The sequence below is a fragment of the Corylus avellana genome, chromosome 2 (genome assembly GCF_965113065.1).
Source record: "Corylus avellana chromosome 2, dhCorAvel1.hap1.2, whole genome shotgun sequence".
Classification (NCBI taxonomy): Eukaryota; Viridiplantae; Streptophyta; class Magnoliopsida; order Fagales; family Betulaceae; genus Corylus; species Corylus avellana.
The window spans coordinates 17,499,329-17,571,417 of NC_142491.1; the positions used below are offsets into that span (position 1 = coordinate 17,499,329).

The window sequence follows — 72,089 nt, forward strand, 5'->3', positions numbered from 1 at the left end:
TTTCAAAAATAATAAAAAAAAAAAAAAAAAAAATTTGGGGGGTTAATGAGAAGCCACATTCCGGCCAAGTAGAGTGTGCATTGTTGTGTGGTCTCTAATAAATGATGCATGAGCATTTTTCTAATGGTTAATTTTTTTTGTTAAAAAAAAAAAAAAAAAAAAAAAATCATCTTAGTGTGATTAATTTGGAGGATTTTATTATTGTGATCATGTTAATGACGGTGATAAATTTTTATTTTATAGATAGGTTGTGATCTATAGTATCTGCCTATTTGGATTTGCGGCAGTTTTCTAGAGTATCGATTGATAAGGGTATATTTTAAGGTGTCTCGAGGATTTAGAAAAGATTATTGATCATGATTTCAAAATCGTATGATGATTTTATAGATTTAGGTTGCGAGCTAATTTGTGAAATTAATTTGGTGACAAAATGGTTTTATTGATTTAGGTTGTGAGACAAATTGTGTGAGTGACTTGGTAACGAATTGTCTTATGGAGGTCGGTGGTGAAATGATTCTTGAACTGAATTAATGATATAATAGTTTATATGAGTTTTTGGTAATGGCTAAGGTTTGATTGATGACAATAATGATACTATGATTGATGTTGTAATATATGGATTGATGAATAAGGATTACGTAGTGGCATGAAGTGAATGCCTAAGTATTGCAGGGATAAATGCAAATAAGGTATACCCTAGAATCTATAAGATATTTTGAGATATAAAGTTGTGGTTTAAGGATTTTGATATTTTCAAATGATTGTGATGACTTTAAGGTACAATTCACGAAATCTTTGAGGTGATTCTTAGAATTTGAGGTGCTAGGTTTTCTGTAATTGAGGTAAATTATATTGAAGTGATGCTTAAGTTTTGAGGATGAATTAGTGCTCCTAGGTTGTGGATAATATTTAAATTTTGAGGCATTAGTGGATATGAAATTATGAGAAATTTTAGTTACATGCCAAAGCTTTTGATATAATTTTCTTTTACTAAGTAAAGATAATGGATTATTATTCTTGAGGTAAATTGAAGCATAAAGGCAAGAGTTGAAAGACAATATAATACAGTGATATAATATAGTGACATGATCTAAATTTCTCTTATAAGATATATGTTCAATGATATTAAAGTATTCTAGAGGTTGATAACATGTGATGGTGCATACTTAATTGTTTTATTGAGTGATTAACTTGTTGAACAGATTGTTTGTTTAAATGAAGTTATTATAATGACAGGATGATTATATAATGAATATTGAATGAGTACTGAATGATTACGAAAAGAAATGTTTGGAGAACAAGCTCCTTATAATATTACATACCAGTGTCCATCAAAAAAAAAAAAAAAAAGAAAAAAAGAAGAAGAGGAATTTGTTGCATAAAGAGACACGTGGTAATGATGAGCAGATGATTCCTCAGAGCTGCTCCAGGAAAATTATTTCTGCATAGAGAAAACCTAGTATGAGCAGAATCGTATATATTTATATTAATTGAATTATCAAAGGGAATATTTATTTATAATGAGGTACCTGACTAGAGCGTGTGCGGAGAGACTTGCAATACCCCTGAACATCGACCCGGAGTTTTTCGTGCTGTCGCTGGAGACGTTCGGTATTCTTCTCCATTTCTAGCATCTTTGGTCCCAAGTATTCTGCGTAGGATAACATCATCTTTTTCAGCTGAGTATTCTCCTGCTTCAAATCCACGTGTTTTCGTTTGTAGTATTTGAGCAGTCGCTGTAAGACCCCGATTTGGTTTCTTGAGACTTTCAGCTCAACATTTCTGGCACTCAAACGTTGTGCCATGTCAGAAACTGAAGCAGCACCTTGGATACTGAATGCCAATGAATTATTAATAGCATCAGTATCCGACCTATCCGCTAAGAATGTTTGATCCCGTGGAATTACAAAACCTTTGGCCACTGCTACAGCAGTAGAATCATGGAGCATGGCAGAATCGTGAATAGTGATAGGACGATTGTCAAAGACAAAAGTTGGCTGCCAGACATCAGGATAGGTAGCAAGTTCATTAGGGTGTGCAACAGGTACAACGGAAGGTATAGCAGGCACTTCAGGGGAAATAGCAGGCACGTCCAGTTGCACGTTAGGCATAACAATAGATTGTGTTGCAGGAGCAACATTCAAATCGATGTTGTTAACGGATGATGATGATGCTCCCATATTTAGGAGAGTAAGGAAAAATAGTTGAGAATACGAAGAATTTGGGAGAGATGAAGTATTGAGAAGAGACTGAGCGTCAGAAACTGAAGAGAATTTTTTGAAGTTTCTGGAAGTAGCAGACGAGTGGCTTTAAAGAAATTTTTCACTTCAAGTGAAATAAACAGTAAACAACAAAGCGTTAGGCGACCTCGGGCCGCGATGGAAATTTTGTCAAAAGATCCCGTGGAAGTAGGATCTTGTCTCCTGTCATAAATTCGACTGAGCTCATTTTTCAAACCCACTGTTCAATCAACGACTTCGAATACCATGCGTGGGCAACTGAATGAATTGTCATGCCAACGCGCACCACGCGCTCGTTCATTATCCAGAAACCCTTCATATAAATTCACACCTCCTTCTCCATTGCAACGCATGCCTTCTGATCATACTCCTTCACCTGAAATCTTCTAATGACCTTCCATACAATGAAAGCTCGACTTTTCCTCCTAGTTGAGCGTATCCTCAAGAGAAAAATGCAGCCTCACGACTTGATTCACAAACCCAACTCCTTATACTCTCAGTAGTAAACCATTGAAGCAAGATTATCGTTGATCATGTCCTGAGGAAGCAAGATTATCCTTGATCATGCTTCTCAGGCTAAATATCTCCCTTTTCTTCTCAGTCTCCATAAATGACAGAAGAGAGAGAGCATCCGATGTGGGTATTTTGAAAGTCTCACATATATGCCATGTCCTGAAATGCTTTTCAAATCTTCATTTCTAGAAAGCAACAGGACTATCTTTCTCTCTTTTCTCTTCTTGACCTTGCAAGACCCAAGGGAGAGAAATCATAGCATGTGTACTTTGGAACATCCAGCTTGGAAACTTACCCATATCCTACTTTGCTTGCTTATCAATTTCATCTCTAGAACGCAGCAAAGCACAGTATGTATTAGTCAAGAATGGATGAGAATCTTACATTTGATGTAATCGTGTATTTCGTTTGAGTTGAAATCATAATTACGAGTTTCTATTGTTGAGTTATGATTTATCAAGTAAAGATGTAGTACTGAAAGATTTTCGCTGATATTGTAGCATCAACACAAAAGTTGAGATGAGAAAATAGAAACGGTTGTGTATTTAGAATGAATCGAATTATGATGTCACTTCTGAGGTATATTCATGTAATGATGTTTTTGGAAATATAAACTGTAGAATGTTGGTGCTATTTACTTTTACAGATTTATGATGGTGAGAAGTTAATAATTATTAGAGCATCATATTAAAATTTCGTATGCATGATTTGGAATACTGAGATACTAAAGAGAATATAGGCGGGGATGATTTTTACACCTTTTTGATAAGATTGATTAAATTAGATCGAGAGAATTATTGCAGGCTTGAAATGAGGACTATGATGTTTGGAGGTATGAACTATTGATCACATGATTTATTAATTTGATGTTTAAACCTTGATTGTAGACTGTTGATGAATAACTCGATTGTTGTTATTGAGGTTGGAAAGAAACAATGGAAAAGATTTTGAGGTAAGATTTTAGTGTGAATTGATGAATGATTGCAGAAATTGAGACTTTAGACTGTGAATAAGATTTACTCATAGAAGAAGGAGATGGAATTTCAATATGATAAAAGAGAGTAAGCTTTGATGAAGGATTGAAAGGAATATTATCTGAATCCCTCAACTTGAAGATTGGACGATAATATTATAGGTTTTAATTTCGAGGACGAAATTCTAATAAGGAGGGAAGATTGTAGTGTCCCAGAATTTTCAAAGCTATTTAAATAGATTATTTTGATAATGATGTTATTTTAATATCCATTGTAGCTAAGGATTTTAATTCTTGGAAAATTTATGAGAGTGGTAATTAGAGAATGGTAATTGGTGAAATAGTATAGGGTTGGTGAAATAGTAAAATGAAGGTATAATTGTAAATTGAAGATAGAATGAGGGTATAATTGTAAATTGAAGGTAGAATAGTATAGGGTTGGTGAAATAGTATAGGGTTGGTGAAATAGTATAGGGTTGGTGAAATAGTAAAATGAGGGTATAATTGTAAATTGAAGATAGAATGAGGGTATAATTGTAAATTGAAGGTAGAATAGTATAGGGTTGGTGAAATAGTATAGGATTGGTGAAATAGTATAGGGTTGGTGAAATAGTAAAATGAGGGTATAATTGTAAATTGAAGATAGAATGAGGGTATAATTGTAAATTGAAGGTAGAATAGTATAGGGTTGGTGAAATAGAATAGGGTTGGTGAAATAGTAAAATGAGGGTATAATTGTAAATTGAAGGTAGAATAGTATTTGATTTTCTCCTATAAATAGAGCTCTTCTCCTTCACAATTTTCACCACTCATCTCCTCTCCCATCTCTTGCATATATTCTTCCTTCTTCCTCTTTTTACTCGGTCTTTCTTCTTTCTAAGAGTGTTTACTCAGAACAGAGAGAGAAAGGGCGAGACTAAGCGCTACAAGAAAGAAAGAACACAAGAGATAGCGGGCTTTAGAAATTAGTTTCAAAAGATATACTAGTGGTGTTAGTCATATTGGAGCAACTAGATTCCTTCATACCACTTTTAGCTTCAGTCTAGAGGTAAGTAAATTCACTACCCCTTCTAAAATTACTTCATGTCATGCTATTTATATATTCTTGTATCAAATTGTAAATGATTATTTTATTTACCTGTCATGGAGATATGTTGCATGCATGAAGGATTTCTAAAAGAATTATTTAGAAAGTTTATATTTCTTTAAATGCTTTTTAAGCACAACAAGTTTATATTTGGAAAAGTTTCTATTTTAAGAAAAGAAAGTTGAGAAATGATGATGATTATAAGAAAGAAAAATGATGATAAACCCTCCTACATGTTGCCCTAAGATGCATCAAAAGAAGTACAAAGAAAAGTACAAGAGATGAGATAAATGTTTATGAAATGAGGGCACATGTATGGAGGAGAGTATTTTTGGCCCCAAGATAAGATAAGATGAGAGTTCGGTACCGATACTCGGATGGAGGCGAAACCACTGAAGGAGGCTATGCCAGAAGGTGGTATTCCATCAACTAGACCGTTGAGTGCACCAAGAAAGAGTTAATTGACGGTCGGGCATGGCTGTGGCCACAGTTCAGTGCCATGGTCACAAGGACCCGCAACCCTCGTGCACAGGGGTAATAGTGTACATGGGCCCTATTATGAGAAAATGATACTATATTTTCAACGATGATATGCTATGATGATTTACAAAAGATTATTTATAATGATGCATTATGATGATGATTTATAAAGATGATTTACAACGATGATCTATTACTAGATGTAATAGTATGTATATGTTACGGGAGATGCAACCGTACATACAGATATTATTATGGCTAGAATTATATTTATTTGTGAAAACGATTTTCAAAACTGAGAACAAGGAGTAAAACTATTTATGGTTGTGGATTTTACTTGCTGGGCCCCCTTTGGGCTCATTCAGTTTTATTTCTTGTTTTCAGGTAGAAAGGATGCTGGAATAGGAGGCCGGAATGGGGTGGGAATAATTATTAATTTTCAAAGTCTTTTCATATAAGTTATTGTAATGATATGATATTCCGCAACTAAAATCTAATGTTTTCTAATTCCGCTTGTAATAAAATCTCTTGAAGAAAATGATTTACGTATTTATTGTATCTTTTAAAATCAAGTACTCTGATAGACCTTATAGATCTTTGCAAGAATTTTTGTTGAAAAAGAAGAAAAGTGGCAAACTCAGTCTTAACGGACTGGGGATGTTATAATTTTGGTATCAGAGCAAAGGTTATAAGGTTCTGGCAGACTTTTCAAAAATAATAAAAAAAAAAAAAAAAAAAAATTTGGGGGGTTAATGAGAAGCCACATTCCGGCCAAGTAGAGTGTGCATTGTTGTGTGGTCTCTAATAAATGATGCATGAGCATTTTTCTAATGGTTAATTTTTTTTGTTAAAAAAAAAAAAAAAAAAAAAAAATCATCTTAGTGTGATTAATTTGGAGGATTTTATTATTGTGATCATGTTAATGACGGTGATAAATTTTTATTTTATAGATAGGTTGTGATCTATAGTATCTGCCTATTTGGATTTGCGGCAGTTTTCTAGAGTATCGATTGATAAGGGTATATTTTAAGGTGTCTCGAGGATTTAGAAAAGATTATTGATCATGATTTCAAAATCGTATGATGATTTTATAGATTTAGGTTGCGAGCTAATTTGTGAAATTAATTTGGTGACAAAATGGTTTTATTGATTTAGGTTGTGAGACAAATTGTGTGAGTGACTTGGTAACGAATTGTCTTATGGAGGTCGGTGGTGAAATGATTCTTGAACTGAATTAATGATATAATAGTTTATATGAGTTTTTGGTAATGGCTAAGGTTTGATTGATGACAATAATGATACTATGATTGATGTTGTAATATATGGATTGATGAATAAGGATTACGTAGTGGGATGAAGTGAATGCCTAAGTATTGCAGGGATAAATGCAAATAAGGTATACCCTAGAATCTATAAGATATTTTGAGATATAAAGTTGTGGTTTAAGGATTTTGATATTTTCAAATGATTGTGATGACTTTAAGGTACAATTCACGAAATCTTTGAGGTGATTCTTAGAATTTGAGGTGCTAGGTTTTCTGTAATTGAGGTAAATTATATTGAAGTGATGCTTAAGTTTTGAGGATGAATTAGTGCTCCTAGGTTGTGGATAATATTTAAATTTTGAGGCATTAGTGGATATGAAATTATGAGAAATTTTAGTTACATGCCAAAGCTTTTGATATAATTTTCTTTTACTAAGTAAAGATAATGGATTATTATTCTTGAGGTAAATTGAAGCATAAAGGCAAGAGTTGAAAGACAATATAATACAGTGATATAATATAGTGACATGATCTAAATTTCTCTTATAAGATATATGTTCAATGATATTAAAGTATTCTAGAGGTTGATAACATGTGATGGTGCATACTTAATTGTTTTATTGAGTGATTAACTTGTTGAACAGATTGTTTGTTTAAATGAAGTTATTATAATGACAGGATGATTATATAATGAATATTGAATGAGTACTGAATGATTACGAAAAGAAATGTTTGGAGAACAAGCTCCTTATAATATTACATACCAGTGTCCATCAAAAAAAAAAAAAAAAAGAAAAAAAGAAGAAGAGGAATTTGTTGCATAAAGAGACACGTGGTAATGATGAGCAGATGATTCCTCAGAGCTGCTCCAGGAAAATTATTTCTGCATAGAGAAAACCTAGTATGAGCAGAATCGTATATATTTATATTAATTGAATTATCAAAGGGAATATTTATTTATAATGAGGTACCTGACTAGAGCGTGTGCGGAGAGACTTGCAATACCCCTGAACATCGACCCGGAGTTTTTCGTGCTGTCGCTGGAGACGTTCGGTATTCTTCTCCATTTCTAGCATCTTTGGTCCCAAGTATTCTGCGTAGGATAACATCATCTTTTTCAGCTGAGTATTCTCCTGCTTCAAATCCACGTGTTTTCGTTTGTAGTATTTGAGCAGTCGCTGTAAGACCCCGATTTGGTTTCTTGAGACTTTCAGCTCAACATTTCTGGCACTCAAACGTTGTGCCATGTCAGAAACTGAAGCAGCACCTTGGATACTGAATGCCAATGAATTATTAATAGCATCAGTATCCGACCTATCCGCTAAGAATGTTTGATCCCGTGGAATTACAAAACCTTTGGCCACTGCTACAGCAGTAGAATCATGGAGCATGGCAGAATCGTGAATAGTGATAGGACGATTGTCAAAGACAAAAGTTGGCTGCCAGACATCAGGATAGGTAGCAAGTTCATTAGGGTGTGCAACAGGTACAACGGAAGGTATAGCAGGCACTTCAGGGGAAATAGCAGGCACGTCCAGTTGCACGTTAGGCATAACAATAGATTGTGTTGCAGGAGCAACATTCAAATCGATGTTGTTAACGGATGATGATGATGCTCCCATATTTAGGAGAGTAAGGAAAAATAGTTGAGAATACGAAGAATTTGGGAGAGATGAAGTATTGAGAAGAGACTGAGCGTCAGAAACTGAAGAGAATTTTTTGAAGTTTCTGGAAGTAGCAGACGAGTGGCTTTAAAGAAATTTTTCACTTCAAGTGAAATAAACAGTAAACAACAAAGCGTTAGGCGACCTCGGGCCGCGATGGAAATTTTGTCAAAAGATCCCGTGGAAGTAGGATCTTGTCTCCTGTCATAAATTCGACTGAGCTCATTTTTCAAACCCACTGTTCAATCAACGACTTCGAATACCATGCGTGGGCAACTGAATGAATTGTCATGCCAACGCGCACCACGCGCTCGTTCATTATCCAGAAACCCTTCATATAAATTCACACCTCCTTCTCCATTGCAACGCATGCCTTCTGATCATACTCCTTCACCTGAAATCTTCTAATGACCTTCCATACAATGAAAGCTCGACTTTTCCTCCTAGTTGAGCGTATCCTCAAGAGAAAAATGCAGCCTCACGACTTGATTCACAAACCCAACTCCTTATACTCTCAGTAGTAAACCATTGAAGCAAGATTATCGTTGATCATGTCCTGAGGAAGCAAGATTATCCTTGATCATGCTTCTCAGGCTAAATATCTCCCTTTTCTTCTCAGTCTCCATAAATGACAGAAGAGAGAGAGCATCCGATGTGGGTATTTTGAAAGTCTCACATATATGCCATGTCCTGAAATGCTTTTCAAATCTTCATTTCTAGAAAGCAACAGGACTATCTTTCTCTCTTTTCTCTTCTTGACCTTGCAAGACCCAAGGGAGAGAAATCATAGCATGTGTACTTTGGAACATCCAGCTTGGAAACTTACCCATATCCTACTTTGCTTGCTTATCAATTTCATCTCTAGAACGCAGCAAAGCACAGTATGTATTAGTCAAGAATGGATGAGAATCTTACATTTGATGTAATCGTGTATTTCGTTTGAGTTGAAATCATAATTACGAGTTTCTATTGTTGAGTTATGATTTATCAAGTAAAGATGTAGTACTGAAAGATTTTCGCTGATATTGTAGCATCAACACAAAAGTTGAGATGAGAAAATAGAAACGGTTGTGTATTTAGAATGAATCGAATTATGATGTCACTTCTGAGGTATATTCATGTAATGATGTTTTTGGAAATATAAACTGTAGAATGTTGGTGCTATTTACTTTTACAGATTTATGATGGTGAGAAGTTAATAATTATTAGAGCATCATATTAAAATTTCGTATGCATGATTTGGAATACTGAGATACTAAAGAGAATATAGGCGGGGATGATTTTTACACCTTTTTGATAAGATTGATTAAATTAGATCGAGAGAATTATTGCAGGCTTGAAATGAGGACTATGATGTTTGGAGGTATGAACTATTGATCACATGATTTATTAATTTGATGTTTAAACCTTGATTGTAGACTGTTGATGAATAACTCGATTGTTGTTATTGAGGTTGGAAAGAAACAATGGAAAAGATTTTGAGGTAAGATTTTAGTGTGAATTGATGAATGATTGCAGAAATTGAGACTTTAGACTGTGAATAAGATTTACTCATAGAAGAAGGAGATGGAATTTCAATATGATAAAAGAGAGTAAGCTTTGATGAAGGATTGAAAGGAATATTATCTGAATCCCTCAACTTGAAGATTGGACGATAATATTATAGGTTTTAATTTCGAGGACGAAATTCTAATAAGGAGGGAAGATTGTAGTGTCCCAGAATTTTCAAAGCTATTTAAATAGATTATTTTGATAATGATGTTATTTTAATATCCATTGTAGCTAAGGATTTTAATTCTTGGAAAATTTATGAGAGTGGTAATTAGAGAATGGTAATTGGTGAAATAGTATAGGGTTGGTGAAATAGTAAAATGAAGGTATAATTGTAAATTGAAGATAGAATGAGGGTATAATTGTAAATTGAAGGTAGAATAGTATAGGGTTGGTGAAATAGTATAGGGTTGGTGAAATAGTATAGGGTTGGTGAAATAGTAAAATGAGGGTATAATTGTAAATTGAAGATAGAATGAGGGTATAATTGTAAATTGAAGGTAGAATAGTATAGGGTTGGTGAAATAGTATAGGATTGGTGAAATAGTATAGGGTTGGTGAAATAGTAAAATGAGGGTATAATTGTAAATTGAAGATAGAATGAGGGTATAATTGTAAATTGAAGGTAGAATAGTATAGGGTTGGTGAAATAGAATAGGGTTGGTGAAATAGTAAAATGAGGGTATAATTGTAAATTGAAGGTAGAATAGTATTTGATTTTCTCCTATAAATAGAGCTCTTCTCCTTCACAATTTTCACCACTCATCTCCTCTCCCATCTCTTGCATATATTCTTCCTTCTTCCTCTTTTTACTCGGTCTTTCTTCTTTCTAAGAGTGTTTACTCAGAACAGAGAGAGAAAGGGCGAGACTAAGCGCTACAAGAAAGAAAGAACACAAGAGATAGCGGACTTTAGAAATTAGTTTCAAAAGATATACTAGTGGTGTTAGTCATATTGGAGCAACTAGATTCCTTCATACCACTTTTAGCTTCAGTCTAGAGGTAAGTAAATTCACTACCCCTTCTAAAATTACTTCATGTCATGCTATTTATATATTCTTGTATCAAATTGTAAATGATTATTTTATTTACCTGTCATGGAGATATGTTGCATGCATGAAGGATTTCTAAAAGAATTATTTAGAAAGTTTATATTTCTTTAAATGCTTTTTAAGCACAACAAGTTTATATTTGGAAAAGTTTCTATTTTAAGAAAAGAAAGTTGAGAAATGATGATGATTATAAGAAAGAAAAATGATGATAAACCCTCCTACATGTTGCCCTAAGATGCATCAAAAGAAGTACAAAGAAAAGTACAAGAGATGAGATAAATGTTTATGAAATGAGGGCACATGTATGGAGGAGAGTATTTTTGGCCCCAAGATAAGATAAGATGAGAGTTCGGTACCGATACTCGGATGGAGGCGAAACCACTGAAGGAGGCTATGCCAGAAGGTGGTATTCCATCAACTAGACCGTTGAGTGCACCAAGAAAGAGTTAATTGACGGTCGGGCATGGCTGTGGCCACAGTTCAGTGCCATGGTCACAAGGACCCGCAACCCTCGTGCACAGGGGTAATAGTGTACATGGGCCCTATTATGAGAAAATGATACTATATTTTCAACGATGATATGCTATGATGATTTACAAAAGATTATTTATAATGATGCATTATGATGATGATTTATAAAGATGATTTACAACGATGATCTATTACTAGATGTAATAGTATGTATATGTTACGGGAGATGCAACCGTACATACAGATATTATTATGGCTAGAATTATATTTATTTGTGAAAACGATTTTCAAAACTGAGAACAAGGAGTAAAACTATTTATGGTTGTGGATTTTACTTGCTGGGCCCCCTTTGGGCTCATTCAGTTTTATTTCTTGTTTTCAGGTAGAAAGGATGCTGGAATAGGAGGCCGGAATGGGGTGGGAATAATTATTAATTTTCAAAGTCTTTTCATATAAGTTATTGTAATGATATGATATTCCGCAACTAAAATCTAATGTTTTCTAATTCCGCTTGTAATAAAATCTCTTGAAGAAAATGATTTACGTATTTATTGTATCTTTTAAAATCAAGTACTCTGATAGACCTTATAGATCTTTGCAAGAATTTTTGTTGAAAAAGAAGAAAAGTGGCAAACTCAGTCTTAACGGACTGGGGATGTTATACTTGTAGACTAAAGAAAGGTAAACCTGGTAGGCTAAGGAAACCCTAGAATCCATAAGGAGGTAAATAACCTTAGAATAATATCTATTATATTCTTAACAGAGCTCGAGCTCGCCCAAACTTTGAACGAGCCGAGCTTGAACACGCATTTCATAGCTTGGCTCGAACTTGATCTTGACTCAAATAAACATCTTCGTAAATGAGCTAATCATGAAATCCTAAAGCTCGACTTGGATCGGCTCGATTTCAGCAATAGGGATAAATAATAATGAATAAAAACGTGTGCTTTCAATTTTCCTTTTTATATTTAGTATAGGGATAGGTAATAATGAATAAAAATGTGTGCTTTCAATTTTCAATTTTCAAATTGCTGTGTTGACTGGAAACATGTGTTTAAAAAGTACACCTATTTTTTTTTTAAAAAAATATGAATAAAATAGAGTTTTTAAACGTGAATTTAAAAAATATGAAAAAAAAAAGATTGTCTTGTTTACAAATTATTTAAATAACCAAAAATAGGATGAATAAAGTGAAATCAACAAAAATAACGTGTTTGAATAACTTGTTTCCTTCTTTCTTCTAGGGCTGGCAAAACAAGTACCTGATATGACCCGATTACGACTTGCGGGTTCTCGTTACATGATTAGCCAAAACATAAACACGACCCGTTTTGCTAAACGGGTAACCGGGTCTGACATGATTATGACACAGAAATAGCCGGGTAACCCGACACGACCCATTTGCAATAGATGGGTCATATCGCGTAGACACGACCAGTTCTTTTAACAGGTAACCCGCCTCGACCCGACCCGGCACGCTAAAAACCTTAAACCCTAATTTTTTTATTTTTTATTTTATTTGTAATAATAATACATGAATACCAATACAATTGTTAATAAAAACATTCAAAAAATTACCAATTTTCAACTCTATACGTACATATTAGAATATTAGATAGTCCATTTCCATAATTCCATGTATTCAACTCTATACATATTAGAATATTAGATAGTCCATTTCCATAATTCCATGTAATGCAATAATGATTTTAGTTTCTGCTATGATGACCAATCTAGATGTTCTCTGTTTTACTGTTCATATTAAATTTCACACACACACAGAGATATATATATATAATGGTGCATATGTGAAATGAATATGGATCAAATTAGATTTCCCACGACATTTCCATCATAGCAATAAAGAATAAGTAAATAATAATAATAAAGCTAACAAAAACAAAATAATAAAGAAAAAAGAAACAAAACTCAAAACTACATCATCATTAGATCCATTACAAATTAGGTTCCCATGGGCCATTATGCCCGATGTTGTCTACTTGAAGTCTTGAAGGATCCATGATCCATCCCATGTAATCAAGGATATGAATTATGAAACACTACAAATATGCTCATTGTTTTTACTTTTTACTTTTTTTTTTTTTTTTAACCGGGTCTGGTGGGTACCCGTTAGACCCAGTTAGTACCTGCCAGGCCCGAACAGTAACCGGGTCTGGTGGGTCGACCCGTCGGGTAGACCCGCCAAACACGAAATTAACCGAATCTTAAACAGGTAGACCTGATTAAGACCCGAACCCAATAAGGCCAAACCTAATACCTGTTTTTTCGTGTCGTATTCGTGTCGGGTTCGCGGGTCGTGTCAAAATTGCTAGCCTTACTTTCTTCACTACATAACATTTATAGTTTCTGATGAGTTTAACTTGGTAGTAGTTGACTTGGAAATTGGATATAGAAGACTTGTATTAATGCAGGCTGAGATTAGAGCAAGTGGGGGTACTTATGTGGTAATGAATAATTCTAGAAGTCCTTTATGTCTCTTTTGTATTATTCCAAAAATTAGGTAATTTTTAAAATTATAATGTGATCAAAGTTCAATAATGATCAATCATATACCTAATAATGATTTTAAGAACCACATCATTTTTAGAGAGATACAAGAATAACACAAAAAAGACTTGTAGCGTTACTCATGTGATAATTGGTCTGTGATTTGGGAAATTGCATAGTCAAAGAATCTACTGATAGGTGAAGGATTTTCCTACCCATCTTCTTCATTTTCCTATGGTCAGACTTGACAACTTGACTCTACAAAACCTCTCAACATTAAAATTTATTTTGATGATGAATAAAACCAAAACGAAAAAGATCTCCAATCACCCATGAAATTGCCTCTCTAGATAATTCTCGTGTTAACATTGAATAAAGGTGATCGAAGAAGATTAGACCATATTGTGGTGATAATTGTATAACGTCTTTCACATAATAAAACAAATATTTTGGCATATGGTCCACAATCTTTGGAAATATAAAGATAATATATATATATATATATATATAATTTTGTAATCAGGCAAAATAGAAAAGAAGAAAAATATAAAGATAATAATGACTCACGACCCGTTTGGCAACGGTTTTTAGAACAACTTTTCTTCTTTTTTTTTTTTTTTTTTTTTTTAAAGAAAAAAGCAAAAGCATTAAGAAATAAATTAAAATATAAAACATTTAAAACTAATTTTATTTTTATATAATATCACAACTATAACAAAAAAAAAAAAAAAAAGACCTCTTTAAAACATTTTGGGAATGTACCCATATCACCCTTAAACTACCACCTCTAATCTCCTATTCCTCCTCTCCCTTGCCTTTCTTGCCTCTTTTGAGGCTCCAACCGCTTCTTTGAAGGCCCTACTTGCCTCATCAGAGGCCCTATCCATTGACTTTGGCGATTTATCATGTTTTTCAACAGCTCCGTCATCTCCTCGTCCATGGTAGATCATCTAGTCATTGCCTCTTCTATCCTTTCCTAACCTCGGATTTGCCACCTTCTTGAAATCTTTGGATTTGGTTTTTCCAAAATCAGATATGTCCATTTTAGGAAGCCACAACCTTACACAGTTACACGTGCCACTCCACCATGCTCCTAGGCCACTCCACTACCAGCTACCGCCAACCTCATCTCCATCCAACCACCACACGTCGAAGACAGTGTTATGTCATGTGTGACTCCTAATTTCCCTTGCTCTGCCACCTCCCGCCATTGTTGCCAGTCTCTTGAAGCCATTTACTGCTTCCCGGAGTCCACTGCCAGTGCGTGGTCCCACGCACTGGTGAATGACTTACACGCGTCAACCTTCAATTGCATCCATGTTGCCTTCCCCCACCCCGCCCTTAACCGATGATGTTTTTTGTATTTGTTTTTGTTTTTGTGTTGTTTTCTTGTAGTTTTAGGGCTTTTGATCCCCTCACCACCATCTATGGTGCTCTCTCGATTTGGTTGCAGATCATTCTAAAGTGTTCTATGGACTTCGTGTTGGTGTTTCCTTTCGTTAGCTTTGATTCAACAGTCACTAGTGTCTTCTTTGCTGCTGTGGTTCTCTTTTGGGTGCACAACTGTAGTTGTTTCTTTGTTGGTCTTCATAATGGGTTGATGGACCTCTCGAGGTGTGTGGCTTCTTGTGCCTCTTGGATGTGCCATCCCTAGTATACCTTGTCTAACCATGTTAATTGGTGACCAGGTTTTTTGGTGTTTGTGCCAAAAATCTATAGGGTCACGTAATTCATTTGATGCATTTCCTTTTAATTTTTGTTTACCTATATTGATGTTGTATCACCCCAGTCCGTTAAAACTAGGTTTGTCACTTTTCTTCTTTTACAACAATTTTTTTTTTGCAAAGATCTATAAGGCTTATTACAAATTATTAGATAAATTATTTCCGCCCTCATTTCGGCCTTCTATTCCAGCTTGCTCTTTACCTAAGAACAAGAAATAAAACTGAATGAGCCCAAAAGGGGGCCAGCATGTAAAATTCACAACCATAAATAGTTTTACTCATTGTTCCCATTTTGAAAAATGTTTTGTATTGAAATCGGAAAGCACACAAAAATATATATATAAATAACCACCCATAACAATATATATATATATATATATATATATACACACACACACACACACACGGTTGCATCTTCTGTAGTATATACATATTGTTACATCTAGCAAGAAAACACCATCATAAATCATCCATGCAATTAGTCTGGGGTGGCCGAAGCCACCCTTTGCTCTCAACAAGGGTGGCCGGCCACCACCTGTGGTGGCCAGCCACCCCATTTCGTTGAATTTTTATTTTATTAATATTTAATTATTTAATTATTTAAATTTTGATTTAAAAAAAAAATATAAATAATAATTTATTATTAGTTGATTGTTCTAGACCGTTGGATGAAAATTAACGGTCCAGATCGAATATTGGAGAGAGTGAGAGACATAAGAGAGAGAGAGAATGAAATTTTTTTAAAGAAAATGGGGCCAGCCAAGTCATTTGGGATGGTTTTTGGAAAAAACCTTGGGACACTTAGCAGCCCCCTAAAAAGAAATGAGAGAAGGTGGACTGGTTGGAAGTAGGGCTGGCAAAACGGGTAATCGGGTAGACCCGATTAGGACCCGTTAAGACCCGCGACCCGATTACCCGAAACAAGAAAACGACCCGTTTAGCTAAACGGGTTAGCGGGTCTGACACGATTATAACACGAAAAATATCCAGGTAACCCGACACGACCCGCTTAACCCGTTTAGCATAATCGGGTCATATCGGGTAGACACGACACGACCTGACACGACCCAACCCGACCCGTTTTTTTTAAAAAAAAACCTTAATCAAAATTGGAAAAAATAATTTAATAAATGGATCTCTTAGGCCAAAGAACTAGTCAAATTTATCCTAACCATCCAAGAAGAATAAAAAATTTTAAAAGATAATGTTTTAATATATAAATAATGATTTAAAAGATAATGTTTTAATATATAGACCCACATAGAAAAAGTAACGGAAAAACAAGGAATAGGCTAGTGAAGTGAAAACTGTGAAGTCGTGAAGTGAAGAGTGAAATGAAGCCGTGAGTCAGTCAGTAAGTGTTAGGGTTAACTTAGTTAGAACTTAGACATAGGTTTTTTTATTAAAAATAATAATAATAATAATAATAATAATAATAATAATAAATAATAATAAAAAAATTAAATGGGTTTGGCGGGTCACCCGAGACCCGCCAGACCCGCCAGACCCAGTTGACCCGTCAGACCCGATTGACCCGCCAGACCCGGTTGACCCGACTGACCCGCTAGACCCATTTATTAGATGTGTCTGGCGGGTCGACCCGCGAACCCGACGGGTTGACCCGCCAGACACGAATTTAATCGTGTCTTAACCGGGTAGACCCGATTAAGACCCGAACCCGATAAGCCCAAACCCAATACCTGTTAACTTCGTGTCGTGTTCGTGTCGAGTTCGCGGGTCGTGTCAAAATTGCCAGCCCTAGTTGGAAGGGTGGGGCTGCTGTGAAGAAATTTGAGGAAGAGAAGAAAAGTGATGGAGCAGGTAATTGGAGTCAAGGTTTTGGATACTCTCATACACTTTGCTCCGCGATTCTGGTCCAGCCATGTTGTGACTCCAAAGAAGACCCATTACCCTTCAAAGTTCAAACTATCAATGTATCAATCGTTCACTATTAAATCACACTCTACATATTAGCCATATTAAAAATCATTCTATCTCTTAAATCACCCAATCAAATAATTAGGATATAATTTTCTCATAAAATTAAGGCTCGTAATAATCCTAAACCAATATTCATCAAGTTCCATCCATTATTCCATCTATCAATTTCATTCACTATTCCACCTACCAATCTCTTGTACTATTCCATCTACCAATTTCTCATACTATTTTGTATAATATTCATATAACATCATATTTTCCTCAATTCCATAATTCTTACCTAGTGTTAGAATATATAAAAAATATATAATATTTTTCGTATATTCCATAATTATGTTGATATCAAATATTCTTTATTTATGGGCTGATTGTAATTAAATATTGAGACTATAATCAAATCAAGAGAATTTGATTACCGCTCAATATTCCCACAACATCATTATTTCAACATGATATCAAAGTTATTTCAGCATGGTATCAGAGCGATTTCAACATTGTATCATTATTTCAACACCTAGTATGAATATTAAAATAATATTTATCATCAAAATAATCTCTTTAAATAAGAATTTTAAATCTGAGGCGCTACGGATGTGATTGTTTTGGAACTTTTTGTTGGGTTGTCCATAATTTGTTGTTCTTTGTTGTAGTTTCTTAGTTGATGTACTTTGAAAAAGGAAAAAAGAAACAAAAACAAAAACAAAAACCAATCCAAAGGAAAAATGAAGTACAACTGGGCTAGCAAAGACTTGACTCCCTTAACTCTCTAAAACAACTGGGTTTTATACCTTAACGATTTGCCTTGAATTTATCCGAGAAGCTTTCTCTCTGCGCCGCTCTCTCCCCCCTGAAAAAAACCTTAAATTTGGCTGGTATAAGAGGAGCACAACCTTCTCTCTTTTTCCCAAAATCGCAGCCCGCCCCTTCACTGCCGGCGTTTACCAAAGACCGGAATATGAAGGACACAAATTCAACAATTGACGGTGGAGGAAATTGTTCAACAAAATAGTGTAAGTATTAATTTCAAAGAAAAAATAAATGTTGTATAATCGATCTTTATGTCTTATCTGTACGCACGTTCATAGCCGTTGGAGAAATTTGTGCTTAGTCTCCACCACTGTGCTGAAGTGATGTTCAAAATCGGTACATGGAAGTGAACGTTGTCACAAGGAAAGTCCGTTTTCTTGCCTGCGTTCCTTCTTGGGAAGATTCAAATTAAAGTACAAAGGCAAGCCAATCAGAAAGCTAATCCGAATGGGCTGCGGCTCACAAATCTTACAGATACACTCCCTGGAGCTCTTCTTTGTATTATTTTCTTTCTTTCTTGTTTGTTTCTCCTTTTCCTTCTTCCTCTATTGCATTTTTCTGTAATTACTAACTGCGGTACTGCAAGTTAGAGAGGGATGGGTAGCACGACCACTAATCACCAGCCATGGCTCTTATTTGCCTTGCTTTCAATCATGTCTTATTACAGAGCATGCTTCTCCATAGCTGCTGATACCCTTTCACCAGGTCACTCTCTTTCTCATTCAGAGAGAGAGACCATAGTATCTAAAGGTGGCACTTTTGAGCTCGGTTTCTTCAAACCAGGCACTTCATCAAAAATCTACCTGGGCATATGGTATAAAAGGTTTCATGAGGAAGTTGTTTGGGTAGCAAACAGAGAAAACCCTTTGTCTGACCCATCTTCCTCAAGACTTTACCTCCCAGAAAATGGCAATCTACTTCTTTTTGAAGGTTCTTCCGAGATCCCAGTTTGGTCAACAAATTTGACATTTCCCCAGTCAAATATAACTGAAGCAGTACTTGGTGATGAGGGAAATTTTGTTTTGAGAGGTAGATCGAACACGTCTTCTATATTTTGGGAGAGTTTCAACCATCCAACCGATACATTGCTCCCAGGTGCGAAGGTTCGGAACAATAAGGTTACTGGAAAACCACAGCAACTCATTTCATGGAAAAATTCACAAGATCCAGCACCTGGTCTGTTCTCGGTGGGGTTAAACCCAAATGGAAGCAATCAGTTTTTCTTAAAGTGGAACAGATCCCAAATCTATTGGAGTTCGGTAGTTTGGATTAATGGAACATCTCTCAGCTCACTTTCTGAAAGGAGCTTTATCTTCAACTACACTTTTGTGTCAAGTACAAATTAAAGTGAGAGATATTTTACTTACTCTCTTCGTAATCCTTCTAACCTTGCAAGATATCGAATTGACCAAACAGGACAGATTAGGGAACTGGTGTGGCTGTTTGGCGTTTCCATTTGGACTATATTTTGGTCTGGACCGAGGAACCTATCTGATGTCTATGCTTTGTGTGGTGCATTTGGCGTGGTACAATACCCTGACAATTTCTCAAACCCTTGTAAGTGTCTAAAAGGTTTTGAACCATTTTCGATGGAAGATACCAGACTAAATGATTGGTCAGGCGGTTGTGTGAGGAAATCTCCTTTGCAATGTGAGAATAATACGCATGCTAATGTCAAAAAAGATTGGTTCTTGGAAATATCAACATGCGATTGCCTGTTTATTCGAAAGCATAGTTGGCCTTGAATGCTAGCAGATGTGAACTGGCTTGCATGGAAAATTGTTCTTGCGCAGCTTATGCTTGTAATAGGAGTGGGTGTACGATATGGGAAGGAGCAGTTTTGAACTTACTTAAACTTCCATATGGTGGTGAGATTGGACAAGATATCTATCTCAGACTTGCTGCTGATGAGTATCCAGATCCAAGTACCAAAGGTATGATGAGTGGAATGAGAAGTATGGTTGAGCTAATACTTAATTATATATGTTGTCTTTCGTTCTGAACTAATACTTAATTCTCTATTATGGTTTAACTAATAGTGATTATTGTCATCAGAATCAGGCCAAAAATGGAAAGTATGGGTAGCTGTGCTGGTCCCTGCAACAGGGCTTATTTTATGCCTCTCAATTTGTTTTTCCTGCAAGGGAAAGCTCAAATGCATCGGTTAAGGGTAAATGTTCTAATTGTATATGGAAATCACTTAAAAAAAATTACAAGGAAGTCTACCTTAATCTCATACAAGAAAATTGTCACAAGTCCTTGTTCTTAGGAAAGTCCTTGTTCTAATTGCTGTCACTAGTTGGTGATGGATCCCCATGAACTTCACCATGTCTCTGGGAAGGAGCTTTGCAGTTATTTGGTCATTTCACTCAAATGGGAATGAATTACTAAATTATTACTACTTATTTGCGGAAATGACTAAATAAACTCACCTTTGGTCATTTCACTCAAATGGGAATGAATTACTAAATTATTACTACTTATTTGCGGAAATGACTAAATAAACTCACCTTTAGATAGTGGCATTGCTCAATTGATTTTCTCTTACCAAACACTACATTTCCATGTATAGTGACAAATTCTTATCATTCTAGATCAAACAGGAGAGAGCCCTTCAAGTAATAATATACTACTATTTGATTTTGATATTGAACTCCATACAATCAATGATGGAATGAACACCGAAAATAATACGAAGAAACAAGAGAAGAAAGATGCTGAGTTACCACTATTCAGTTTTGAGAGCATATTAGCTGCATCAAATAATTTCTCAATTGTGAATAAACTTGGAGAAGGAGGTTTTGGACATGTCTACAAGGCATGCTACATTTTCCTGATGAACGTGCTTTGAACACTATTAATAAAAACTACATTAATGGTAAACCTTCATGAAAGTTTAACGAGTTTATGGTTCTCCTTCTTAGGGAAAATTACTTAGAGCGCTAGAGGACAAGGAATTGCGGTGAAGATGCTTTCAAAAAGATCTGGACAGGGAATTGGAGAGTTCAGAAATGAGACAATACTAATTGCAAAACTTCAGCATAGAAATCTTGTCAGGCTCTTAGGTTGTTGTATCGAGCGAGATGAAAAGATATTAATATATGAGTACATGCCCAATAAAAGTTTGGACTTCTACCTTTTTAGTGAGTGCATGTTTATGTATATATATGTGTATAATTTTTTTTTTTTTTTCTCATATGTTTCTAGGTTCTTAAGCACTAATTTCCTTGGTTTTATTATTTAAATAGATCAAAATAAGAAAAAGATGTTAGGTTGGGAGACACGCATACAAATTATTGAAGGGATCGCTCAAGGGTTTCTTTATCTTCATCAATATTCAAGGTTACGAATCATACATAGAAATCTAAAACATAGTAACATTCTCTTGGATAGTGAAATGAATCAAAAAATATCATATTTTGGCATGGCTCGAATAGTTGGAGGCAATGAAAAACAAGCAAACACAAATCGAATTGTTGGCACTTTGTAAGTATGCGACTTGTTTTACATTTGAGATTTTCAATTCCCAGCTAAATTCATTGAGCAAGCTACTGATATGTTTGTTTACTAAATTTTGGAAAGTAGTGGCTATATGTCTCCCGAATATGCTATGGATGGTTTGTATTCAATAAAGTCTGATGTGTTTAGCTTTGGAGTATTAGTGTTAGAAATTGTGAGCGGCAGGAAGAACACTAGCTTCTATAACAACGAGTCACTCAATCTTCTTAGATATGTACGTATGTAGCTTTTATACTCTCCCAAACTCCTCATGTTTTACAATAATCTTTTAAATTAAAATGCTATTAGTTTGTACTTAAATTTAGTCTTATTTGAAATGAAACTAGGCTTGAGAGTTGTGGAGAGATGATCGAAGTTTGGACTTGATGGAGCCAACAATAAGATATCCTTCTAACACTTCTATTATGTTGAGATTCATTAACATTGGCCTTCTTTGTGTCCAAGAAAGCCCGACTCATCGACCTACCATGTCTAATGTAATCTCAATGATTAGCAATGAACATGCACCTCTAGCTACACCTAAGCAACCAGCGTTTTCCACGGGTCGAAATATGATGGACACATATTCAAGAGTTGATAGTGCAAAAAATTGCTCAAAAAATAGTGTAACTATTTCAGCAATGGTGGCCCGATGATTGATTCCTATGTGAAAGAAAAGAAATGTTGGAGAAGCAATCTTTTCTGCCTAATTATATGCATGTTGATATGCTACATAATTGTCACTAATGTTGTCTTAGTTTATTCATTTTAGTTTTGTTGCCAATAATTCTATTAAGATAGAATTTGTAAGTTTTTACGGGATCTAAGTATGTCTTCTTTGATGTACTACTACATTAGTAAACACTAGCCTGTAGTATGCACATGTTATTTTTCATTATGAACAACTTCAGGTGTCTTTAAAAGATTATCAGTTATTGATTTCCTTCCCCTCCCCAGTAAACTAATTGGCTGCCTAAAAGGGTTGAAATCCGAAATCTTGGATTATTTCTTTTCATGTTTATTCATGTAAGAGACACAGCGTTAACAACTAATTCAAACATACATATAGTTAATGTTTTAGACCCAAATTATGACTAATTTGACTACACATAAAAACAATTCTTGTGAACATGACATTGTAACTAAAACGACATGTTCTTGAAGATTTTGAACAATATCTTCAAATTATGTGAACAAGATTTTGGACAAAATGACGGTGGTTGGCCACTCCCATTATGCCCTAAGGAGGCCGGCCACCCCTTTCTAATTTTTGTTTTTTCAATTTAATTTTTTAATGTTTTTAATCATTTTAGTTTTTATTTTTTATTTTTTTTTATTTTTAATCAAGTATATAGACACATGCCGATTTTTTAATAGTGCTGACGTGAATTACCGTCAAATTTTGGAGACAGAGGTATCATCTCAATTTTTAGTCATTATCGACATACTATTTGTGATACAAAATAAAGCTGAGACGACAAAAAATAAAATTGTTAAACCACGTGAGACAAAAAAGTATTTAACCCAATTTCTTAAAGAATCTATAATTTCAAAAAATTAGATCCGTGTGGGACAGTTGACGGCTCTACCCGTTTTTCACTTGTTCTAGAGCCTTCCCCTTTTCTTTCCTTTTAGATATTTCTCTAGTTGACCTAAGTCAAGAGTAACACCCAGTCTCTTCCCCCGAGTAATGATATAAGGAGGATTAGCCTTCCTAAAATCCTCATAATTGTGATGTGTCTTTTAAAATTACCATTGAATTTAAAACAATCATTATTAAATTTTAATCTATCATGACTTTAAATGACAAATCATATTTGGAAGGACTTTAGACTTTAGTCCTTATATATTACTCCTTCCCCCCTCATATCCTTGCGATACCCCCATCTCCTTTATTCACGCCACCTCCTTCGGTCCCCTGTTTTTTTGCGTCACTTTGACTTCGTGTGACTGCATATATTTCAAGCCTTCCTTATAAGTGAATGAAGATAAGAAGATGAGCTGGAATCAGTTTTGATTCCAGCTCATCTTCTTATCTTCATTCACTTATATTCCTCCTCAAAATTTTTGCGTCACTCTGACTTCGTGCGACTGCATATATAATTTCAAGCCTTCCTCCTCCAAATTCTTTCCATATATAGCCATGGAAATTCCTCTACACGGCGCGGATCAAAGTTGAACATAAAGTACAGAGTTCAACTTCGATTCTTTGATCCGTGCCGTGTTTAGATAGAGCATTTATATTGAGCTACTATTTTTATTTTTATTTATTTATTTTCTATTTTTTTCAATGTTTTCTGGACTCCGTGTTCGCGTTTCTTTTCGTTAGCTTTGATTCGAAATTCACTAATGTCTTCTTTGCTATTATGGTTCTTTTGGAATAGGATTTTTTGGATCGGAAAACATTCGGTTGATGGCCAAAATCTCTCTAAATTGGACATCTATCCCATTTAATATAAATAATAATAAAATATTATGTATACTTTAAAAATAATTAAAAATTAAAAAATATTTTTTTAAAAAAAACACTAAAGAGTGGCCGGCCTCCCCCGTTGGGCCTGGGGGTGGCTTCGGACACCTCAGACCGGCCATGATTAATTTTTTTTCTAACCACCTTAATTGGTGATTAAATTTCTTGGTGTTTGTGCAAAAAATTTATAGAGCCACTTAATTCATTTGACGCGTTTCCTTTTAATTTTTGTTTGTTGTACTGATGTGGTTGTTTTGGAGCTTTTTTGTTGGGTTGCTCAGCAATTTGTTGTTCTTTGTTGTAATTTCTTAGTTGATGTACTTTAAAAACAAAAAACCAATCTAAAGGAAAAATGAAATACATCTGGGCTAGCAAAGACTCGACTCCCTTAGCTCCCTAAAGCAACCGGCGTTTTACACGTTAACGATTTACCTTGAACTTATCCGAGAAGCTTTCTCTCTACGCCGCTCTCTCCCCCTGAAAAAAACCTTAAATTTGGTTGGTGTAAGAGGAGCACGACCTTCACCCCTTAATAAGTTCCAAACGGTGCGTTTTGTTAATTGTTGAGAATATTATTAATAGTATTATAGTGGCATAGTGGGAACAGCCGTTCCAAGTTATATATGCAGACAAAAAAAAAAAAAGGCCCTAATAGTAATGGGGGACTAGCGTGCAACTAATAGAAAACAAAAAGAAAAAAAAAAAAATGCTTTAAAAGGATGTAATGCTGGGGACAGCCGTACAACAAATAGGAAAAAAAACAAAAAAAATAAATAAACTTTGAAAATTTGAAATGGGGGAGTAAGGGGACTAGCCGTGAGGAAAAAAAAGAAGAAAAATTATTTGAAAATATGTAATGGGGGGATTCCGTGCTATTTGGACTGCTTGTGTTGTGGTTGTGTACTTGTGTTGAGCCAGTGGGTTGGGTTGAGTGACCAAACTCTAAACACAATAAAAATTCAAGCCACTAAATATTCAAACATCATAACACAACATAATTAAAAGCAAAAGCTTTTTCTTATAAAAAAAAAAAAAAAACAAAAAAGAACAAAAACAAACAAACAAAATCCTAAATTTACGCTTAAAAAAATAATAATAAAATAAAAAGCCTAAAGTTTAGTTCTCAATCAATAAGCACCGACTTTTTTAACAAAACAGTTATCTAATAACTGTTTTAACAAAACAAAACAATTTACACAACATGATAAGTGTTTTTATGTTTAATTATATATAGTTTTTGTTTCATATTTTAATTGTATAAATATATAATTATAGTTATTTGAGATTATAGAGAAAAATAACGATTCTATTGAACTCCAATCAAATTCTGAACGACTTTGTGTTGAAGTAAATTTAGCAAATATGCCCAGAGATGGTTGCTTAAGAAAAAAAAAAAAAAAGTGTGATTATCATTCTAGTGATAGAGATCAAATCCAAAAAGCATATCTACATACAAACTACAAATAAGAGCTTGTCATTTTTTTTATATTAAATTATTATTTTAATATTTTTAATTAATTTTATTTTTTTATTCATAAAAAAATGCTCCCCATGAGTGCAGTCCTGGATCCGCCACTGCCGGCCTTGTGCGATTTATCTCTCTTTTTCCCAAAATTCAACAATTGACGGTGGAGAAAATTGTTCAACAATATAATATAAGTATTTCAAAGAGAATAAATGTTGTATAATCGAACTTCCTGTCTTATCTGTACGCACGTTCATAGTCGTTGGAGAAATTTGTGGTTAGTCTCCAGCACTGTGCTGAAGTGATGTTCAAAATCGGTACACGGAAGTGAACTTTGTCACAAGGAAAGTCCGTTTTCTTGCCTGCGTTCCTTGGGAAGCCTCAAAAGTCCAAAGGCAAGCCAATCAGACAGCTCATCTGGCTCCAAAATGGGACGTGGCTCAAAATTCTTATGGATAATACTTTCTGTAGCTCTCCTTTGTATTCTTTTCTTTCTTTTTGTTTGTTGCTCCTTCCCCTTCTTACTGTATTGCTTACAAAAAAAAGGGACCAAGTTTCTTCTAGCATTTTTCTGTAATTATTAACTGCGTTGCAGCAAGTTATACATAGGGATATATGAGGAGCATGACGAGGAAGCCACGGCTCTTATTTGCTCTGCTTCTACTCATGTACGTCTTATTACAGAGCATGCTTCTCCATAGTTGGTGATACCCTTTCACCAGGTCACTCTCTTTTAGAGAGCGACACCATATTATCTCAAGGTAGCAAATTTGAGCTGGGTTTTTGATGCAGCGTACGATTGTAGTGAACAAGAAAAACAACAAGTAGAAGGGATAATTCCTAAGATTGTGAGACTATCACAAGAATCTAAGAAATCTTCTTAAAAACTAGAGCCTATCTAGGGTTTAAGGAAAAAACACCAAGAAGAAACTCAACTCTGAGTATTCTTATTTAACAAAACTAAATAATAATCATAAACTAAATTGTTAAAGGCTATAAGCATATATTTATAGCCTAAGACTCTTAGTCCTAAGATAACAATGAAATAAAGTTAATTTAGGAGTCTACGAAAGACAACTAAACCAAATAAAAGACTAACAAAGAAACCTAATTCAAATAAAGACTGAAAGATAAAATAGAATAAACAACTAACAAAGAAACCTAATAAAAGACTATAAGATAAGATAAGATAAGATAAGCATTTGAATTCCAATCTACATCATCCTCCCGAGATTGGAGAGAATTCGCCCTCGAATTTGGACTGTCTTTTCCACGATCCTTCGGGTGCCTTGTTAACTCGTTCCATTCTCCGTTCCTCAAGATCACAATAAGGCCACACCCTATAAGAAACGTAAGGGCTCTAATCATCAGTAGACTGGGACAATGATGTTGAAGGCCCCGCACCTCCCCTTGTCGGGTAGACTTGCCATACTTTTCTCGTGACTTGTCTTTCCCATATACCATGAAAATCTTCAGATAACTAGCAAGTCACTTTTTGATAGAACATTCTCCTCCGCCAAATAGATCTCATTACAAATTTGGTTAGAAGAATTTGACAAACTAGCATCTATCCCAATTAAATCAACATAGTCAATTGGCTCAACACTAAAATCAAAGACTTTATCTTTGGGGCTCTTATCAGGTACCTGATATTTAGAATTGTCGTCAAAAGTGCAAAACTATCCGAAAGATTTACCTTTTCCAAGGGTTCCTCTTCTTCATGAAAAATTGCAAAACTATCCAAAAGATTTACCTCTTCCAAGGGTTCCTCTTCTTCATGAAAAATTGTGATACTCTCTGAAAGGTTTACCTCTTCCACTTGTTTCCCCAATTCTTCAAACTTTTTAGGACTCTTGATGTCGTACGGATGAGTAGTAACATTAGTTCCTAGTACCAAATCAAGTTGAGGTTGAATGTCTCGCAATGATGGCATGACTTTCGGTAATTCTGATCAGACTATGTCGACACATCTCCCCAACAGCTCCTTTATCGGCCTCGACACCTCTCCCTTGATGCCGCTTTCCTTGTCCGTCAACTCCTGCTTGGCTACAAAGGATTGATCATCCCCTTGTGAAGGTTTTGGCTCCGCCCATGGGCTATATAACAATGTCAATTTGGTTTTACCAAACATGAAGGTGGACGTATTCTTTGTTTCATCATGGATAGCAGTTCTATCATATTTTCATGGCTTTCCTAGCAATAGGTGACATGTATCCATGTCAACGACATCACACCACACATGATCCACATATTTAGCTCCAATAGAAAAAGAAACTAGACAATGTTTAGAAACCGTTACCTCGTTTCCTTTTGTGAGCCATTCCGAATTGCTTCCTCTGAGACTACATTTATACCACTTCTTAGATCGATGACAAGCTTGGCCGCCTTGCCTCCCATGGTGCATGAAGTCTGAAATTGTCGGTACATACCTCCAATGTCTCGGAACACCGATTGATGCTTGACCTCCGCCATCTCCCAAGACACCGTTTTTTTGTATGAATTTTCTATTTTTTCTTTTTGGGTGTCGAGCTTGACACCTGCATCTCGTGATATAGCATGGGCTTGTGCCGTTGGAAATTCCTTCCATACTCCATGCCCTGCATAAGGATTGACAGGTTCACTCTCGACGATAAATTTGTTTTCAGCCTCCGCATATCTTGATTTTGGTTGACGACGACGAACACTCGGACCATCCATGTCGGCCAAGTAATCGGTAGGGACCCCATGATGGGTGCGCGCACGCCCCTCCTTTCGCACGGTTAGACCACCAAACCTCTCCTCCATGTGCCACAATTGAATCACCGGTTGCTCCTTACGTGCTGCCTCCGTGTGCACGTGCACCTCGTTCATGTCTGTAAAGCGGTTGCTCTTCTCCATTCATGGAAAGTAATTGAGCTCTGATACTAACTGATGCAGTGTAGGATTGTGGTGAACAAGAAAAACAGCAAGTAGAAGGGATAGATATTCCTAAGATTGTAAGACTATCACAAGAATTTAAGAAATCTTCTTAAAAACTAGAGCCTATCTAAGGTTTAAGGAAAAAACACCAAGAAGAAACTCAACTCTGAGTATTCTTATTTAACAAAACTCAATAATAATCATAAACTAAATTGTTAAAAGCTATAAAATATATTTATAGCCCAAGACTCCTAGTCCTAAGATAACAATGAAATAAAGTTAATTTAGAACTCTACGAAAGATAACTAAATCAAATAAAAGACTAACAAAGAAACCTAATTCAAATAAAGACTGAAAGATAAGATAGAATAAACAACTAACAAAGAAACCTAATAAATGATTAAAAGATAAGATAAGATAAGATAAGCCTTGAATTCCAATCTACATCAATTTCTTCAAACCAGGCACTTCATCAAAAATTTACCTGGGCATATGATATAAAGGGTTTCATGAGGAAACTGTTTGGGTAGCAAATAGAGAAAACCCTTTGTCTCACCCATCTTTCTCAAGACTTGAGCTCTCAGAAAATGGCAATCTACTCCTGTTTGAAGGTTCCTCCGAGATCCCAGTTTGGTCGACAAATTTGACATTTCCCCAGTTAAGTATAACTGAAGCAGTACTTGGTGATGATGGAAATTTTGTTTTGAGTGGTAGATCGAACACCTCTTCTATCTTTTGGGAGAGTTTCGACCATCCAACCGATACATTGCTGCCAGGTGCGAAGCTTTGGACTAGAAAACCACAGCAGCTCATTTCATGGAAAAATTCAGAAGATCCAGCACCTGGTATGTTCTCATTGGGGTTAAACCCAAATGGAACTTTCTTAGAGTGGAACAGATCCCAAATCTATGGGAGGTCGGAAGTTTGGAATGGAACATCTCTCAGCTCACTTTCGGGAAGGAACATTATCTTCAACTACACTTTTGTGTCAAGTAAAAATGAAAGTGAGAGATATTTAACTTACTCTCTTCATAATCCTTCTAACCTTGCCAGATTTCGAATTGCCCAAACTGGACAGATTAGGGCACTGTTGTGTCTGTCTGCCCTTTCCATTTGGAGTATAATTGGGACTTCACCGAGCAACCTATCTGATGACTACGCCTTGTGTGGTGCATTTGGCGTGGTACAATACCCTGACAATTCCTCAAACTCTTGTGGGTGTCTAAAGGGTTTCAAACCATTTTCGATGGAAGGCACCAGACTAAATGATTGGTCAGGCGGCTAGCTGTGTGAGGAAATCTCCTTTGCAATGTGAGAATAATACGTATGCTAATGGAAAAAAAGATTGGTTCATGAAAATATCAATCATGCGATTGCCTGTTTATTCGAAAGCATATTTGGGCGAGAATGCTAGTAGATGTGAATTGGGTTGCATGGAAAATTGTTCTTGCGCAGCTTATGCTTATAATAGGAGTGGGTGTATGATATGGAAAGAGCGCTTTTGAACTCACTGCAACTTCCACATGGTGGCGAGATTGGACAAGATATCAATCTCAGACTTGCTGCTGATGAATATCCAGATCCAAGTACCAAAGGTATGATGAGTGAAAATGAGAAGTATGGTTGAGCTAATACTTTTCTATATATATATATATATATATATAAAATATTTTGTTTTGAACTAATACTTGATTATTGTCATCATAATTAGGCAAAAAATGGAAAGTGTGGGTAGCTGTGCTGATCCCTGCAACGGGGCTTATCTTATGCCTCTCAATTTGCTTTTCATGCAAGGGAAAGCTCAAATGCATCGCTAAGTGTAAATGTTCTAACTGTATATGGAAATCACTTAAAAAAATTACAAGGAAGTCTACCTTAATCTCATACAAGAAAATTGTCACAAGTCTTTGTTCTAATTACTGTCACTAGTTGGTGATGGATCCCCACAAACTTCACCATGTCTTGGGGAAGGAGCTTTGTTATTTGGTCATTTCACTAAAATGTGAATGAATTACTAAATTATTACTACTTATTTGCGGAAATGACTAAATAAACTAACTTACCTTTAGATATTGGCATTGCTCAATTGATTTTCTCTTACCAAACACTACATTTCCATTTATAGTACGTGACAAATTCTTATCATTCTAGATCAAACAGGAGAGAGCCCTTCAAGTAATAATATACTATTATTTGATTTTGATATTGAACTCCATACAATCAATGATGGAATGAACACCGAAAATAATACAAAGAAACGAGAGAAGAAGGATGCTTAGTTACCACTATTCAGTTATGAAAGCATATTAGCTGCAACAAACAATTTCTCAGTTGTAAATAAACTTGGAGAAGGAGGTTTTGGACCCATCTACAAGGTACGTTACATTTTCCTGATGAATGTGCTTTGAACACTATTAATAAAAACCACATTAATGGTAAACCTTCATGAAAGTTTAAAGAGTTTATGGTTCTCCTTCTTAGGGAAAATTACTCAGAGGACAAGAAATTGCAGTGAAGATGCTTTCAAAAAGATCTGGACAGGGAATTGATGAGTTCAGAAATGAGACAATATTAATTGTAAAACTTCAACATAGAAATCTTGTCAGACTGTTAGGTTGTTGTATCGAGCAAGATGAAAATATATTAATATATGAGTACATGCCCAATAAAAGTTTGGACTTCTATCTTTTTGGTAAGTGCACGTTTATGTATATATAAGTGTATATATTTTTTTCTCATATGTTTCTAGATTCTTAAGCACTAATTTCCTTGGTTGTACTATTCAAATAGATCCAACCAAGAAAAAGATGCTAGGCTGGGAGACACGCATACGGATTATTGAAGGGATTGCTCAAGGGTTTCTTTATGTCCATCAATATTCTAGGTTACGAATCATACATAGAGATTTAAAACCTAGTAACATTCTCTTGGATAGTGAAATGAATCCAAAAATATCATATTTTGGCATGGCTCGAATAGTTGGAGGCAAAGAAACACAGGCAAACACATACCGAATTGTTGGAACTTAGTAAGTATGCAACTTGTTTTACATTAATTGAGCAAGCTAAATTTCTCTTGTTTTACATTTACTTAGTAAGTAACATTCTCTTGGTACTTTCAATTCCTAGCTAAATTTATTGAGCAAGCTACTAATCGGGTCGTTTACTAAATCTTGGAATGTAGTGGCTATATGTCTCCTGAATATGCTATGGATGGTTTGTACTTAATAAAGTCTGATGTGTTTAGCTTTGGAGTATTGGTGTTAGAGATTATGAGTGGCAGGAAGAACACTAGCTTCTATAACAACGAGTCACTCAATCTTCTTAGATATGTATGTATCTTTTATACTCTTTGAAATTCTCCATGTTTTACAATAATCTTTTAAATTAAAATGCTATTAGTTTTTAATTAAATTTAGTCTTATTTGAAATGAAGCTAGGCTTGGGAGTTGTGGAGAGATGATCGAAGTTTGAACTTGATGGAGCCAACAATATGATATCCTTCTTCCACTTCTATTATGTTGAGATTCATTAACATTGGCCTTCTCTGTGTCCAAGAAAGCTTGACTGATCGACCTACCATGTCTGATGTAATCTCAATGATTAGCAATGAACATGCACCTCTATCTACACCTAAGCAACCAGCGTTTTCCACCGGCCAAAATATGGTGGACACAAATTTAACAGTTGACAGTGCAAAAAATTGCTCAAAAAATAGTGTAACTATTTCAGCAATGGAAGCCCGATGATTGATTCCTATATGAAAGAAAAGAAATGTTGGAAAAGTAATCTTTTCAGCCTAATTTGTATGCATGTTGATATGCTACATAACTTTCACTAAATGTTGTCTTAGTTCACTCATTTTAGTTTTGTTGCCAATGATACTATAGATATAATTTTTTTTTTTTTTTTAAGGTCTATAGATATAAATGTTGCCAGCAACTTCAGGTGTCTTTAAAAGATTATCGGTTATTGATTTCCTTCCCCTCCCTCAGTGGCTACCTAAAAGAGTTGAAATCTGAAATCTTGACTTATTTCTTTTCATGTTTATTCATGTAAGAGAGAGAATGTTAACAACTAATTCAGGCACACATCTACTTAATGTTTTAGACCCAAATTATGACTAATTTGACTACACATGCATAAAAACTGTACTTGTGAACATAACATTGTAACTAAATCGACATGTTCTTGAAGATTTTGAACAATATCTTCAAATTATGTGATACATATAACTGCAATGATCGATGTTTATAAACGGTATATCAAGAAACTAATTAATATCAACACAATCCTTATAAACGGTATACATATAGGATTCTCTCTTTGTAATCCTTCTTTCTTCACGACATAACATTTATAGTTTCTGATGAGTTTAACTCGGTAGTAGTTGATAACTTGGAAATTGGATATGGAAGACTTGTAATGCAGGCTGAGATTAGAGTAAATCGGGAGGTACCCATGTGATAATAATTGGTCAGTGCTTTGGGATTTTCCTACCCATCTCTTCCATTAGAAAGACTTGACAACTTGACTCCTTGACTCTTCGAAATCTCTGAATAAGACCAAAACGAAAAAAGATTTCCAATCGCCCAAGAAATTGCCTCTCTAGCTAATTCTCGAGTGAACATTATTGAATAAAGGTTGACCATATTGTGGTGATAATTGTATAACGCGTCTCTCATAATAAAACAAATATTTTGGCATATGGTCCACAATCTTTGGAAATACAACAGAGCTAGCAAAGACTTGACTCCCTTAGCTCCCTAAAGCAACCAGCGTTTTACACCTTAATGATTTGCCCTGAACTTATCTGAGAAGCTTTCTCTCTGCACTGCTCTCTCCCACTGAAAAAAAACCTTAAATTTGGCTTGTGTAAGAGAAGCATGGGCTTCTTCGCTCCTACTTTTTACTTCTTGATGCTTTTATCTTCGGGTTTTTTCCTTCTTGTTTGAGACCATATCTATTGCCTTGTGCGAGTAATCTCTCTTTTTCCCACCTTCACTGCCGGGGTTTACCAAAGACTGGAATATGAAGGACACAAATTCAACAATTGACGGTGGAGGAAATTGTTCAACAAAATAGTGAAAGTATTAATTTCAAAGAGAAAGTAAATATTGTATAATCGAACTTCCTGTCTTATCTGTATGCACGTTCATAGTCGTTGGAGAAATTTGTGGTTAGTCTCCAGCATTGTGCTGAACTGATGTTCAAAATCGGTACATGGAAGTGAACTTTGTCACAAGGAAAGTCCGTTTTCTTGCCTGCGTTCCTTTCCTTCTTTTGAAGATCAAAAGTCCAAGGCAAGCCAATCAGAAAGGTAATCTGGCTTCAAAATGGGTTGCGGCTCACAAATCTTATAGATACACTCCCTGGAGCTCTTCTTTGTATTATTTTCTTTCTTCTTGTTTGTTTCTCCTTTTCCTTCTTCCTGTATTGCATTTTTCTGTAATTACTAATTGCGGTACTGCAAGCTAGAGAGGAATGGGTAGGATGACGACTAATCCCCAGCCATTGCTCTTATTTGCTCTGCTTTCAATCCTGTCTTATTACAAAGCATGCTTCTCCATAGTTGCTGATACCCTTTCACAAGGTCACTCTCTTTCTCATTCAAATAGAGACAATAGTATCTAAAGGTGGCACTTTTGAGCTCGGTTCTTCAAACCAGGCACTTCATCATAAATCTACCTGGGCATATGGTATAAAGGGTTTCACGAGGAAATTGTTTGGGTAGCAAATAGAGAAAACCCTTTGTCTCACCAATCTTCCTCAAGACTTTAACTCTCAGAAAATGGCAATCTACTCCATTTTGAAGGTTCCTCCGAGATCCCAGTTTGGTCAACAAATTTGACATTTCCCCGGTCAAATATAACAGAAGCAGTACTTGGTGATGATGGAAATTTTGTTTTGAGAGGTAGATCGAACACGTCTTGTATATTTTGGGAGAGTTTCGAGCATCCAACCGATACATTGCTGCCACGTTCGAAACTTTGGACTAGAAAATCACAGCAGTTCATTTCATGGAAAAATTCACAAGATCCAGCACCTGGTTTGTTCTCGGTGGGGACCGTGGGGTTAAACCCAAATGGAAGCATTCAGTTTTTCTTAGAGTGGAACAGATCCCAAATTTATTGGAGTTCGGAAGTTTGGAATGGAAGTGATATTTTGATGTGGAGCAGTATCTTCAAGTGGAGTTTTGTGTCAAATAAAAATGAAAGTGAGAGATATTTTACTTGCTCTCGTTATAATCCATCCAACCATGCTAATTATCGGATTGACCAAAACAGGACAAATAAGATGACTGCTGTGGGAGACTGGCCTTTCCATTTGGAGTGCATTTTCGTATGCACCGACGAAACCATCTGATGTCTACGCTTAGTGTGGTGCATTTGGCGTTGTACAATACCCTGACAATATCTCAAACCCTTGTGAGTGTCTAAAGGTTTCAAACCATTTTCGATGGAAGACACCAGACTAAATGATTAGTCAGGCGGTTGTGTGAGGAAATCTCCTTTGCAATGTCAGAATAATACGTATGCTAATGTCAAAAAAGATTAGTTCATGAAAATATCAAACATGCGATTGCCAGTTTATTCGAAAGCATATAATTTGGCCTTGAATACTAGCAGATATGAATTTGCTTGCATGGAAAATTGTTCTTGTGCAGCTTATGCATGCTTATAATACGAGTGGATGTATGATATGGAAAGGAGCTCTTTTGAACTTACAGCAACTTCCATATGGTGGCGAGATTGGACAAGATATCTACCTCAGACTTGCAGCTGATGAGTATCCAGATCCAAGTACCAAAGGTAGGATGAGTGAAATGAGAAGTATGGTTGAGCTAATACATAATTATATATTTTATCTTCCGTTTTGAACTAATACTTGATTCTTGTCATCATAATTAGGCAAAAAATGGAAAGTGTGGGTAGCTGTGCTGATCCCTGCAACAGGGCTTATCTTATGCCTCTCAATTTGCTTTTCATGCAAGGGAAAGCTCAAATTCACCGGTAAGTGTAAATGTTCTAACTGTATATGGAAATCAATTTAAAAAAATTTACAAGGATGCATGTCTACTTTAATCTAAGACAAGAAAATTGTCACAAGTCCTTGTTCTTAGGAAAGTCCTTGTTCTAATTACTGTCATTATTTGGTGATGGATCCCAACAAACTTCACCATGTCTTTGGGAAGGAGCTTTGCAGTTATTTGGTCATTTCACTAAAATGGGAATGAATTACTAAATTATTAGTACTTATTTGCGGAAATGACTAAATAAACTTACTTACCTTTAGATACCGGCATTGCTCAATAGATTTTCTCTGACCAAACACTACATTTCCATGTATAGTGACAAATTCTTACCATTCTAAATCAAACAGGAGGGAGCCGTTCAAGTAATAATCTACTATTATTTGATTTTGATACTAAACTCCATGTAATCAATGATGGAATGAACGCCAGAAATAATACGAACGAGAGAAGGAGGATGCTGAGTTACCACTATTCAGTTATGAGAGTGTATTAGCTGCAACATATAATTTCTCAACTGTAAATAAACTTGGAGAAGGAGGTTTTGGACCTGTCTACAAGGTACGTTACATTTTCCTGATGAATGTACTTTCAACACTATTAATAAAAACTACATTAATGGTAAACATTCATGAAAGTTTAAAGAGTTTATGGTTCTCCTTCATAGGGAAAATTACTGAAAGGACAAGAAATTGCAATGAAAATGCTTTCGAAAAGATCTGGACAAGGAATTGAGGAGTTCAAAAATGAGACAATACTAATTATAAAACTTCAGCATAGAAATCTTGTCAGACTCTTAGGTTGGTGTATCGAGCGAGATGAAAAGATGTTAATATATGAGTACATGTCCAATAAAAGTTTGGATTTCTACCTTTTTGGTGAGTGAATGCTGTTGTATGTATCTGTATGTGTATTTTTGCCTTTCATATGTTTCTAGGTTCCTAAGTACTAATTTCCTTGGTTGTACTATTTAAATAGATCCAACCAAGAAAAAGTTGTTAGGCTGGGAGACACGCATACATATTATTGAAGGGATTGCTCAAGGGCTTCTTTATCTTCATCAATATTCAAGGTTACGAATCATACATAGAGATCTAAAACTGAGTAATATTCTCTTGGATAGTGAAATGAAACAAAAAATATCAGATTTTGGCATGCCTAGAATAGATGGAGGCAATGAAACACAAGCAAACACAAAACGAATTGTTGGAACTTAGTAAGTAAGCAACCTGTTTTACATATGATATTTGCAATTGCCAATTAAATTCTTTTAGCAACCTACTAAAAGAGTTATGTACCAAATTTTGGAATCCAGTGGGTACATGTCTCCCGAATATGCTATCAAGGGTTTATACTCAATAAAATCTGATGTGTTTAGCTTTGGAGTATTGCTACTAGAGATTGTGAGGGGCCGGAAGAATACTGACTTCTCTAACAGTGATTCACTCAATCTTCTTAGTTATGTGAGTAGCTTTTTATACCCTGTCAATTTCTTTATGTTTTACCTTAGTCTTACAAATTGAAATGCTTCTTATTTAAACAAATATTTACTAACGAAAACTGGTTTGGGAGTTGTGGAGAAATGGTCGAAGTTTGGAGTTGACGGATCCAACAACAGGAAATCCTTCCTCTACTTCTATTCTATCAAGATTCATTAACATCGGGCTTCTTTGTGTACAAAAAAGCTCCATTGAACGGCCTACCATGGTTGAGGTAGTCTCATTTATTAGCAATGAATATGGGCCTTTACCTATACCAAAGCCTCCAACTTTTTGCACAGGCCGAAATACAATGGTTGCCTTAATGTAGAAAATTGCTCAAGAAACAATATAACTGTTTCAATAATGGTAGCCTGATAGCTATTTTCTTTTCTTTTTTTTCTTTTTTTTTTCTAATAGAGATTTTTCTTGTATAATTCATGTACTAGGATTGCAGCCTTATACCCTTTTGAATGAGATTAAATTATTTATATTAAAAAAAAAAGGATAATTTTACTTTAGACCCTGAATTACCAATCAATTTGAGAAGCCCCCAAACTTCAAAACTTCTCAATTTGGACACCTGAACTTTTAATTGCAGTCAATTTGAACCTCTCCATCGTATTTAGCCATTAACTTTCCTGATTTACCCCTAAAAAGACCAAAATATCTCTAATTTTTATTTTATTTTTTTTTAATTTGAAGGGAAAAGTGGGGGGTGAAAGCGAGGGAAAAGAGAGAGTGGCCTTTGAGTGGGGTTTTGGAAGAGACGGTGTGAGAAGGGCAAGCTATTAGGGTTTTCAATTGCATTGTTTTGCCTTTTCCGTTGGAAATGGAGGCCTAAGAAAATTAAAAAGAAGCGGGGAAGAGTGAGAAATGAGACGAGAAAGAGAGAATGACAGGTGAGGAGCTGCCCAGAGAGTAGGTGGTTTATAATGATTTTAACTAAATTTCAAAATGGAGTTGGAGTCAAGCGGGTCAGTGGCGGCTCTTTGTGATTGACTGATTGTGTGTTGAATGTTTTAATTTCCTTTTTGGTTTACCCAACCATAGTTAATTTAACCCATTAAATGAAATTTAACCCCTTATATATATATATATATATATATATATATATATATTGACTTGAAATGCTCAAGTCGCCCTAAGCCATCATTACCCAAAAAAAAAAAAACACACAAACCCAAAACAAATGTACATGACTTACATGTGCATATTTAAGACTTGAAACACTCAAATTGTCTTGATTTTGGAGAAAAACCAAAGAATGGATCATGTTGTGGTTGCAATAATGAGTTTGATCTCCTAAATTTAACTAAGGAGTCACCCTGATCATGAGATCAGATGGTTTCCAAACCCAGTATTTTTTTTTGACACTTTGATGGAAATTAGGGCATGAATCCATATTAATTCGTAAGCTGCTTTATTTCTTGCCATTCATGCTAGGTTCGTTGCTATAGAAGTGAATGAGATTAAAGAGTTTTCTGTGGCTCTAATATAGTTGCTTGAAGCAATTCATGCTAGTTTTGAACTTACGTCAACTCTCACATGGTGGCAAGATTGGACAAGATATTTATCTCAGACTTGCTGCTGCTGAGCATAAAAAATCTACACAAATTTATGTTATCTTTTTTGGACTAATACTTTATTCTTCTCTGTTATGAGCTAATAGTGATTCTTGACAAGCTCCAAAAGCGCCTGTCATTCTATGATTTCTTCTTCAAGCTCCTTTAAGGAGAAATTAACCTCAGTAAGTTTGACTAACCCGCATCCAAAATTAACCCATATAAATCTTATATGAACCAAGCCACTGAAAACCCAAGCAATGGAAATTCAAAATATAACTAAACATCAATTCGTTTATTTTCCTACATTTTCCCAGCCACCAAACAAAGAATTGATTTGAAGAACTTATTGGAACTTGGAATTGAGCTTTCTCAACAGATCCCAGCCATGGAGATGAGACTCATCAAGGGCTTACAATCTCCTCTAGATCAGTCCATTCGAAGATGCAGCACTGAATTGGGCTGGCCCAATAGAAAAGATGCAAGATGGTCTGGTGATGAATAGCCCACGGTCGGAATCAGGGGGCTAAGGGCTAGGTTCCCCGTATTTGAAATTTTCCCTTAATATATACAGTGACTGAGGAAAAAGAAATACTTATATAAAAAAAATAATAATAAAAAATAAATAAAAGAAATAACTGAAACATAATTATCGTCAAAAATAATAAATAATGTAAATAAAAAAATAAATAAATAATCATCAACACATTAACTAGAAGTATATATTTTGTAAAGTTAAAATATGAAAAGAATGTCTATATATTCATCAACACATTAACTTAGAAGAACAATTCAAATATTAAAGTTTAGAAATATAATTTGATTACTTAAGATTAGATTGAGAAAATAAATTATTGTGAAAGTTTGAGTGCCTCTACATGAAAAAAGGAAAAGACCAATCATATTTTTGATTTGAAGTGGACAAGGTTCATTCGTGAAGGTAATTCATATAGAAGAAAGCCAAATTAAACTACTGAAGTCACTGTGGTGGGAGGTGAACGTACCATTTACCAAGGTTATTAGATTTTGTAAGTAGAACAATATATAACATAATTTTTTATTGTGAATGTCTTTGGTGTTAGCTAACTCCTTAAGTGGTTTTACTTTTTGAAGAGCTCTTCAAAAATGTTTCCACTTCAGCATTAAATTCGTGTGTTCATTTAATTTTTTGCTTATTGTGATTGTGGTGATTTTATCTATGATAATCAGATTAATTGTGATTATTTGTAGCTTAAGGCATAAATTATAATTTCCAATTTAGGGATGTGGTCAAATCACATCTAGCCTTTTATAGGAGCGACTGACCACCCTAAAAGGTGATTCGACCACCCATTTGACCTTAAGTGCTCCTTCTAGGTTTTTTTTTCCCAAAGCTCATCATCAATTTTCATTTAGAATTGATGGAGATGTCAATCCCACAAGGGATACTTGCCACTTTTTAAAAAATTAAAAAATTAAAAAAATTTCTATTTTAATTGTCCTCTCTCTCAATATATTAGGCATGATAGTAGGAGGACCATAGTGTCCTTTTCTCAGTTTCATCATAAGAATAATTGTTAGTCCAATTTGTTTTTTTTTTTTTAGGGGGGGAAATAGAATTTTAAAGGGTTAATGCATGGTAAACCTTCATGAAAGTTTAAAGAGTTTATGGTTCTCTTTCATAGGGAAAATTACTGAGAGGGCAGGAAATCGCAGTGAAGATGCTTTCAAAAAGATCTGGACAAGGAATTAAAGAGTTCAGAAATGAGACAATACTAATTGTAAAACTTCATAATAGAAATCTTGTCAGACTCTTAGGTTATTATATCAAGCAAGATGAAAATATATTAATATATGAGCACATGTCCAATAAAAGTTTGGACTTCTACCGTTTTAGTGAGTGCATGTTTATGTGTATATATTTTTCTCTCAATATGTTTCTAGGTTCTTAAGCACTAATTTCCTTGATTGTACTCTTTAAATAGATCGAATCAAGAAAAAGATGTTAGGTTGGGAGACACGCATACGCATTATTGAAAGGATCGCTCAAGGGCTTCTTTATCTTCATCAATATTCAAGGTTACGAATCATACATAGAGATTTAAAACCAAGTAGCATTCTCCTGGATAGTGAAATGAATCCAAAAATATCAGATTTTGGCATGGCGCGAATAGTTGGAGGCGATGAAACACAAGCAAACACAAAACGAATTGTTGGAACTTAGTAAGTATGCAACTCATTTTACATATGATATTTGCAATTGCCAATTAAATTCTCTTAGAAAGCTGCTAAAAGAGTGATGTACTAAATTTTGGAATTCAGTGGGTACATGTCTCCCGAATATGCTATCATGGGTCAATACTTGATAAAGTCTGATGTGTTTAGCTTTGGAGTATTGGTGCTAGAGATTGTGATTGGCAGAAAGAACACTAGCTTCTTTAACACCAAGTCACTCAATCTTCTTAGTTACGTATGTAGCTTTTATACTCTCTTAAATTCTGTTTGTTTTACATTAATCTTATAAATTAAAATGCTATTAATTTTTGATTAAATTTAATCTCATTTGAATTGACACTAGGCTTGGGAGTCGTGGAGAGATGATCGAAGTTTGGACTTGATGGAGCCAACAATAGGATATGCTTCTTTCACTTGTATTCTGTTCAGGTTCATTAACTTTGGCCTTCTTTGTATCCAAGAAAGCCCAACTGATCGACCTACCATGCTTGATGTAATCTCAATGATTAGCAATGAACAAACACCTCTACCTAAAGCTAAGCAACCAGCATTTTCCATATGCTGAAATATGATGGACACAAATTGAATAGTTGATAGTGCAGGAAATTGTTCAAAAAATAGTTTAATTATTTCAACAATGGAAGCCCAATGATTGATTCCAATATCAAATAAAAGAAATGTTGTAGAATCAATATTTTTGTCTTATCTGTATGCATGTTGATACGCTACATACATAGTTGTCACAAAAAACGTTGTCTTAGTTCACTCATATTTTAGTTTTGTTGCCAATAATACAGTTAATTCTGTTAAGATAAAATTTGTAAGTTTCTACGGGATCTAAGTATAGGTTTTTTTTTTTTTTTTTTTTTTTTTTTTTTTTTTTCATGTACTTCTACATTGGTAAACACTAGCCTATAGTATATATGCACACATTAATTTTCATTATGAACTACTCGAGGTGTCTATAAAAGATTATCAGTAATCGATTTCATTCTTCTCCCTCAATAAACTAATTGGCTACCAAAAATAGATGAAATCTGAAACCTTGGCTTACGTCTTTTTATGTTTACTCATGTAAGAGACTGAAGTTTAACAACTAATTCAAGCGCACATCTACTCAATATTTTAGACCCAAATTATGACTAATTCGACTACACATCAAAACTATACTTGTGAACCTAACAATATTATAACTAAAACGACATGTTCTTGAAGATTTTGAACCATACCTTCAAATTATGTGATACACATAACTGCAATGATGTGACCCATATCATAATTACCTTGCGATACCCCATCTCCATGACTCACACCACGTCCTTGGGTTTCTTGTTTTTGCGTCCCTTTAAATTCGAGTGACCCCATATTGTTAGTTTTAGTTTGACTCATTCGGTGTTTTTAATGTAATAGTTGCAAAATGAGTTCAAGTATGAAGTATTGTAGAAATCAGAGTTCTTCAGTCTAATGTGTCCGGACACAGTTTTCTCGAGAGTTCATTGTAGTCAGCATGTCAGGACAGCCAGAAGATGTGTCCCGACATAAATTCCAGAGACATCTATTTTACAAGCTATGTTCGAACATGATTTCCAAAGAGTTCATTTCACAAGACCTGTCTAGACAGCTTGAGAACGCATCGGGACAGGAATTCCAGAGACTTTCATTCTTCATTGGATGTCCGAACAGGTTGGTGTCATGTCTGGACATGTAGGGTTTACAAAGGTGTAACCTACACCCAAACAACCAGTGTTTACCACGGATCAGAATATGATGGACACAAATTTTATAATTGACGGTACAAGAAATTGCTCAAAAAATAGTATAACTATTTCAATAATAGAGGCCCTGTGACCGATTCCTATGTCAAAGAAAAGAAATGTTCTAGAACCATTTTGATGTGGGAAACCATACATGAGCAGCAGATTTCACGAGCCCATAATCTTGTGGTCGGGTGATTGAGAGCTGAATGATTATGGGGCTTTTTATTAGTTTGCATTTTTATTTTATTATTTATTTTTAAGACAAGTTGTATTATTTTATTTTAGACTTTATGTTATTTTAGTGTCCAAGTACGGTTACGATTAAGGTATAATCCCTAGTCTGTTTAAACCTAGTTTTCTATTTTATTCAGCTTTTGGTGAATAAAAAAAAATTGAAAAGTCTGTTTTTCTTCTTTGTCGTCTACATCAATTTTGGTATCAAGTTCGGTAATTGTTCCCTGCCATTCCTGATGTCAGCCAAGGGCTTTAACGAAAGGTAAGCTCGAAAGTAGGAAGGTTAAGGGTTTGTTTGGGTGTACGTCTCAAAGGCCTAAAAATGTATTTAACATTTAAAAAGTCTGTTTGAAAAAATAGAAGTGCTCGTTTGGTAAAAAAAATTGAAAACACTTTTAAGGATTCAAAAGCCCAAAAATGATCAAAACACACTTTGACAATAGCTTAAAAATGAAGCTTTTGTCAAAATGTATTTTTTGACTTAAAAACTTTATTTCTCAAAACCAATCCTAAACATGTTTTAAGTAAGGCTCTTTCGCCAGATATCTTTAAAGGATTATCAGTAATCGATTTCCTTCCCCACCAGTAGTAAAGTAATTGGCTACCAAAAAGGGGTGAAATCCGAAATCTTTAGCTTATTTTGTTTTTTGTTTTTTTTTTTTTCATGTTTATTCATGTAACTTGTAAGATGCAGTTAGAATTTTAACAACTAACTCAAGCACTCATAGATCTACTCAATATTTTGACTTCCATTTCTGTGTTGATCTTCTCTATCAATATATTCTAATTTAGTTGCTGATTTTCCTGCAACATTTATTCTTCAAGCTCCATTAAGGAGCAACCTCATTAAGTTTGATTAACTCGCATCCAAAATTAACCCATATAAATCTTATCTGAACTAAGCCAATTATATGGTTGCACTGAAACGCCTAAAAATTCTTCATGTTCAGTGGCGTGTCGTCTTCTGCGTAGGTCAAACACCCCACTATTTCAAAGCTCACAAAATTCAAGACACTAGCTACTCTATATCTAACACGTGGAACCCACGGAAGACCTAAAAAAGGTTTCTGTAACCTTCTCTCTACTTCAACTATCTTGCATCCTAAATTACAGCCCTTGAATATGCTTTGACTTTCATGATGCAAATCTTTTCATAAATCCAGTGGCGTAATTGGTGTGAGGGAAACACATCACAGCTGGACGAAAAATTTGCAGTGTGTGCACTTTCGCGGCTGAAGATTCGGCGGGGGATGATTAGGAGTGACGTTGAATGTGGTTTTGTCTCTTTACAACAATTATTAAATTATTAATCGTGTTTAGGTAAATTACCCTTTGACCTTTATAGCCCATATCTCTTCTGATTCGGAATTAATGGATCAGGTAGAGTGGTAGACCTAAAGAGAGGTTGTATTTGTTGTTTATTTTTAAGACAATTTGTCCCCTAAATTTCTGAGTTTTGGCCTTGTCACATAATAAGACCTAAATTTTTAATTTTTACAATTAAATATTTGAGTGGTACCCAGGTTACATATTGAAAATAGGTCATTATGTTACAATTTTCGTCTAATTTTTGACGGTATAAGTGTCCTCTCCACTACCAAAAAAAAAAAAAAAAAAAATCAATTAATACTGACTTTTAGAAGGTGACATTTTAAGCTCAAAAAAACGTTATTATTGATGTGGGGACATTTGCATAATGATATTTGACAAAAGACCTCAAACATAGTGAATTTAAAATTAGAGACATTTGCACAGTAAAAATGTCAATGTGACATTTAGGCCCATGCGTCACCTTCCAAAAAGTGGTTCACACATCATCTTTTGAGAGTCCAATCACTACAAAAAAAATACAATTTATTGACGGAGGTTTACTGACGTGTCAAATGACCTGACACGTCAGTAAACACTCCTGACGAGGCCATCCTGACGTGTGTAAGGCGTGAAGAATGTGGGTGTCAGAAAATGGGAATTCCTGACGTGCCAAAAATGGCACGTCAGGAATTCCTAATATATATATATATATATATATATATATATATGTTTATATGTTTATAATATAGTATTAATTATATTAATACTAATATAATTTATGTTTTCCTCTTTTGTATTTCATTTGAGTTCTCATGTATTTGGTTTTATTTGATGTACATGAATAGTGCAGTTAATCTTACAAACAATAATTTCATTTTAATGTGCATGGCTAAAACCTAATTGATATATAGCGTGCATGATATATATATATATATATATATATATATATATATATATATATATATCTGTGTGTGTGTGTGTGTGTGTGTGTGTGTTTGTCAAAACTTTAATATCATCGATCACCAATATTGTTACTTTAATTATTTTAATTAATGAAATACCAAATTTGGTATCTCATAATTAAATGAACGAGATCGAAAAAAATGCATGTTATACATATATATATATATATCCTTTAGTCTAATTTGAACCATGCATGCACGTTAAATTCATGTTATATAAATATCCTTTTGCATGGTTTTGCTATATATATATATATATATATATATACACGGTATCTCGAGTAAAACATGGCTAACCGTTGGAATTTTTTTTTTTTTTTTTTTTTTTTTTTTAAGTTTTGAATGTTCAAATGGAATGGGTTACGGTACATGCCACGTGAAGAAAAGTATATATTAAAGTACTGGTCGGTGCTTGTTTTCTAAAAATTAATTTTATTGAATGTTAATTGGGATTCGATCATATTGTACAATATTAAATTACCCTGATAATGTTGGGATCATATATATATATATATATATATATATATATATATATATATATATATTTATTTATTTATTTATATTTATATATTATAATTCTTGACGTGTCAAAGTGACACGTCAAGAATTGTTGACGTGTCACTGTAACACGTCAATAATTCTTGACGTGTCATTTTGACACGTCAACAATTCTTGACGTGTCACTTTGACACGTCAACAATTCTTGACGTGTTAGTATTTGACATGTCAGTAAATAATCAATCAATTATTTATTAATTTTAAAATAATGTTAGATTAAATTTGACTCAAATTTACTGACGTGTTGAAAACAACACGTCAGGAAATGCTGACGTGTTGAAATCAACACGTCAGCAATTCTTGACGGGTAGATTTTAACACGTCAGTAAATAATTTGTTGACGTTCTACTTTTGACACGTCAGCATTTACTGACGTGCCAAAAAAATATTACTGTTTACCACGTGAAGAAATGGCCCTTTTTTTGTAGTGAATAAGAGTTTATCACATATATTAAAAAACCATTAAGGAGCAACCTCATTAAGTTTGATTATCTTGCATCCAAAATTCATCCATATAAATCTTATCTGAACTAAGCTAATTATATGGTTGCACTGAAAACCCAAGCAATGGAAATTCAAAATATAACTAAACTTCAATTCGTTTTTTTTTTCCCCCCTACATTTTCCCATCAACCAAACACATGATTAATTAAAGAAATTACTGAAACTTCAAATTAAGAAACCTACCTAGCGGAGCAAGCTCGGTTGAGCTTACCTAACCGATCACAGCCATGGAGATGAGACTCATCAACGGCTCACAAATCTAGAGTCCTTGATGAGCACTCCCATCTTGCTCAATAAATATCACCTAACCGATCATATTTACTTATTTACTTACATGCTCAGCATTTTAAATATCAATTTTTTTATTTTTTTATTTAAAATATTCATTTTTATCTACTTTTCCTATTCCAAGATAATGAGAGCCATATTGAGTTTTTATTTTATTTTATTAGTAAAATAAAAGAGCACCAGTCAAAAATAGCACCCGAAGACCCACTGTAACCTGCAGCAAAGATTGAGGCATGGGGATACATCTAATCAAAACCAATCCAAACGAGAAAAGGAGATACAGCTGGGGTCCGCGAAGACTTAATAAAAATAAGGAAAAATTTTACTAGCTTACTCATTTTTTTTATTTTTTATTTTTTTTACTAAAGTTCATCTACTAAAACGTTTCGTTAAATTTCAATAAAATTTTTAAAATACTTTATATATATATATATATATATATAAATTTTTTTACAAAGGTTGAGGCATGGGAATTTTTGTGAATATCGTTAAATTTAGGTTAACGCCTTAATCTTTGTAATTTTTTTTTTTTTTCTAAAATAAATGAGGATATTTTGAGAAAAGTTCATGAAAAGATGATATTTCAAACAATTGAAAAATTAATATACCATATTGAGAGAAAGTGAACATAAAAAATACATCACAAAAGTAATGACAATGGAAGGAGGTTAAGTGAATCTTAAAAATAATTTTCTATACTTATTACCCAACCCACCTGCGTTTACAACGAACCAAAATACGGTAGACCCAAAGTCAACGATTGGCAAGGCAGAAAATTGCTCAAAAAATAGCACCCGAAGACCCACGGTTACCGGCTGCTATGGTTTATATATATATAGATTTTTTAAAAATGTATTTTCGTCATTTGAAGATGACATTGATGCAATTTTTAGACTCGCAGGAAATTGCTCCAGTCAAAAAAAGTACCAAGTCTTTTTTGTCTGCGTTCCTTGGGAAGCCTTCAAAAGTCCAAAGGCAAGCCAATCAGAGAGCACATCTGGCTCCAAAATGGAATGTGGCTCACAATTCTTATGAATATGCTTTCTGGAGCTCTCATTTGTATTCTTTTCTTAAATTCTTGTTTGTTGCTCCTTCCCCTTCTTTCTGTATTGCTTAGAGAAAAAAGGGACCAAGTTTTCTTCTAGCATTTTTCTGTAATTATTAACTGCGTTACAGCAAGTTATACAGAGGGATATATGAGGAGCATCACGAGGAAGCCACGGCTCTTATTTGCTCTGCTTCTAATCATGTCTTATTACAGAGCATGCTTCTCCATAGCTGGTGATACCCTTTCAGCAGGTCAGTCTCTTTCAGTGAGCGACACCATAATATCTCAAGGTAGCAATTTTGAGCTGGGTTTCTTCAAACCAGGCACTTCATCAAAAATCTACCTGGGCATATGGTATAAAATGTTTGATGAGAAGGACTATGTTTGGGTAGCAAATAGAGAAAAACCATTGTCTGATCCATCTTCCTCAAGACTTTACCTCTCAGAAAATGGCAATCTACTCCTGTTTGAAAGTTCCTCCAAGATCCCATTTTGGTCGACAAATTTGACATTTTCCGGGTCAAATTTAACAGAAGCAGTACTTGGTGATGATGGGAATTTTGTTTCGAGAGATAAGTCGAACCCGTCTTCTATATTTTGGGAGAGTTTCGACCATCCAACGGATACATGGCTGCCAGGTGCAAAGCTTGGGATCGATAAGGTTACTGGAAAGCCACAACAGCTCATTTCATGGAAAAATTCAGAAGATCCAGCACCTGGTGTGTTCTCGTTGGGATTAGACCCAAATGGAAGCAATCAATATTTCTTAGAGTGGAACAGATCCAAAGTCTATTGGAGTTCTGGACGTTGGAATGCGACATCTTTCGCCTTCGCCTTTGTTCCTGAGATGATATCGAATTATGTCTTCAACTTCAGTTTTGTATCAAATGAAAATGGAAGATATTTTACTTATTCTCTTTATAATTCTTCTTTCCGTTGTAAATATGTGATGAAGTCTACAGGGAATATCCAGCAACTGTCGTGGATGTCCGGACCTTGGGTATGGAATTTATTTTGGTCTGAACCGAAGGTACAATCTCATGTCTATGCTTTGTGTGGTGCATTTGGTGTGTATCGTGAGAATTTCTCGAGCCCCTGTGAATGTCTAACAGGTTTCGAACCATCTTCGATGGAAGATACCAGACTAGATGATTGGTCAGGTGGGTGTGTGAGGAAATTCCCTTTGCAATGTGAGAATAATACGTATGCTAATCGCAAAAAAGATTGGTTCATGAAAATACCAAACCTGAGATTACCTGTTGTTGCAAAAGCATATTTGGCAGTGAGTGCTATGAATTGTGAAGTGGCCTGCATGAATAATTGCTCTTGCACAGCTTATGCTTATAATAGCAGCGGGTACGTACTGTATGATATGGGAAGGAGCTCTTTTAAACTTGCAGCAACTCTCAGATGGTGGCAAGAGTGGACACGATATCTATCTCAGACTTGCAGCTGATGAGTATCAAAGTACCAAAAGTAGGATGAATAAAATGAAATCTACACAAATTTTTGTTATCTTTCGTTCTGAACTTATACTTGATTCTTTTTTTTTTTTTTTTTTTTTTTCATGGTTGAGCTAATAGTGATTATTGTCTTCAGAATTAGGCAAAAAATGGAAAGTATGGGTAGCTGTGCTAGTCCCTGCAACAGGGCTTATCTTATGCCTCTTCCTTAGTTTTTCAAGCAAAGGAATGCTCAAACGCAAAGGTAAGTGTAAATGTTCTAACCGTACATAGAAATTATTTGTACTTATTTTGTAGAAATTACTAAATAAACTTACTTACCTTTGGATACTGGCATGATTAGTGGTTGAATTTTGGTGAACCTAATGATGTCAACTCACTGGTTTTCCATGTATTTGTAGAGAAGGCTTCAACAAATAATCTACTATTATTTGATTTCGATACTGAACTACATGCAATTAATGATGGAATGAACACCTATAGTAATATGAATAAAAGAGAGAAGGATTACGAGTTACCACTATTTAGTTATGAGAGCGTATCAGCTACAACCAGTAATTTCTCAGTTGTGAATAAGCTTGGAGAAGGAGGTTTTGGACCTGTTTACAAGGTACGTTACATTTTCCTTATGAATATGCTTTGAACACTATTAAGAAAACCAACATCAATGCTAAACCTCAATGAAAGTTTAAAGAGCTTATGGTTATTCTTCATAGGGGAAATTACTCAGAGGGCAGGAAATTGCAGTGAAGATGCTTTCAAAAAGATCTGGACAAGGAATTGAGGAGTTCAGAAATGAGACAATACTAATTGCAAAACTCCAGCATAGAAATCTTGTCAGACTCTTAGGTTGCTGTATTGAGCGAGATGAAAAGATATTAATATATGAGTACATGCCCAATAAAAGTTTGGACTTCTACATTTTTGGTGAGCGTATGTATATGCATATATATTTTCCTCTCATATGTTTCTAGGGTGGTGTTTGGCAAATAACACCAAACACCGTCACACTATTTATCTCATTTTTCAAAAAAATCAACATCAAAATATTCTCACTTTTTATATCACATAATTTATTTTTCACTACTATTTAAATAAAAAAATTACTACAAAACAAAATTTTTTCACTTTTCAATACAACTTTTTCATTTTTCTATACTAATTATTACACTCGTTTTTTTCCTCACAAATCATGAACAATGCATTGTAAAGGGCTTGTTGTTTACCAAACAAGGCCTAGGTTCCTAAGTACTAATTTCCTTGGTTGTACTATTTAAACAGATCCAACCAGGAAAAATATGTTAGGTTGGGAGACACGCATATGCATTATTGAAGGGATCGCTCAAGGGCTTCTTTATCTTCATCAATATTCAAGGTTACGAATTATACATAGAGATCTAAAACCTAGTAACATTCTCTTGGATAGTGAAATGAATCCAAAAATATCCGATTTTGGCACGGCTCGAATAGTTGGAGGCAATGAAACACAAGCAAACACAATCCGAATTGTTGGAACTTAGTAAGTATGCACCTTGTTACATATGATATTTGCAATTCCCAACTAAATTTGAGCAAGTTACTAACCGAGTTGTTTACAAAATTTTGGAATATTGTAGTGGCTATATGTCTCCTGAATATGCTATGGATGGTTTGTACTCAATAAAGTCTGATGTTTTTAGTTTTGGAGTCTTGCTACTAGAGATTTTGAGTGGCAGGAAGAACACTAGCTTCTATAACAACGAGTCACTCAATCTTCTTAGATATGTATGTATCTTTTATACTCTTCCAAATTCATTACTTTGCTTTTATACTATACCAACGTGCTTATGTTTTAGATTAATCTTATAAATTAAAATAATATTAGCTTTTACTTAAATTTAGTTTAATTTAAAATGAAACTAGGCTTGGGAGTTGTGGAGAGATGATCGAAGTTTGGATTTGATGGAGCCAACAATAAGATATCCTTCTTCCACTTTTACTATGTTGAGGTTCATTAACATTGGCCTTCTTTGTGTCCAAGAAAGCCCAACTGATCGACCTACCATGTTCGATGTAGTCTCAATGATTAGCAATGAACATGCTCCTCTACCTACACCTAAGCAACCAGCGTTTTCCACAAGCAGGAATATGATGGACACAAATCTTACAATTGAAAGTGCAGGAAATTGCTCAAAAAATAGTGTGACTATTTCAACAATGGAAGCCCGTTGATTAATTCCGATATCAAAGAAAATAGATATAACCAATATTTCTGTCTATTTTTGTATTCACGTTGATACGTTATATACTTTCACTAATTTTGTCTCATATCACTCATATTTTAGTTTTGTTACCAATAATGCCATCCATATAGAATTTATTAGTTTTTATGGGATCTAAACACAATTTTTCTTCCATGTACTACCACTTTAGTTAACACTAGTCTATATTATGCACATGTTTTTTTAATTATAATCTACTCCAGGTGTTTTTAAAAGATTATAAGTAATCAATTTTCTATTATAGATTAAATTTACCTTCTCCTTTAAGCTTCAGTTTTTGTAATTAGTAGTGATTTAACATGGTATAAGAGCCAAATGTTCTGAATTCGAACATTGACTCTATGATCTACAACAATTTTAATTAAAATTTTCAAGTGTTGAGCCTCATCTATTAAAAGGGCGTTTGAGTTCACATATGAAGGGGAAATGTTAAAATATTTATTAAATGATTAAATTTATCTCTTCATTTAAACTTATGCCCTGCTTGGTTTGCGAAATAGATCCCTGGAATGGAATAGTAATTCTTTTGTTTGGTATAGGTTTATTCATAGAAATAGTTATTCATGTGGGAATGATTAATCCCTTACATAGAGAAGTAGTTATTCATTTAAAAAAGTGAAAGGAATAGTTAATTCTTAAAAAATGAAATACGATTTTCAAAAACACCCATAATATTTTTTATTTTATTTTAAACTTTTTTTTTTAAAAAAAAAAAACATGAAAAATAACAGAAGAGGTTGGGGGACCACCCCCGAGGCGTTTGGGAGTGGTGCGGCCACCCCGTTGCATTTGGGCATGACTACAACCACCCTTGAGGGCATTTGGGCATTGGGGCTTTTAGTAATTTTGATTAAATTTCAATTTTTGCATGTGCTGTTATCAAACTAAAGAATCGGAATAACTATTTCATTTTACTCTCCTTTTATTCTTAGTAATAACTATTGGCCTTTGGGCCTTTCTTAATGGAATACGTGTTCTGTGAACCAAATAAGCTCTTAAGCTTTTAGGTTAAGTGGTGATTTAACATTTTTATTCTTCTCCCTTATTAAATTAAGGAAAATGCTAGGTGTTCTTCTAGTGTTCTCTCAATTATGATGTAACTTTTAAAATTATCATTAAATTTGAAATTATCATTATTGACTTTTAATCTATTGGTGATTTTAAAAGCCACATCACAGTTAAGAGAACACTAAAAAAACACTAGAAAAATACTAAGCATTTCCCTTAAAAGTAATTGGCTACGAAAAAGAGGAGAAATCCTACACCTTATCTTTGTCTCGTTCCTCTTCATGTTTATTCATGTAAGAAATATACACAGTTATAAGAATCAGTTCAAGCACACTTCAACCCAATATTTTAGACTTAGACTATGACTAATTCGAACTACACGTCAAAACTATACTTAATACTTAATTCTCTTTTAGGGTTGAGCTAATAGTGATTGATCTTGTCATTAGAATTCAGAATCAGGCAAAAAAAGAAAAAAAAAAAAAAAGAAGAAGGAAATAACGTGTTTGAATTTATTTCCTTCTTTCTTCACTATATAACATATAGTTTCTCAGTTGAAGTTGGTATAGTAATTTAACATGGTATAAGATTTCTCATTTTGAGGCGTCACTCTAATCAACAAAAAAATTTATCCATCTTTTGTTTTGTTCTTCTCTATTTTTTGTTGTTTTCCTCTTGTTCTGCATCATATATTAACGCTAGCGTATAATACGCACAAGTTATTTTTCACTATTATCTTATCCAAATATTTTTAAAAGATTATTGGTAACCAATTTCCTCCTCTCCCTTAGTAAACTAATTTGCTGTAAATTTTATACCCAGATTATGACTAATTCGAACTACACATCAAACTATACTTGTGAACCTAACATTATCCCTAAACACACAACTGCAATAATGTGACTCATATCATAAAGTATAATCACAGCCATTTTGTATCTGTAAATTTTTACTATTATTGACGATAATTTTTTTTTTTTTTTCACAACTATTAATCAAATCTCTAAGTGAACACCCAATTAAAATCCAACTATTCTAACTATCTCTAACTATTCTATTTTGAATGCAGGATGGGGAAAATCGTCAGATGAAGAACACAAACTAATCCTACCTATCGCACCGCGACCTCGTTTTTGTCAGAAAATTTTCTACTTACATTGCAATTTTCGGTACTTAATTTCCTATTAACCAAACAGAACTCAGAGAGTTTTTGCAATTCTCCAAAGTATGCTGCACCATAGAGGCAAAAAGCGTCCAAAAGTTTCTGAGCAATCAATTGTAGATATAGATAGATACTTTTCTAGAGGTCCACCATTTTTTCCAAGCTCCAAAAGCGTCTGTCATTCTATGATTTCTTGTTCAAGCTCCTTTAAGGAGACTAACCCGCATCCAAAATTAACCCATATAAATCTTATATGAACTAAGCCAATTATATGGTTGCACTGAAAACCCAAGCAATGGAAATTCAAGATATAATTAAACATCAATTCGTTTGTTTTCCTACATTTTCCCCAGCAACCAAACAAAGAATTAATTGAACAACTTATCGAAACTTCGAATTGAGAAACGTACCCAGAACAGCAAGCTCGGTTGAGCTTCCTCAACCGATCCCAGCAATGGAGATGAGACTCATCAAGGGCTTACAATCTCCTCTAGATCGGTCCATTCGAAGATGCAGCACTGAATTGGGCCGCCCCAATAGAAAAGATGCAAGATGGTCTGATTATTAGCCCACGGTCGGAACCATGGGGCTAAGAGCTATGTTCCCCCAATTTTAAAATTTCCCTTAATATATACACTAGTGAGTGGTGACCGACCCAAAAGAAATACTTATTAAAAAAAAAAAAATTAAAAGAAATAACTGAAACATAATTATTGTCAAAAATATTAAATAATATAAATAAATAAGATTTGTATCAGGGCTATAAGATTTGGTCTTCAAGTGAAACAATTTGTAAATTAGTCTAGTGGATACATTTAGGCCCCGTTTGGTTTGCGGAATAGACCCTTAGATTGGACTAGCTAACACTAGGTATAACTAGTTCTTTGTTTGGTAACACTCTATTCCTGAGAATAGCCTATTCTCATGGGACTACTAATCCTATACACATAGGGTTAGCTAAGCCACTCAAAAATTAGTGGCTTAGCTAATCCTTTCATGTGAGATTGAATTAATTGTATAAATTACAACAAAAAACCCCACTTGTGAGATTAAATTTCGTTCTCTCTATCTGATTCTTCTATTCTATATTTCTCTCTCTCTCTCTCTCTCTCTCACTATATATATATATATATACACGTTTCTCTTTTCTCCGTCTGTATATTTCGTTCTCTCTCTTTTTCTATCTCTCTCTTTCTATTTCCTCTCTGATTCTTCTTGTACAGTTTTTCTGCAAGTGCAAACGAAATTTTTTTTTTTCTCTATGTCTTCTCCCTTCTTTGTACCGTTTCTCTATGATTTTCTTCTTTCTGTTTCTCTGTTTTTTTATTTATGTACCTTTTTTTTTTATTTTGTTTTTCCGTATCTCTTTTTACTCAGTTTTTTTTTTTTTTTTTTTTTCCTTTGACGGAGACACAGAATCTGCAAGGTTTTTATAAAATACAAATATATTTTAATCTGTTTTTTGATTTCTTTTGATTCTCTATAAATTCTCCAACTATATTTATTTGATTTCAAGATTGAGTTTGATTCTGTTTTCTCCAACTATATTTTTTTATATAAATAATTTTGTAGAATAATTGCAAAAAAAAAAAAAAAAAAGGCCACATACCTGACATAATTAAAAACAAAAAAGAAAAAGAAATTATAGTAAAGTTGTTTATGTTAAAAAAAAAGAAAAAAGAAAAAGAAAAAAGAATGAAAGTCCTTAATAATATAAATTGTATTTGTATTATAAGGGTATTTTAGAAAATTTGATCACAATATAATTCAATTCACCAACATATTACATTATACCAAACGAAGGAATATGATTAGCTAGTCTATTCCAGCTTTACAACCAAACAAAGGAATATGAATAGCTAATCTATTCTACACTCTTCTATTGCCTAGCTAATCATTTTCCAATGGACTAGACATTCCGCGAACCAAACGAGACTAAGAAAAACTTTTCTCTAATTTTAATATACAATTTTTGCTTCATATATATATAGCCATGTATATGTCATTCTCCTAATGACAACTTGTTGAAGGACTTGTGCTGTGTGAATGCATGACCACGTTTCTATGATAATTAAGAAGGGGAAGAAAGAAATAAGACGTCAATTTCTTGCCCTTTTCATTTTCTTTGTTTTCATTGTCAAGCTTAATTGATAAGCGTCTCTTAGTGTCCCCAAGAGGCCTGACTTTTCTTTTTCTTTTTTCCTCTTTCTTTTTTTTTTTTGAAAAGTTTTTTCCTCTTTCTTTATAGCCATGTATATGTCATTCTCCTAATTACAACTTGTTGATTGAAGGACCTGTACTGTGTGAATGCATGACCACGTTTCTATGATAATTAAGAAGGGGAAGAAAGAAATAAGACGTCAATTTCTTGCCCATTTCATTTTCTTTGTTTTCATTGTCAAGCTTAATTGATACGAGTCTCTTACTCTTCCCCTGAGGCCCAACTTTTCTTTTTCTTTTTTCCTCTTTCTTTTTCGTTTGTGATGAAAAATAAGTATAAAAATTACGAGAAACTTCACATTGGTCTCCTGAACTTCCACTTGATTTTACAAACCCCTGAACTTCCAAATCTCTCATTTTGGACCCCTGAACTTTCAATTACTCTCACTACAAAAAAAACAAGGTTTAGTAACGCTTGGAATAGAGGCGGTTTAATAAAACATCCCCTTATAGGGACGTTTTATTGTGTAAACGACACAAAATAAAATTAGCAACGCCTGCGCAGAAAAACGTCTCCTTAATTCGGGACATTCCAATAAGACATGCCCCAATTTAGTTAATAAAGTGCGCTTGGCTGGCAACCGCCCTTAATTCAGGACGCCTGCTATCTAGGCGCCCTTAATTAGGGGCGCCTAGCTGGTAGGCGCCCCTAATTAAGTGCGTCTGGCTGGCAAGCGCCCCTAATTCGAGACGCCTGCTATCCAGGCGCCCTTAATTAGGGCCGACTGCTAAATAGGCGCCCTTAATTAAGTGCGCCTGGCTGGGAAGCGCCCCTAATTAACGGCGCCTAGTTGGGAAGCGCCCTTAATTCGGGACGCCTACTATCCAGGCGCCCTTAATTCGGGACGCTTACTATTCAGGCGCCCTTAATTAAGTGTGCCTGGCTGGCAAGCACCCTTAATTCGGGACGCCTACTATCCAGGCGCCCTTAATTAGGGACACCTGCCATCTAGGTGCACTTAATTAAGTGCATTTGGCTGGCAAGCGCCCTTAATTAAGTGCGCTTGGCTAGCAAGCGCCCCTAATTATGGGCACCTGGCTTGCAAGCGCTCTTAATTCGAAACGCCTGTTATCCAAGCGCCCTTAATTAGGGGCGCCTGCCAGCTAGGCACCCTTAATTAAGTGCACCTGGCTGGCAAGCGCCCTAAATTAGGGGCGCTTGCCATCTAGGTGCCCTTAATTAGGGGCGCTTGCCATTTAGGAGCCCTTAATTAGGGGCGCCTGCCAGCTAGGTGCCCTTAATTAAGTGCACCTGGCTGGCAAGCACCCTTAATTAGGGGAGTTTGCCATCTAGGCACCCTTAATTAGAGGCGCCTGCCAACTAGGCACCCTTTGTTAAGGGTGCCTAGCTGGCAGGCGCCCCTAATTAGGGATGCTTGCCAGCCGGCGCACTTAAATAAGGGCACCTGGATAGTAGGCGCACTGAAATTATTTTTGTTAGTGCGCGAGTTTAATTTTCCCTAGGAAAAATTAAGCTCACCTATGATTCCTTAGCTCTCACCTAATACTTTTCCCTTCAATATTTTCCCTCTCCCTGTACAGTATCTTTAATTCAAATAAATCTTATGAAATTTTTCATTAATTCTAACCCAACGCCCACCCACTCACCACCGAATCCCTACCTATGAACTAGTCGCACGTACGTGATGGCCGGTTGATCCCGTCCAACTAAACAACCTTAACCGACGGAATGTGGGTTTTAGTAGCGAAAGGATATAGTTTAATTTGATGGTCGGGGTTGTAATGTAAAGTTGGTAGTATATAGGGGTATATGGTAATCGAGTGGTCGTAGTTCATTGGGGGGAAATAATAATTAACACCCATAAAATTTACAAATTATTATTATTTTTTGAAAAAAAATATGGGTTGGTTGCCGGTTGGTAGCCACCCCCTTTGGGGGAAGGGGTGGCCAAGGAGCCATCCTGGTGGCTCGCTGCCACCCCCGACCCATTGGGGTGGCGCGCAGCCACCCTTGGCCACCTTGGGGTGCCTTGCGTGTCACTCCGCAGCTGGGGTGGCCATCGAGCCACTCCCAGATTTTGCTGGGGGTGGCCGTGCACCACCCCCAACCCCCAACCAAATTAATCAACGATGGCCCAAAGGCCACCCCCACCTAAGGGGTGGGATGCGGGCCACCCCATGGTGGCTAGGGGTGGCCGCACGCCACTTCCGGCCATTTCTGGGGGTGGCTCGTTGGCCACCCCCTCCGATCCCTGCCCTCATTTTTTTTTTAATATTAAAATTAATTTATATATTTAATATATTTATTTACTTTTAAATAAGAATGACATGTATCGATTGGTAATGATGTGATACACTAATGGAATCCGTTAACTACTTTGACAGAATTTAATTGATTACAGGAATTAAATTATTATTGTGGCCTATCCCGATAATTTCTGAATTAGTATTATTTTTGTTTTTATATCACATAGATGAATTTTTAATCTAGACAACCACATTAACTGATTTTGCATTTATATATTTTTTAGTTTAAGTCTCTTTTAAATGTATTTTAATTTTTGTATTTACTTTTTATTTTTATAAATAAATTTATAAGTGTTTTTTAATTTTAATATATTTATATTTTTTGTTTTTGCGAGCGGGAACTTAATTTTCCTTTTGATTCCTCAGCTCCCGCTCTAAGACTTAATTTCTCCCTCAATATATATTTTCCCTAACCTCTCCCCGCGCGGCCCGCCAGTCCCCCCTCTTTGCATCAGGATATATATATATATATCCTGATATATATTTTTGATCCCTAGCCTCTCCCCTCTCCCTCAATATATATCGATCCATATCTCTCTCTACAGCGCCAGTTGCCCCTCTCTCAATCTCGATTTTCCTATCTTTCTCTCTGGCGCCCAGTGACCCGCACGGTTGGCCAACCCACAGGCCATCTTCTCCAGTCGAAACCAGCCTGCCTCTCTCTACGTTCTTGTACTAGTGAGTCTCTCTCTGTCTCTGTTTTTCTTTGTATCTGCTGTCTCTTTAAGTTGTCGATTTGGGATTCTAATAGTCAAATTTTTGATGTATTATAATTTTTAGGAGAATTAGAGATTTTAAATTCAGCAAATTTTTCTCTGCTTTTAGGGTGTAGTTGGTTTGTTGAATGCAGCAATCACAATTTTGAAGAATCTCCGTGGTTGTCTTGTAGTGTTCTTTCAAATTTAATTCAGTTTTGATTTCACTGTACAGTTCGTTCGTAATACCTTCTTCTTTTTTAAAAATTTTTTTTTTTTTTTATTGTTTTTCCTTATCCTTTATTAGCATGTTTCCTTGTTTTTCCTCTTCATTGATAGTACCAGAATAGTCTGCTTTACTATCAAAAATTACTCGTCGAGATTGGTGTCATTTTTTGAATTTTAATTGTCTTATCCACCAGATAGATCTTATCTTTGCCATAAAATTTATCTTATCATCAGGAAATTATTAGTCAATCATCTGATTTTCGAAAAAAAATAAGTTTTAAAGTATTTTTCTCATGATAATTAAGGTGCCACTTTCAACTAATAAAAATCTTCTCACACATACTAGGTAGAAATTTGAGATCAAATAATATTTTCATTAGGGGAAAATACTTTGCACGGATGTGTTGAAAGGGTAGAAAAATATATAGCATCATCAATAGTGATCTACTCCATTGAAGTCCCATTCTACTGCTAAATTTTGACTATTGTATCATTTTGAAATTTGTTTATGGGCACTAGGTAAAACAGTAAAGAAAATTTATTTTAGAGTCAAAACCAAATAAAGCAAATCTAAACTCTTAGCTAATCATCAATGTTGCAATCTAAGGAAAAGGTGTCTTAAATAATAATCAGTAAGAGTAAGACATGCCTCCCAAAAAGTTATCTGCTCCAAAAAATTAAATTCTAAGCATTTCACCATGTAACATAGCAGTTTCCTCAATACAGACATTGAGGACAAAGTTGTATGTGATTAACTTGTATATTTAATTTGTGTATGCATGTGTTTATTTTTTCAAAAACACTATAATATTGTAAGTCTTTATGAGTCGATTAGTTCATGCGTAACACTATTCCATATTCTATATAAATATAGGAGAAGATGAGGGCTCTGAGTTCACAAGACATTGCAGTAAGCTCAAGCTTGACACATGGATGAATAAATTGGGCAACTGATGACGCTTATGCCAAGGTCATGGAGAATGTAGAATACACTGGCCGTTTACGAGCAATATATAATTTTTGTGAACTCTTTTAAGAGGTGGTACACTTTGTGTTTATGATATCGTTTTGGTTATTTTATTTCATATGTATGGTACAATTTTTGTTAACTCTTTAAGATGTGGTACTCTTTGTGTTTATGACATCATCATTTTGGATTTAGATGTCTTATGAGATATGAGATTGTATATATGGATTAAATATGTATTGTGAGATATATATATATAAAAGATTGTTTGAGATTGATGAATGGAGAAAATATTTATGGATTAATTCAATATTTATGGAGAAAATACGCAATACAATATTGTATTGCGTATTGTATATCAGGAGAATAAAAAAAATATATATGGATTGCATGGGAAAAATATTTTCTTTATATATTAATTATTGGAGGCGCTATGCGGTGTGGAAGTGCTCCCATTAGAAATAGGGGCCCTTTACACGCAAGCGCCCCCTTGCCCACCTGAGCGCTCCATTTTTATAATGAGGGCGCTTCCTAGGCAAGTGCCCCCATTTAAAAAAGGGGCGCTTCCTAGGCAAGCGCCCCCATTTAAAAAATGGGCGCTTCCTAGGCAAGCGACCCCTTTTAAAAAAGGGGGCGCTTGCCTAGGAAGCGACCTCATTCTAAAATTGGGGCGCTTGATTAGGAAGCGCCCCCTTTTTTAAATGGGGGCGTTTGCCTAGGAAGCGCCCCCATTTAAAAACGGGGGCGCTTCCTAATCAAGCGCCCCAATTTTAGAATGAGGGGAAGCGCCCCCATTTAAAAACGGGGGCGCTTGCCTAGAAAGCGCCCCCATTTAAAAAAGGAGGCGCTTGCCTAGGAAGCGCCCCCATTTAAAAAAGGGGGCGCTTGCCTAGGAAGCGTCCCTATTTAAAAAAGGGGGCATTTTTCACAACTAAGCGCCCCCTTTTAAAAAAGGGGGCGCTTTGTTCCAAACATCCCCTTTTTGAGGCGCTCTTTAGTAAAAAAAACGTCTCAATCTTAAATTCTAGTCGCCATAAAAACCGACGTGTCCCAAGTGCCCCTAATCAAGCGTTGCGAAATCAATAGGGACATTTTTTTGGCCAAAAATGCCCCAAATAACCATGTCGCTAAACCTTGTTTTTTTTGTGGTGTCTCAATGTAGATCCCTCCGTCAGATTTTAAACGTTACATGACGTTTATACCTCTGACTTTTGTATAAAATTCCAACTTCCAAAATTTTTTTTTTTTTTTTTAAATGAAAATCAATGACATTTTGGTCATTTTTTTTTGGGTATTTTTAACTGTTAAAATTAACGGAATTGTTCTAATTGGGAATAATTGAAAGTTTAGGGGTCAAAAATAAGAGATTTGGAAGTTCAGGGGAGTTTGGAAAATCGGATGGAAGTTCAGGGGGCCAAAGTGAAGTTTTTCCTAAAAATTATTATGATTATTTTATATAATTTATTGTTGAAGTTACCTTTCATCTAAATCTCCATGGCTTTTTAGGAAGCTTGTTTAGATGTTTCATAGGAGTATTCGGAATCCCGATTGTTATATACATCACCAGTATGCGCCGCGGTAAGAGTTTTCTCGGCCAATATTCACATCACTCATTTCCTTAATGATCTCATTTGCGTTTTTTGAGATCTATCCGGTTGGGATTTTTAGTAAGCTTGTATTTTTTTTTGGTTATATCTTTAATCTCTTTGTTTGAATGAAGGAAGGCTTGTTACCAAAAAAAAAAAAAAAAAAAAAAATTTCATATACCATCAACTATATGATTAACTTCAACTTCGATGGTGGGGATGTCATTAAGTGCATACTCAACACTATCGACGGTGTAAAGACCTTTAGCAACGACTTTTTGTCGTCATTAATCAAAGTCATATATATATATATATATATATATATATATATATATATTTCCGTTTCTTTTTTCTCAGTCTCTATGTTTCGTTCTCTCTTTTTCTATCTCTCTTTCTATTTTCTCTCTGATTCTTCTGGTACAGTTTTTCTGCAAGTACAAACGATTTTTTTTTTCTATGCCGTCTCCCTTCTTCTCTCTACCGTTTCTCAGTTTTTATTTTTTTAATTCTGCTTTTTTATTTCTTTTGATTCTTAGTACCGTTTCTCTTTGATTTTCTTCTCTCCGTTTCTCTTTATTTTATTTTTTTTTTATTTATGTACCTTTTATTTTAATTCTGTTTCTCCATATCTCTTTTTTCTCATTTTTTTTTTCTTTGACGGAGAAACAAAATCTGCAAGGTTTTATAAAATACAAATATATTTTAATCTGTTTTTTGATTTCTTTTGATTCTCTGTACATTCTCCAACTATATTTTTTTTTTGATTGCAAGATTGAGTTTGATTATGTTTTCTCCAACTATATTTTTTTTATATAAATAATTTTGTAGCATAATTGCAAAAAAAAAAAGAAAAAAGGCCACATGCCTGACATAATTAAAAACAAGAAAGAAAAAGAAATTATAGTAAAGTTGTTTATGTTTAAAAAAAAGAAAAGAAAAGAATGAAAGTCCTTAATAATATAAATTGTATTTGTATTATTAGGGTATTTTAGGAAATTTGATCACAATATGATTCCATTCGCCAACAAATTACATTATATCAAACGAAGGAATATGATTAGCTGGTCTATTCCAGCTTTACAACCAAACAAAGGAATATGAATAGTTAATCTATTCCACACTCTTCTATTCCCAGTAATAGCTAATCCTTTTCCAATGGACTAAACATTCCGCGAACCAAACGAAGGCTAACTCCTTGAGTGATTTTACTTTTTAAGACCTCTCATACTTATGATTTTTTAGGTTTGGCTACCTCATAAAGGTTTTACTTTAAAAAAATTCACTTCATAACCAAATATATGTCTCTTGATTTACAACATTTTTTATTATATATATTTGGTGTTGTTGCATGCTTAAGATTTTTAATTCTGTATATTGTTGGTAAATACCTATTCAACCTCCATCTAGATGTAGATCGGAGACAATTAGATTTTTCAAATCTATTTCAAACTTTCCTTCTCAAAATTCTTTCGATCTATGGAAAATCAAGGCCACTGGGAGGCTACTACTATTCTGCCAGAAATTACGATCACGCAGAAATAAAAGTTTGACTCAAGTTGATATTGACACAAAAGTGTTGGAAATACACAATTACAACAAAAAGAGCTTAGCGTTTTCCACTTGTTATCTGTAAGGAATGGCCAGGATCTTTTGGAGGTGATCTTTGTCACAAAAAAAGTCCCAAGTCTTTTTTGTCTGCGTTCCTTGGGAAGCCTCAAAAGTCCAAAGGCAAGCCAATCAGAGAGCTCATCTAGCTCCAAAATGGGATGCGGCTCACAATTCTTATGAATATGCTTTCTGTAGCTCTCATTGGTATTATTTTCTTAAATTCTTGTTTGTTGCTCCTTCCCCTTCTTTCTGTATTGCTTAGAAAAAAAAGGGAGCAAGTTTTCTTCTAGCATTTTTCTGTAATTATTAACTGCGTTACAGCAAGTTCTACAGAGGGATATATGAGGAGCATGACGAGGAAGCGACGGCACTTATTTGCTCTGCTTCTAATCATGTCTTATTACAGAGCATGCTTCTCCATAGTTGGTGATACCCTTTCACCAGGTCACTCTCTTTTAGAGAGCGACACCATATTATCTCAAGGTAGCAAATTTGGGCTGGGTTTCTTCAAACCAGGAACTTCATCAAAAATCTACCTGGGCATATGGTATAAAGTGTTTCCTGAGGAAATTGTTTGGGTAGCAAATAGAGAAAACCCTTTGTCTCACCCATCTTCCTCAAGACTTTATCTCTCAGAAAATGGCAATCTACTCCTGTTTGAAGGTTCCTCCGAGATCCCAGTTTGGTCGACAAATTTGACATTTCCCCAGTCAAATATAACTGAAGCAGTACTTGGTGAAGATGGAAATTTTGTTTTGAGAGGTAGATCGAACACGTCTTCTATATTTTGGGAGAGTTTCAACCATCCAACCGATACATGGCTGCCAGGTGCAAAGCTTGGGATCAAGAAGCTCATTTCATGGAAAAATTCAGAAGATCCAGCACCTGGTGTGTTCTCCTTCGGGTTTAATCCAAATGGAAGCAATCAGTTTTTCTTAGAGTGGAACAGATCTCAAATCTATTGGAATGCGGAAGTTCGGGATGGAACATCTCTCAGCACACTTTCTGAAAGGAGCATTATCTTCAACTACACTATTGTGTCAAGTAAAAATGAAAGTGAGAGTTATTTTACTTACTCTCTTCAAAATCCTTCTAACCTTGCTAATTATCGGGTTGACCAAACAGGGCAGATCAGGGGACAGGTGTGGCTGTTTAGCCTTTCAATTTGGAGTACACTTTGGTCTAGACCGAGGAACCTATCTGATGTCTACGCTTTGTGTGGTGCATTTGGCGTGGTGAAATACCCTGACAATTCCTCAAATCCTTGTGAGTGTGTAAAAGGTTTCAAACCATTTTCGATGGAAGACACCAGACTAAATGATTGGTCAGGAGGTTGTGTGAGGAAATCTCCTTTGCAATGTGAGAATAATACGCATGCTAATGTCAAAAAAGATTGGTTCATGAAAATATCAAACATGCGATTGCCTGTTTATTCGAAAGAATATAATTTGGCCTTGAATGCTAGCAGATGTGAATTGGCTTGCATGGAAAATTGTTCTTGCACAGCTTATGCTTATAATAGGAGTGGGTGTATGATATGGGAAGGAGCTCTTTTGAACTTACAGCAACTTCCATATGGTGGCGAGATTGGACAAGATATCTACCTCAGACTTGCTGCTGCGGAGTATCCAAGTACCCAAGGTGAAAAATATACACAAATTTAAGTTATCTTTCCTTTTGAACTAATACTTAATTTCTCTTTTATGGTTTAGCTAATAGTGATTACTCTCATCAAAATCAGGCAAAAAATGGAAAGTATGGGTAGCTGTGCTGGTCCCTGCAACAGGGCTTATCTTATGCCTCTCAATTTGCTTTTCATGCAAAGGAAGGCTCAAACGGAAAGGTAAGTGCATGTGAATATTCTAACCGTATATAAAAATCACTTAAAAAAAATTACAAGGAAGTCTACCTTAATCAAAGACAAGAAAATTGTCAAAAGTTCAAAGTTCTTAGGGAAGTCACTTAACAAACTTTTCTAATGGCCTAACAATGAAAAGCAAATAGTATCATTAGTAATTGGTTAAGTTTGATGGGATCCTCCTACAAACTTCACCATGTCTTCGGGAAGGAGCTTTGCAGTTATTTGGTCATTTTACTAAAATGGGAATGAATTCCTAAATTATTAGTTCTTATTTGCGAAAATGACTATATAAAATTACCTTTATATACTGGCATTGCTCATAGTGGTTGAACTTTGGTGAACCTAATGATGTCACCTCAATTTTTCTATGACCAAACACTACATTTCCATGTATAGTGACCAATTCTTATCATTCTAGATCAAACAGGAGAGATCCCTTCAAGTTATAATCTACTATTATTTGATTTTGATGCTGAAATCCATGCAATCAATGATGAAATGAATACCAACAATAATGTGAAGAAGAGAGAGAAGGATGCTGAGTTGCCACTATTTAGTTATGAGAGTGTATTAGCTGCAACAAATAATTTCTCAGCCGCGAATAAACTTGGAGAAGGAGGTTTTGGACCTGTGTATAAGGTACGTTACATTTTCCTCTTCCTGATGAATGCGCTTTCAACACTATTAAGAAAACCAACATTAATGGTAAACCTTCATGAAAGTTTAAAGAGCTTTTGGTTCTTCTTCATAGGCAAAATTACTCAGAGGGCAAGAAATTGCAGTGAAGATGCTTTCAAAAAGATCTGGACAAGGTATTGAGGAGTTCAGAAATGAGACAATACTAATTGCAAAACTCCAGCATAGAAATCTTGTCAGACTATTAGGTTGTTGTATTGAGCAAGATGAAAAGATATTAATATATGAGTACATGCCCAATACAAGTTTGGACTTCTATCTTTTTGGTAAGTGCACGTTAATGTATATATATGTGTATATATTTTTTTCTCATATGTTTCAAGGCTCTTAAGCACTAATTTCCTTGGTTGTACTATTCAAATAGATCCAACCAAGAAAAAGATGCTAGGTTGGGAGACACGCATACGCATTATTGAAGGGATTGCTCAAGGGCTTCTTTATCTCCATCAATATTCAAGGTTAAGAATCATACATAGAGATTTAAAACCTAGTAACATTCTCTTGGATAGTGAAATGAATCCAAAAATATCAGATTTTGGCATGGCTCGAATAGTTGGAGGCAATGAAACACAGGCAAACACAAACCGAATTGTTGGAACATAGTAAGTATGCAACTTGTTTTACATTAATTGAGCAAGCTAAATTTCTCTTGTTTTACATTTGCTTAGTAAGTAACATTCTCTTGGTACTTTCAATTCCTAGCTAAATTCATTGAGCAAGCTATTGATAGGTTCATTTACAAAATTTTGGAATGTAGTGGCTATATGTCTCCCGAATATGCTATGGATGGTTTGTACTCAATAAAGTCTGATGTGTTTAGCTTTGGAGTATTGGTGTTAGAGATTGTGAGCGGTAGGAAGAACACAAGCTTCTATAACAACGAGTCACTTAGTCTTCTTAGATATGTATGTAGCTTTTATACTCTTCCAAATTCCTCATGTTCTACAATAATCTTTTAAATTAAAATGCTATTACTTTTTAATAAATTAAAATGCTATTACTTTTTACTTAAATTTTGTCTTATTTGAAATGAAACTAGGCTTGGGAGTTGTGGAGAGATGATCGAAGTTTGGACTTGATGGAGCCAACAATAGGGTATGCTACTTTCACTTCTATTCTGTTGAGGTTGATTAACATTGGCCTTCTTTGTGTCCAAGAAAGCCCGACTGATCGACCTACCATGTCTGATGTAATCTCAATGATTAGCAATGAACATGCACCTCTACCTACACCTAAGCAACCAGCGTTTTCCACAGGCCGAAATATGATGGACCCAAATTCAATAGTTGACAGTGCAGGAAATTGGTCAAAAAATAGTGTAACTATTTCAGCAATGGAAGCCCGATGATTGATTCCTATGTGAAAGAAAAGCAATCTTTTGGAGAAGCCCGATGATTGATTGTTGGAGAAGCAATCTTTTCAGCCTAATTTGGATGCATGTTGATATGCTACATAATTGTCACTAAATGTTGTCTTAGTTCACTCATTTTAGTTTTGTTGCCAATGATACTATAGATAAAAATGTTTTATTTATTTATTTATTTTTAAGGGCTATAGATATAAATGTTGCCAACAACTTCAAGTTTCTTTAAAAGATTATCGGTTATTGATTTCCTTCCCCTCCCTCAGTAGCTACCTAAAAGGGTTGAAATCTGAAATCTTGGCTTATTTCTTTTCATGTTTATTCATGTAAGAGACGGAATGTTAACAGCTAATTCAATCATACATCGACTTAATATTTTAAACCCAAATTATGACTAACTCAACTACACATAAAAACTATACTTGTGAACATAAGAAATATCTACTAATGAGGTGAGGGATTTTCCTTCCCATCTTCTCCATTGACCAGTTGCATTAGGAAGACTTAACAACTTGACTCTTCAAAATCTCTCAACATTAAAAATTTTTTGATGATGAAAAAAACAAAAAGGAAAAAGATCTCCAATCACCCATGAAATTGCCTCTCTAGCTAATTCTCGAGTGAACATTGAATCAAGGTGATCGACGAAGATTAGACCATATTGTGGTGATAATTGTATAACACGTCTTTCTCATAATAAAACAAATATTTTGGCATATGGTCCACAATCTTTGGAAATATAAAGATAATAAGAAAAATATATATAAAGATAATTCCGTAATCATGCAAAATAGAAAAGAAGAAAAATATAAAGATAATGACTCACGAGTTTGGCAACGGTTTTTAGAATAACCTTTTTTTTTTAAAAAAAAAAAGTAAAAACTAAATAAAAGCATTAACAAATAAATTAAAATATAAAACATTTAAAAATAGTTTTATTTTTATATCATATCATCTCATTCATTCTTTCTTATGCTTATTTATTTCTTCTTTCATTCACTTTAATGCAGAAACTGAGAGATTAAGAGAGAGATTGAACAAGCACTACAAAAAAATATGCGTTTTTTGACGTGTGAAATTGCGCACGTCAAAAAAATTTTTGTTGACGTGTCTTTTTTTGCACGTCAAAAGTTTTTTGACGTGTGAAATTGACACATCAAAAGTTTTTGACGTGTGGAATCAACACGTCAAAAACTTTTGACGTGTGGAATTGACACGTCAAAAAATTTTTCACGTGTCGATTCCACACGTCAAAAATTTTTTTTAATAAATAAAAAAAATAACAATAATTTTGATATAAACAAATATGCATTAACAAACAATTAATGTTAATTAGCATAAAAAATTAATTTTTATTGTCATTAGTATAAATTATAGTTTATTATCATTAGTATATATGTATGCATGCGTAAATTGATCAGTCTAGTAATATTAATATGATAGCTACGTACCCATATTATTTTTATAAAAATATATAAAACATACTTGTTACACTTATTTTATAAGACCTGCAAACCTCATATGAATTCGACAAACACAACATATGCGGCCGGTTAGTTGATACATTTAATTATATATCTATACATGTAGAATATTAATTTGTTTATTTATTTATTCTCTAATTAATTTTAATTGGAGAGAATAAATATATATATATATATATATATATATATATATATATATATATATATGATAGAGTAAATACTATTTTAATAACATTTAAATAAATACAATTTTATGAAAATAGTTTAAATAAGATAATATATATATATATATATATATATATATATATATATATTTCATAAGTTTTTGACGTGTCATGCATGGTTTTGACGTGTCAAGCATGACACATCAAAAAAGTATATTAATTTTAATTATATATATATATGTATATATATATCAAAAATAATTTTAAGTATGATGATATAAACAAATATGTAATAAACAACACTTAATGTTAATTGGCATAGAAAATTAATTTTGATTGGATAGGAAAATTATATATAGTATATTAATTTTAGTATAAATGAAGTTGATATATATATATATATATATATATATATATATATATATATATATATATGATGTATGCTTAAATTGATCAGTCTATTAATATTAATATGATAGCTACGTACCCATATTATTTTATAAAAATATATAAAACATACTTGTTACACTTATTTTATAAGACCTGCAAACCTCATATGAATTCGACAAACACAACATATGCGGCCGGTTAGTTGATACATTTAATTATATATCTATACATGTAGAATATTAATTTGTTTATTTATTTATTCTCTAATTAATTTTAATTGGAGAGAATAAATATATATATATATATGATAGAGTAAATACTATTTTAATAACATTTAAATAAATACAATTTTATGAAAATAGTTTAAATAAGATAATATATATATATATATATATATATATATATTTCATAAGTTTTTGACGTGCCATGCATGGCACGTCAAAAACTTTTGACGTGTCATGCATGGCACGTCAAAAACTTTTGACGTGTCAAGCATGACACGTCAAAAAAGTATATTAATTTTAATTATATATATATGTATATATATATGTATATATATATCAAAAATAATTTTAAGTATGATATAAACAAATATGTAATAAACAACACTTAATGTTAATTGGCATAGAAAATTAATTTTGATTGGATAGGAAAATTATATATAGTATATTAATTTTAGTATAAATGAAGTTGATATATATATATATATATATATATATATATATATATATATATATATGATGTATGCTTAAATTGATCAGTCTATTAATATTAATATGATAGCTACGTACCCATATTATTTTTATAAAAATATATAAAACATACTTGTTACACTTATTTTATAAGACCTGCAAACCTCATATGAATTCGACAAACACAACATATGCGGCCGGTTAGTTGATACATTTAATTATATATCTATACATGTAGAATATTAATTTGTTTATTTATTTATTCTCTAATTAATTTTAATTGGAGAGAATAAATATATATATATATATATGATAGAGTAAATACTATTTTAATAACATTTAAATAAATACAATTTTATGAAAATAGTTTAAATAAGATAATATATATATATATAATATATATTTCATAAGTTTTTGACGTGCCATGCATGGCACGTCAAAAACTTTTGACGTGTCATGCATGGCACGTCAAAAACTTTTGACGTGTCAAGCATGACACGTCAAAAAAGTATATTAATTTTAATTATATATATATGTATATATATATGTATATATATATCAAAAATAATTTTAAGTATGATATAAACAAATATGTAATAAACAACACTTAATGTTAATTGGCATAGAAAATTAATTTTGATTGGATAGGAAAATTATATATAGTATATTAATTTTAGTATAAATGAAGTTGGTATATATATATATATATATATATGATGTATGCTTAAATTGATCAGTCTATTAATATTAATATGATAGCTACGTACCCATATTATTTTTATAAAAATATATAAAACATACTTGTTACACTTATTTTATAAGACCTGCAAACCTCATATGAATTCGACAAACACAACATATGCGGCCGGTTAGTTGATACATTTAATTATATATCTATACATGTAGAATATTAATTTGTTTATTTATTTATTCTCTAATTAATTTTAATTGGAGAGAATAAATATATATATATGATAGAGTAAATACTATTTTAATAACATTTAAATAAATACAATTTTATGAAAATAGTTTAAATAAGATAATATATATATATATATATATATTTCATAAGTTTTTGACGTGCCATGCATGGCACGTCAAAAACTTTTGACGTGTCAAGCATGACACGTCAAAAAAGTATATTAATTTTAATTATATATATATGTATATATATATGTATATATATATCAAAAATAATTTTAAGTATGATATAAACAAATATGTAATAAACAACACTTAATGTTAATTGGCATAGAAAATTAATTTTGATTGGATAGGAAAATTATATATAGTTTATCATATTAGTATAAATGAAGTTGGTATATATATATATATATATGATGTATGCTTAAATTGATCAGTCTATTAATATTAATATGATAGCTATGTACCCATATTATTTTTATAAAAATATATGGGTCATACTCGATACATTTATTTTATAAGACCTGCAAAACTCATACGAACTCGACAAACACAATATATGCGGCCGGTTAGTTGATACATTTAATTATATATCTATATATCTAAAATATTAATTTGTTTATTTATTTATTCTATAATTAATTTTAATTGGAGAGAATGGATAATATGTTATATAAGATGGAAAAATTATATAATAAAAGAAATAAAATGTTAATAGAAATAAGATTTTATTATATAATTATAATAAAATTTAAAAAAAAAATAAAAAAATGAATAGATGGGCTTGACGTGCCAAGTGGCACGTCAAAAAGGTCCTCGGGAAGGCGCGCATTTTTCCTGCTGCGCCTTCCCCTGCACGTCGCCCCTACCACCTAGTTTTTCTTCTTTTTTTTCTTTCTTCTTTTTTTTTTCCCTCCTGCTGACACGTCGATCGATCTCCTGCATCTTCTTCTCTCCCATTTCTTTCTCTCCCCGCGCCCAACTCCTCCGCCTGCAACCTTCAACAGCCCTTTTGGTTTTTCTCCTTCAACCCAGCCCCTCGCGCGCCTCTGCAGCATTTGTCCCCGGCCATTTCTGGCTTTTTTTCACGTGGTATTCTCCCTCTCGGTGGCTCTCTCTCTCTCGCCGGCGCACGTCACCGCCGTTACTCCCTCCGGCGACCACGACCTCGAGCTCCGAAGGCTCTCTCGCGCCGGCACTCGTTCTCCTACTCGAAAATCAGGTATATATATATATATATATATATATATATATATATATATATATATGGGTTTATATATATATATATACACAGATATTTATATATGGGTTTATATATGTGATTATATATTTCGTAATATCTATATATATATATATATATATATATATATATATATATATATATATAATCTGCAAATATATATATACAGATTATATATTTATAGATTAAATATATATATATTAATTAATTAATTTAATAGATAATTAATTAAATTATATAAAAAAAATGTAA

General features: G+C 34.1%; 2 protein-coding genes and 4 pseudogenes across 5 annotated transcripts; all 6 read left to right on the forward strand.

Annotated features, from left to right (window-relative positions):
• Positions 1–18,243: 18,243 nt before the first annotated feature.
• On the forward strand, positions 18,244–22,429 carry LOC132170501 (G-type lectin S-receptor-like serine/threonine-protein kinase B120; annotated as a pseudogene).
• Positions 22,430–26,323: 3,894 nt separating this feature from the next.
• LOC132170484 (receptor-like serine/threonine-protein kinase SD1-7) lies at positions 26,324–32,420 on the forward strand (annotated as a pseudogene). The gene is made up of 8 exons (XR_015911522.1): positions 26,324–26,488; positions 29,057–30,201; positions 30,318–30,425; positions 30,758–30,981; positions 31,088–31,298; positions 31,397–31,634; positions 31,790–31,937; positions 32,046–32,420. The product of XR_015911522.1 is annotated as a receptor-like serine/threonine-protein kinase SD1-7 (transcript).
• Positions 32,421–34,089: 1,669 nt separating this feature from the next.
• On the forward strand, positions 34,090–41,547 carry LOC132178072 (receptor-like serine/threonine-protein kinase SD1-8; annotated as a pseudogene).
• Positions 41,548–47,705: 6,158 nt separating this feature from the next.
• LOC148587427 (G-type lectin S-receptor-like serine/threonine-protein kinase At2g19130 pseudogene) lies at positions 47,706–49,013 on the forward strand (annotated as a pseudogene).
• LOC132170474 (G-type lectin S-receptor-like serine/threonine-protein kinase B120) lies at positions 48,926–51,243 on the forward strand. 2 transcript variants are annotated; one of them, XM_088513703.1, is made up of 7 exons: positions 48,926–49,033; positions 49,157–49,264; positions 49,422–49,630; positions 49,737–49,947; positions 50,302–50,539; positions 50,637–50,784; positions 50,923–51,243. In XM_088513703.1, the coding sequence occupies exons 2-7, from the start codon at positions 49,249–49,251 to the stop codon at positions 51,229–51,231; spliced, it is 1,131 nt and encodes a 376-aa protein (XP_088369829.1). In that variant the 5' UTR covers positions 48,926–49,033; positions 49,157–49,248; the 3' UTR covers positions 51,232–51,243. The 2 variants fall into 2 exon arrangements, with proteins under 2 accessions (XP_088369829.1, XP_088369830.1); XM_088513704.1 differs by having other exon boundaries at positions 49,000–49,033; positions 49,163–49,264.
• A 12,065-nt stretch (positions 51,244–63,308) lies between these two features.
• Positions 63,309–67,258, forward strand: LOC132185301 (G-type lectin S-receptor-like serine/threonine-protein kinase At4g27290). 2 transcript variants are annotated; one of them, XM_088513706.1, is made up of 7 exons: positions 63,322–64,664; positions 64,765–64,866; positions 65,303–65,523; positions 65,636–65,846; positions 65,945–66,182; positions 66,338–66,485; positions 66,620–67,258. In XM_088513706.1, the coding sequence occupies exons 1-7, from the start codon at positions 63,365–63,367 to the stop codon at positions 66,926–66,928; spliced, it is 2,529 nt and encodes an 842-aa protein (XP_088369832.1). In that variant the 5' UTR covers positions 63,322–63,364; the 3' UTR covers positions 66,929–67,258. The 2 variants fall into 2 exon arrangements, with proteins under 2 accessions (XP_088369833.1, XP_088369832.1); XM_088513707.1 differs by lacking the exon at positions 66,338–66,485 and having other exon boundaries at positions 63,309–64,664; positions 66,620–66,685.
• The last annotated feature ends 4,831 nt before the right edge of the window (positions 67,259–72,089 follow it).

Coding starts and splice junctions, on each gene's coding strand:
- LOC132170474 (XM_088513703.1), top strand. Junction 49,948..50,301: donor TTTGGACTTCTACATTTTTG/GTGAGCGTATGT, acceptor CTATTTAAACAG/ATCCAACCAGGAAAAATATG. Junction 50,785..50,922: donor CACTCAATCTTCTTAGATAT/GTATGTATCTTT, acceptor AAATGAAACTAG/GCTTGGGAGTTGTGGAGAGA.
- LOC132185301 (XM_088513706.1), top strand. CDS start 63,365: ATGAGGAGCATGACGAGGAAGCGACGGCACTTATTTGCTCTGCTTCTA. Junction 64,665..64,764: donor GGAGTATCCAAGTACCCAAG/GTGAAAAATATA, acceptor CATCAAAATCAG/GCAAAAAATGGAAAGTATGG. Junction 65,524..65,635: donor GTTTTGGACCTGTGTATAAG/GTACGTTACATT, acceptor TCTTCTTCATAG/GCAAAATTACTCAGAGGGCA.